The sequence below is a fragment of the Argiope bruennichi genome, chromosome 11 (genome assembly GCF_947563725.1).
Source record: "Argiope bruennichi chromosome 11, qqArgBrue1.1, whole genome shotgun sequence".
Lineage (NCBI taxonomy): Eukaryota > Metazoa > Arthropoda > Arachnida > Araneae > Araneidae > Argiope > Argiope bruennichi.
Genome location: NC_079161.1, coordinates 100,067,623 through 100,139,711, shown reverse-complemented (window position 1 = coordinate 100,139,711; position 72,089 = coordinate 100,067,623).

The window sequence follows — 72,089 nt, the reverse complement described above, 5'->3', positions numbered from 1 at the left end:
ATGATCAATTTCATTTGTTAAAATAAAAGGCTGACAAACCAGTGATAACATTTAGAAAATCATATAATTTTTGTATAAAATTATAAAATAAACTAAACAAAAACTAAATATTAATTTCATACCTGTACAATACTTTCTTTATTTTTAGTCATTTTCTTAATGTAACACACAATTTGTCATTGTGAATTTCCAGTGATAAGAAATTCACACTCCTCCATTAAAACAGACAATCGCGTGCTTTTGGCAATATCAAAATTGAAATTTAAAAAAAAATGCTTTCTTCGGATATTAATCTCGATAATTTAGATATTATTACTGGTGGAAATTTCTCTTCTACTTTCATTTCGCATTATATACACATATTTTTTTTTAATTTGCGTGCCATAAATTATTTTGATTTATTCAAAAGAATTCATTTTTTTCGGTCTTATAACAAGGTGAATAACAAATAATAAAAATAAAAAGGCGGAAATTAATATGCGTCCCCTATTATGTTTAAAAAAGTTAATAATTTGGACAAACGTTGAGAAAAGCGGCTAGTATTTATATAACTCTGTCTATTTATAATTGTTAAATATTTGTGGAAGATAATGAATCTACTTCGCAGATTCGTTGGTAGGAAATTCCGTCTTAATTACGAACGTCATTATAACACGGATATGTCTGTAAGGGTGGCCAAGATTTCAATTAATACGTTACTCCCGATCATAAAAGGGTCGTCGATACTTTAAACAGATAAGACGGCTGTTGATTGCTGAATAAAGGGATTTCATTTTACCTCTTTCAGTCACGTTATCGTCTTGGCGAATGAATAAAGAATGTTGGATTTTCCACATTTTAATTTCAGTTTTTTTTTTTTGGTCAGTAGGAAGTGTGCAATAAATAATTATAAGAATTTTGAATTGCATTTCAAATTATATATTTTGTTTATTTAGATATGTATCTTTTTCTTCCCTAGCTATATAAACGAATCATCATCAGCAAGACACGAGATGATTTTGTATGTGATTGTATAATCATCCTATAGATAATATTATTTTTTCTCCTAATATATTATTCTTAATAAATAAATTTATTGTTAAAGAAAAAAGAAAGTAAAACGATCTAGACGAAATACTTTTTCTTATATTTCAACGATTTAAATTTAGGGGAATTTATTTAGACATTTTAACTTAATGGAAAATATACCTACAAAAACAATGCTTGAATTATAGATTAGTGTCCGATTATCAAACAAAATGTTCATATGTTTTTTTTTATTTCCTTATAATTTTCTATCTTTGCTATTTTATGCGAATCGCCGAAAAATCATCGATGATGCCTCATCGTTTTGGTCTATAATAATAATAATAACCAAACGTAATCTTAAAGAGATGCCAAACATTGAATTTAAGGAAATGACTGTTTCCCTTTGAGGCGACTTTTGCATTTGTGATCATAATAGGCATCTTTGCCTATCATTCTGAGCATATCACAAAAATTATTCGACAAATATTTCATTATTTATCTTTTGTAGTTAAAATTTATATACGCACAATATCGCTGACACTTTTTGGTTCAAGACTGCTCTGTTTTTGTTGTTTTTTCTGCTTTTTACTTCCTCTTATGCGTAATGTAGCAAAAGTATAGAAATTGTCAAAAAAAAAAAAAAAAAACTCTCAATCGAGATTTTGATGAATCTTTTCGTTTTAGAACTCCATGAGTTCGAAAAACACATCTTTTGGAAAATGTCTGCCTATCTGTGACAAAAATAACTCAAAAGTGCTTTAAGATAGATGGGTGAAATTTGGTATACGGTCTTTACACCAAATTTGAAGGTTTCTGTCAAATTTTGAGTAAAATCCTTTCAGAGAAAGTTCGCCTGTCCAGCTGTTTAAATATAAGTTAACTCGATACTACAAAACGAACAAAGCAAGATAGATAGGATTCGGTACACATTTAATATCTATAGTGTAGTAGACACTTATCAAATGTTCCGCCAAATCCAACAACGTGTTGATTGTCTATCGGTCTACAATTTCAGAAACATGTAAAAGCGATTATTTAAAAACGCCATAACTAAAATATATCAAATTTGGTACGGGCTTTTGTGATTACAAGTGCAATTTGTGTCAGTCTTTCTTTCAGTTAAAAAAAGGGAGTATGTTAAATCAAGAAAAACGAACAGGTTAAGAAAAATGTACCTAAAGCAGAAATTTGATTTTCGGATACTATTAATGCCATGCCAGGGATTCATTTCCAAAAGACTCGTTAAGGATGGAACGATAGATTCAGTAAAAAAGCCAAATTTATGCTAAAAATCAATATTTTATAGCTACTGTGCGCATATTCTATGCAAGGCGTTCTTTGGCATGATAAATTTATTACAGAGCATGCCAGAAAGGGTTGGGGAGACCGCTCCCGCCAATTGTTTCTCGCTAATTCGAGAAAATGTATTCTTCCTTTCTTCTACCAGGGCCGCAGTGGCCTGTTGGTAAGGTCTCGGCTTCAGAGACCCGATTTCAGTGAAGAACCGTCATATAAGCGGGCCTGGCGCACGTTAAATCCGCCCGGGTCAAACGCCCTCCCGCTGGTGTTGTGTGGAGAGGAGGTACCAGCTGAGGTGTCGTCCTCATCATCTGACCACGGTTCAAATTTTCGTGGTTCGTTCCAAAATAGCCCTACTGTTGCTTTAAAACAGGACGTTAATATAACTTAACTAAAATCTTTTTCTATTCTATGTTCTAATTGCTTTACTTAATAATTTAAGCTTCTCGATTTAGTATGAGGAAGATTTTTATTTTCATATTATGTTTCTTTAGAGCACTTTGTCATAACATCATTGAGAGAATCATAGCTTTTAATAATTATCAGTGATGGAATAAGAGTTTTTTGTTCTTCATTGCATGTGGATATATGTTGTGAAATGACGCTAAATTATTTTATAGCTATAAATAGTTTGTATGCACTTTTGTTTTTATTGAAAGTAAGAATTATTTGTTTTGTTCTCAAATTCAGTGCGAATGAAGAAGTTGCTTTATTAAATGTCATTGAAATAATAATTAAAATAACATTCATTTAGAAATGAGTGCCGATTTTTGAGGTTTTATTTATCTTGGTTTGCTTCATGTCTAGAAAGAGGGAATTTAGTGGTGGGATTTTCGCTTATTTTTTGATATGCTATGGTTTTCAGATATTTTTACTTTCTTTCAATATTTGAATAATATGATGCTATTAAAATAATTTTAATTTATCAAAGAATTTTCAGCTTACTGATAAATCAATTCAAACTTATATCAGCAAATAATGCACCATCTAGAAGTTAATAAGAGAAATTGGTAGAAAATCTTATAATATATGTAATAATCTAATGTATAAAACTGAATTTTTATTTGTTCGTATCTTTTGCCCTGCCGTACCGTTCAACTGATTGCGAAGAAGCTTTGCCAACTTATTGCTCTCACTTGAGCGAATTTTATATTTTACAAACAAAAAACGGTACGTACCATTTGGAGTTAATCGCACACTTATCAAACAAAATAAAATTATTATAATTGATGCCAATCAATGTGAGTGAAATGAAACCGAAAATATTTAATGCAAGCTCTAATTTTTTTTCTTCGCACTAATGAATACATCAGGTTTTCTACACAGGATATAGTCATTCAGCGTGCGCAATATTTTGTCTGCGACAAACCACACTTATTGTTCATAGTTTGTCTCATGCATACAAGATAGAATTATTATTATTGATGCCGATCAAGTTAAGTTATACATAATGGAAATTTTCCAGTGCAAACAATAATTTTTTTATTTATTTAGTGAATCGACAAACGATATTTTGGTTATACAAGTGTATATCGTGTTGATTGCTTCGACAAAAAAATATGTCCCCAAATGTTCGTTACTTAATATCTGCCAGCGCAGCAGGTAGAAATAAGACAATTCGAGCTTCTCAAATAAACAAGGAGCGTGAAGCATGCAATAAAGCAGATCGTTTAAGAATTGAAAATTCACTTACTTCAGAATCTCAAGATAAACAAGCGGCAATAATCGAACAATAACATTTATATGCCACCTGATCAGGCGCATCAGATTCAAAAGGCAAAATATGTGGCAAAATACGAAGAAACTATTCTTAAAGAAAAGTCGATTGGAGAAGATGTGCTCATTCCACGCATTCCCATTATTCCCACCGACATGTCTTTTCATTTTCAACGACTGCAGTTATGCATTCGACTTGCCTTATCGATGGCCATCAACAAGGTGCAAGGTAACTAGAAGTGTGTTGGTTGAACCTAGAAAATCCATGTTTTTCACATATCCATTTGTATGCTGAATGCGTTCGAGTCGGACAGCCAAGAAATGTGTTTTTGCTGAAGACGGAAAAAGAGAAAAGAAATATTGTCTACCCTAAAGCACTTGAAAAATAAAGTAAAAAAGATAGAATAAATATTTTTTGTTCTTCTGCTTTATATATCATTAAATTTCAACAAATGTATTCATTGCCGATAAGAAAATAGATATCATTATTTCTATCATTTCTATTTTAACTAGACAGCTAATTCAAATTTCAAACCAGCTGGTAAATTATAAATTAAAGACAAAAAGCACAAAATAACTAAAATATAAAAAATCTGCTTTCTAGCACGTTACATTTAAAAATTCTTTTCATTTAGTCATTTTTAGTTTGTTATTGATATATAAAAACTTTTTTTTTATTTTATTAATATTCAATGAAATCTATTCAGAAAATTCTATTCTTCTATTCCAAAAATCAAAAGGAATTTTCTGTACAATATAAAAAATAAACTTGGACAGAAAAGTTATCCCTTACTTTTTTGATTCTATATTCTAAGCCAGTGATGAAAAAAAGAAATGATTTCCTTTATAAGAAATGAGTGCTCATATCTGCCGGCGTCCTGTCATAAGGGTAGCGCATCCTTCCTGTAATCTGGGCGTCCCGGGTTCGAGTCCCGGTTTGGGCATGGTTGTTCTTCCTGTTCTATCTGTGAGATATGTGAATGTACCCTGCTGTAAAAAGGGGTTGTGCAAGCGAATGAGTGATGCGTGAGTAGTCAAGTCGTACTCCTGGCCCAAGTTGGCTCTACGATAAAAAAAAAAAAAAAAGGCACTCCCTTTTAGGAATAAATTGGCTGTCTTTGAACAGCGGGCTTGTCCGTAGCAAGTGCCATAAGAAACAACAACAACTCATTTCTTCAAAAAACCATAATGTAAAATGATGATTTTGGTCCGGATATTTCAATATTCAGAAACCTCGAATTTCCAAATTATAGAAAATATATTATTGATTTATTTCAAAGTAGTACAGTTACAAAAGTGATATCAAGCGAAAATAAGTTAGAAGTGTTAGCTCATATCGGCATTCTATCTAATTCTGCTTTAAGCAGTTTTTTCTTCTTCGAATTGTATCAAATATATACTTGTTTCAAAATGCATGTTAAAACAGTCTAACTTTCAATTACATTTTCCATTACTTCATTTCATTACATCAATTACATGCAAATTAATACTGTTTTACACTTATCTTGATGAAAATTCAGTTACTTTACAGTGATGATTAATTAAAAAATAAATATTCAGTATGAAACAAACTACTCACTTGATGAACACTCAGAGAAAGAAATGAACGAAATGACTCGAGCATCGAATGATTAGTAGCAAACTAAACGCGATCTCCCCTCTGCAAGATGAAGTCATTTATAACGCAGCAGATGAGTGGAAATTAGATGAAGCGGAAGCATAATAAAATTCGCTTTAGTGATTACTGCAAGCTGTGTTACTCGACATCACTGAATGGATGATTTACAGTGAAAGTGAAAGTGTCTTCCAACCCAGCGAGATGAAAATATATTCTCTTTCCTCAAAACTGGCAAAGATACAAAATTAAGTAATTTGACTGATCGCTTCTAACGCAGGAGTCAAAACAAATTTCTTTTAAAATGTAAATCCTTAAATAAACAAAAAAGAAAACATTAAAAAATTAGTCACGGTTTCTTTTTTAAGTGGCATTTTTTTAAATTCATTTAATAAATGAAAGATAACGCAAACTGTGTTATGATACATTAATTAAACGATTATTTTTAAAAAGAGTAATTTTTTAAATTATGATAATTGCATGAGAAACTATATAGATGCAAATTGAGGAAATATATTAAAATCCATTGAGAATTGAGCAAAAATGTTATTTTTCTTTCTTTTTATTATAATTATTCGATTCACATTTCAATAATTTTTTTACTTAGACGGCACTGAGTAAAAATAATTACATTTTCTTTAAGAAGTAAATTATTTAGATTAATACAAAGTTTTAATTTAGATTGGCACGGGAATTTATTAGATTCGATAAAGGTTTCAACCTGATAAATAGTTTTTTTTTTATCTATCAGGGTGTTATTTACAAAAAAAGTACTGTTGGCAAAATATTATATTCATATATATATAAAAAGAAATAATATATTAAATACAACTCTAATATACTAAATGCAATATTAATATACTAAATACAAAGAAGTGATATAATTATTTTCTTTTAATATTTAAGACATCACATTATATAAATTTTGATATAACTTTCTTTTCAACAACTAAATAATTTTATACTAACTTTAATAGTGAATGATTGAAGTCAGTTCCAACTTCTAGATACATATTATAGTATCATTACGGATATTTTAATGATACATATTTTTCATCATTCTTGACATTGTCATTCATTACTGCATTTCCCAAGAAATATATAGAGTTATCTTTCATTCTTGACATTGTCATTCATTACTGCATTTCCCAAGAAATATATAGAGTTATCTTTCATTCTTGACATTGTCATTCATTACTGCATTTCCCAAGAAATATATAGAGTTATCTTTCATTCTTGACATTGTCATTCATTACTGCATTTCCCAAGAAATATATAGAGTTATCTTTCATTCTTGACATTGTCATTCATTACTGCATTTCCCAAGAAATATATAGAGTTATCTTTCATTCTTGACATTGTCATTCATTACTGCATTTCCCAAGAAATATATAGAGTTATCTTTCATTCTTGACATTGTCATTCATTACTGCATTTCCCAAGAAATATATAGAGTTATCTTTCATTCTTGACATTGTCATTCATTACTGCATTTCCCAAGAAATATATAGAGTTATCTTTCATTCTTGACATTGTCATTCATTACTGCATTTCCCAAGAAATATATAGAGTTATCTTTCATTCTTGACATTGTCATTCATTACTGCATTTCCCAAGAAATATATAGAGTTATCTTTCATTCTTGACATTGTCATTCATTACTGCATTTCCCAAGAAATATATAGAGTTATCTTTCATTCTTGACATTGTCATTCATTACTGCATTTCCCAAGAAATATACAGAGTTCTCTTTCATTACATGAAACCTATGAATGCACCTAATGGATTTGTTCAAAAGCTTTATTTTCCTACGAATTAAAAAAACCCATCTTGAATCAGTGATTGAATTTTTATGAACGATGAACATTCCTTTTCGATCCATTGAAACTTTTTTGTCTTTTTGAAAATTATTTACTATATTATTTCCATTAACCTGTTGGTTCCTATCATCAAAAAAATGAACCAAGAGCTCTTTCATTGCATCATTAGTACGAGATCGTTTACCACTGTAAATGGTTACTTTTATAATTCTTAAAATTTATACATTTCAATTAAGAATGATCTGATGGAGCTAAGTTCATGCTTTACGTTGGATATAACGTCACTTCTCAATTATATTCAAATATGTTTTCATGGGCCTTTAATAATAGGATTGATATTTCTTTAATTGATTCATAAAGAAATATAATTCTTCAATAATTTGCCAATTCAGGACATTTTTCACATAATTTTCTACAGTACTTTCCAGTCCACCGCTAAAACTTTTACACTAAATTACAGCTGTAGTCCTGAGATTATACACCCACCTTCATCGAATTACGACATTCCGTTTTGTAATTATTGTGCTTATATGCATTCGAAAGTACGGACGAACAGACAATCATCCGTTACACGAATTTGATAAGTATCAATATGTAAGATGCTGTTGCGTTGTGACTTAGGGCACTTTACAAGCCCGTTGACACTTATCTGTCAGCGATTTAAGCCGAGTGAGCACCTCTTACTTTTTCAGTAGCGCCAACTAGGGGTAAGACTGCGACTTCGCTACTTCATGCGTCAGATTCGCTGGCATAGCTCTTTTTACAGGGGGGGCACATTCACACACCTCACAGGTAGAAAGCAGAAGAGGAACAACCATGCCTGAACCCGGGACGCCCAGATAACGGGGAATATACTCTACCCATATGCCAGGAGCGCCGGCATATGTAAGATGTTAAACCTATATTCCAAATTTTATTTATTTAGCTTTCTGCGTTTTGTAGTTACCGAATTCCCTTGCAATCGAACAAACACACCTCCTCTGATAGAGTTTCGTTCAAAATTTGACAGAAATCTAGAAATTTAATCATTATTCCATATTTCACGCATCAGCCGTTTCTTGTTCACAGCTCATTTCTTGCTCATAGGATTTTGAAGTTACCACTTTCCTGACGACACAGACAGAATGTCAGAAATGTCTTTCTCCGACTCAGAGAAACATAGACATTCGTTAAAATCCCGAGTTCAAATACAGGGTGTCCCAAAAAAATGTATACACATTTTAGCAGCAAGCATTAGAGAGGTCTTTGAACAGGATGAGTTTTATTTCCAGCAAGATGGGGCACCTCCACACTGCCATCGTGATGTTAGATCTTTTCTTGATGGGATCTTGCCTAACAGGTGGATTGGACGGAGAGGGTTTGTCGAATACCCTCCACGTTCACCAGACCTCACACCACTAGACTTCTTTATATGAGGATGCCTAAAGGACAAAGTCTACGCACAGAAACCTGCAACAGTTGTTCAATTGAGGGCAACCATTGAACATGAATGTACGAATATCCCAAGGGAATTGTTCCATCATGTGTGCTATTCCATCGCTTCGCGTTGTCAGCAGTTTCTGGAGTAGAACGGACATCAGTTTGAGAACATGCGATAACAAGACAATAGAATGATATTTGTAGAATCTTTTACATGTTGAAAATTATTCGAATTATAATAAACCCCAAATTTACAATTATTTAAAGTGTGTATACATTTTTTTTGGGACACCCTGTATTTGACGATTAAAATACCTCCTTTATACTTCATTTACAAGAAAGTAAAGAAAGGCCACGTTGTATCAGAACTAAATAAAGTCGAAGGAATAGCATTCTCGTTAGTTTTCTTCGTAGCTTTCTTAGTCTATACTTTTTAGGTTAAATATAAATTCCTTCTGAGAAAAAAATGTTCCACTTATTTTTGATTTTTACTTGATATTTTATATCCAGCTTTATGAATATTTCCTTATTTATTGATGTTACTCTTATTTCATAAGAAACCGTGAAAAGAATGTGTTCCTAAAAGAGATTTTGGAGAAATAAGAGAAAGAAAAAAAAGTAGAGAGAGTATCATTTTTGCACGCGTCGTTGGCAACAAATGGAAGAAATAGACCGTAAACATTCGAAATTCTTGAAAAAGCTGCTTTATGATAATTTTTTTCTTTGTTATCGGATTTCTGTGATATCAGCTGTATAAAATGCATAAATAGATTTGCAGATAGATGACGAAGTGGGAATGACTCATTTTCTATTCTGATGGGCAGAATTTAAGTTTTACGCTCAATTGGTATTGTTTTAATATGTGATATATTAGAACAATGCCATTAAAAGATAAAATATGTTCCAAGTTCAAAGATGTTAAAATATTGATTCTAATCGTTTACTATATTTACAGTACATCCATGTTGAAAAAACAGTTTTTTCGATTTTTTTCGCAAAACGTTACCATTCATATTTTTACTTTGAATATTTCGCAACTTAAAATAGATATTAGTTTGTTTCTTTTTTCAAATATTTCTTATATTTTTGTCCGCTAGGTCGATTTTCATGTTACTTTATCTTCTACGAAGCGAAAGAATAGTTATCATCGAATATCAACCACGGGATTTTGATTCATTACTGCATCTTTTGGTACTTTTATTTTAGAGTATATAACGTAACAATTGATGTGATATACAATAAAGTATAGATGGGGATTAACTGTATTGTTTAAGATAAAAGAATTATTTTCTGTTTGAAAAGCTGCTGATAGTTTTGTTCCTGATGCTAATAAAAGACGTTCGAAAGAAATTTTCAATAGAATCAATGAGGCGAGTATTTTATATTTTCGTAATATTTTTAATCGCTACAAAAGCGGAGAAATAGTGTACAACTTTATAATGATTTGAGTTTGAATGTACGGCAATGTATGGCAAGTCCATCATTCTCTATTGTTTTTTCTATTTTAACGATTTGCAATATAAATGCCGATCATTGGTAGACAATAAGAAGACATTTATAATAAAAAGGAAAATTAAAAAAAAAAATAAAAAAAAACACGAGAAACATTTTTTCAAGTTACATTTTCAATTAGTGTAGTCATTTTAAACATTTCATTTTGAAATTTTGTTACTATGTAGGAACGAGCCAAGTAATTTTGAAATTCCATCAGATGGTATCTGAGCTACTATCTTAGCTCTAAATGAGTATATTGCATTAAAAAGTGGGATATTTTCCTGGAGAACCAGACATTCTGGTACGTAGAGGATGCTTAATGTTTCGATTCAAAAGCAGCGAATATACCACAGGGAACTACGACCCATACCATCTTTCGAATAAGCGTTAACAGTATAAAGAAAAATATTAAAGAATCAACAAACATCAAGTTGAAATTTCTAATTTGCTGTATCCGTTTTTATTTTATAGGGACACTATTTTTTCACTGACATAATACCTGCTAATGACGAGGGGGAGAGAAACTGTAGACAAATCGGAGAAATTGACACTTTTTCCACGAATTTTGTAACAGGAAAAATACAGAATACAGCAGCTTCAAACATGGCGTAGACAAGACAAATAAATTAAACATGAAAGTTTATATCTCTAATTATAGATAAATCAGCATTTTTAATGCAGGGTTCCTCAGAAACGAATTTAGTATTATCTTTTTATGTATTTCTATTTTCCCCCACCAGGGAATACCACCAAAAATGGAAATGAGAAGTTTCCGTCTTGGTGATTGGTTCTCGACGTCCTGTTGGATATAGAAACTGTACAGAATCGGCTATCTCTCGCTATGACAAGACATGCCTCCTACTGGAGGGTTTATACCCTGACCGGTGATGGTCTTTAGGACTCATCCATAGCTTTCACCAATGTTGACGTGTGTGAGGGGGGGCAGTCATTTAAATTTATTCAAAAGTCTTTGGGTAGGGCAGAGTACCCTCTTGTGGTTATGCAGTTCTATTACACTAAATACAATATGCGACTCATATGTGTTTACTGGTCATGAAATTTTTTATAGCAAATATTTAATTATTTTTTGTTACACACAGAGGTTGCGCTCTGATGAGTAATCATTTCTTTATTATCTTATGTAGTCAATTAATCTTTCAAATTTTCTGCTTTTGCTATTTCTTTCTATTTTTAATTATTCAAATTTTGTAAATGTTTGAAGCATACTCTTACAAGCAGATAATTTCAATATAACTTTGAGTATTTGCACAACTCTAAAAAAAAAATTGACGATACGATTCTAGTTATCATAAATAAGGTTCTTTTGCGGACTATGAGAAGCGAAACAATTATTTAGTCAATCAATAAAAGAGGTATTGAAGCAATCTGTTTTAAACTTTGGACAGGATCCCTTTTCATTTCTTAACAGAACGCCATGAAGAATTTAAATCCGTGTTCCCAGAAAAGTATTCCTCGTTACATCATTCCATATTCACGCTAGAACGCTGCCACTTCGATTATTAGAAACTAGAAATCCTCCGCCATCGGTTATTGCGATAATAGCTTTACCCAGAATGCACAGTGAAGATAGCGGAGGATATATTCTGAGGAAATCGGTTCTTGATTAGAGCCTCCGTAATTATGAAAGCCATCGCAGACATCTCCAAGGCGGGTTCCGGGTTTCAATTAATGCATTCTTCGGAGCTATCAAGTGCTCATTGAAGTCATTAGGCCGGGTTGTCCAATCACGGATGATTTCGAAACTTCGAACAGATAAAACGTCAGTAGATGGATAAGCTATCTTATCAGTTGAGTGAGTGCGTGATTCGAATGCCGATTACTCTCTGACTAATGAAGGGATTTCGATTATTCCTCAAATGATATCGTTGACAAAAAATTCGACAAGAATGAGTAGCTCAAAATATCTTCAGTAATGGTGAGAAATATTATTAGATCGCCACTGATAATAAAGATGAATATGTTTGTGTGTGGGTGTTGGTGCTCTACAGATAGGAATGTTTAATATACAGGGACCAAATTTGACACATATATTCTTTGGAGGGTGAGAATAAACCTCGGAGTTATTTTTGAAATTTTAACGAGAATTTCAATTAATTGAAATGAAGTTGACTTTAGGAGATTATTGAGGTCATTTCAGATGGTATTTCAGCTCAAAATTAATTTTTATACCTTCTTAAAATCCAACAAACGTTCATTCTAATAAAATTTCATAAAAAATTTCAGATTTGTGCAAATTTTTGTTAAATTTTGGTAATTATTTAAACATATTTTTCGTCTAGTTTCCAATAAACTTTTTCTATGTCATTGTATAGTTGAACTGGACCGTTCAACCAAAGTTCAAACTGTTTTCATCCTTTCATTAACTATCAAGCATGCGGTTTTCTTCCATTGTTGGAAACTAAAGAAGAAAGATTCTGCTTAATGTTAGTGCACTTTAAAAAGACGAATAGAAAAGTGAAGGTACATTGCTGCAAAGTTTATAAAGTAGGAAATGAATTACATTATTAAAAACACCATATTTTCAAGGAGCTGGTCTCCATTAGGATATTTCATGCGCTACATTGAGCGGAGCATATGTAAGACAATTACACTTCTTTAATGTCTGGCAATTTCAATCGTACTTAAACAATTTTGCTGCAATTAGAGATAACCAATATCCTCAGTATGTATATGTATATATATATATATATATATATAAGAATGAAATATTTTAATACTTATCAATGGTATTAAATTTTGTTGTCATTCAATTTTTTGTTGTTTTTTAGGTCTTTGATAAAAAGAAATAGTGTATCAACTTCCCTATCACATCCCTTATCTGTTCCATTTCCCAACATCAAGATTTTCATTCATGCATTATTTATATTCAAAGCAAAATTCAGAGAAAACATTTCTTTCGATAATACACAAGACAGCAACGAAATTGATATCTGCATAGTAAAAAGTCAACATAATGTTGCCAGGGTTTTATGTTTATGTCTGGGATTTTATGTTATTCTTTTTTAATTTTACTCTCTTTCTAACCAAATATTCAAAATATGTCATTCATATGCTTCGAATGATGTTTTTTCATTGATTAATAAAAAAATTTCTTTTAACCATTGATGCTACAAATTAAAAAGTTATAACATTTGTTTAATTTTTCCACAGTTTTTCTCTGTGTACGGTATTTTAAGATGAAATAAATGGTTTCTCTTTTTTAAATAAAGGAATACTTTCCATTCGCCGTTTCGAAATTTTCACCTTTATTTTTTTCTACCATCATTTCCATGAATATTTCTCTATTTATTGAATAGTTTCTTCTTTCAACGAATAAATATCTTCTTAAAGGACGTTTCGAGGAAATAAGGGGAACAAAATATGTGAAATATATATATATATATATATATATATATATATATATATATATATATATATATATATATATATATATATATATATATATATATATATATATATATATATATATATATATATATATATATATATATATATATATATATATATATATATATATATATATATATATATATATATATATATATATATATATATATATATTTGGCGCATCGTTGACAGCAAATAAAAAAAATATACTGATAATATTCATAATCTCTGAAGCAGACTGTGCTATTATAATATTTTGCTTTTTCATCGAACTCCTGAAATATCAGGTGCTCAAAATGGATAAACAGTTTTGCAATAAGATAAAAGATATACGATTCTTTCTGCTTTTACTGTTTCACTTAGTTCCTTGTGGGGCCCCTCAAAAATGAGGATGAGAATCTTTCAGCATGGTGGTTGGTTCTCGTCATGCTGATGGATACAGAAATGGTTAGGGTTGATCATCTCCTTTTGATGGTGGGACGTACTTCCCAAGGCAAGGGTTGTACCGTGGACGGTGATGGCCCTTAGAACTCCATCACAGTTCCAGCTGTTGTTGCTCTCATGGTGGTCCTGTCATTCAGTTTTTTCCGTGTGTTTCTGGGCGGGTCGAAATATTCAATTTATGGTTTAATATTTGACTTAGTAAAATTAAGGAGGTTTTCTTATAATTATTATCAACCAATAGATGGATTCAGATATAGAGCAAATTGAGTATATTATATTAAGATACTTTATGTACTTTCTTTTAGGACTCATATCCCATATATAAACGGATTACAGAATAAAACATAGTTTTCATTCAAAGGCTGTCCTTGTCGAATCTATAATTCCAACCTTAACAACACTGGTGTCCAAAAATTAAGTAATGAATATGAAATATTTTATAAATGGAATACTAATCGACTCATTACAATGCAATTTAATAAACGGAATTTTTAATAATAACCGAATTATTAATTAATAAACCGAAAACAATTTAATACACCGAATACTGTTAGACACCTAAAAATGAGCTATGGAAATTATAAAAAACACTTATAGTTTTTCATGCCTATCTCATTACTCAACATTTGCTATTAAGAGTCATACATTCCAAAAAGAAAATTCAACCGTTTCGTTTATTTTTAACACTATGAGCCCTAACTCGTCCGAGATCGCCCCGTCCAACAGGGCCTAATTCAGGCGCTTTGAGGCCGTTAGGTGAATTTAAGAAGCTAAAAGTATTTCGCTAGGAGAGCACCACATGCTCGCTATGGGAGATCCGCTAACATTGATAGTGACTGATGAGAGCCTTTTCAAGTCATGGTGTGCGTGCGAAGGAAAAGGACACTTCAGATAGTAATTAAAGGGATGAGGCATTATTTATCAGTTAAGTTCTAAATTCTATGATTGGATTTTTTAAAAACATTTTATTTCAATTGCTATGAGTTTTTCAGTATTTTTTTTATGCTTAAGATATTAAGATTTTTAATATGTTTTTCAATTTAAAAAAATCTATTTACTTCGTCTTTACTAATTTTTATGGACACTAATTATTCAAATTTTTTTTAAAATCTGCTTTCTCATTTTTTTTTTCTGATACCTTATTTAATTACAAATCGATTTATCTAAATTCATTTCATTACAAAAAAAATCCCAATTAGATGCAAAATAAAAATTTCTACCATTACTGTTCCTCTCCACGGCTTTTTACAATTAGTAAATTTTCGAAAAATATGAAGACTGCTAATTAAAGTCAATTTCTGTATAAAATTCAGACATAAAGTAAATTTGATGCATTCAGTTTCAATTTTGAAGGATCTTTTGTGAGAATAATCGAAAAAGGATAAATCGATTGATAAATGTCTACATGCGTGCGAAAAGTACAAATAATCTTAACATATTTATTGCCTGCGTCCTAGCATAGGGATAGCGCGTCTTCCCTGTGTTGTGGGCGTTCCCGGTACCGGTTCGAGTCCCGGTACGGGCATGGTTGTTCTTCCTCCGTTCTATCTGTGAGATGTGTGAATGTGCCCCCCTGTAAAAAGGGGTTGTGTAAGCGAATGAGATGTGTGAGTAGCTAAGACGTACTCTTGGCCCTAGTTGGCGCTACTAAAAAAACAAGAGACACTCCTTTGGCTTAAAATCGCTGACTTCGTCATCGAACTTGTGCATAGCAAGTGCCATGATAAACAACAACAACATATTTATTACCTTATTTGTCAAAAACTCAGTTTGATACAAATACGAAAGTCTTGCGATTTGGTATAAAATTTATCATATTTTAATCATGAAATTAAATAAAGAATATTTACTGTAATTCAGAGACTAATTTGAATTGCTATAAAATATTCTACAATTTTCTGTAATATAATTTTTATGAGGGAAAAAAAATGATCATTTGGGAATCGATAGCGATATATTTTTTTTTCTGTGAAATATCGCCAGAGTACTCCACTTCTCTAATTATGTACTTAAACTACTAATATGAAAATGCATTTTCTTTTTTTTTTTTCGAAGAACCAAAAGAAGACAGATCTGTGTAAAGATACTCACCACGATCATCTTTACTGAATTAGTTTTTCAGGAAATTAAGTATACAATGCAGAAAAGAAGATATTTTAATAAACTGCATTCTATATTACTGCTGATATTTGGTAATTAGAGATATTTTAAATTTTATATTGGCAAAATAATTTTGAATTATTTTGGCGAAATAATAAATTTTAAAAATTTGTTTTTTAAACATTTTATTTGGTTTATTTCAGTTTTTCGAGCCACCAATCCCTTATTTAATATTGTACAAAGTTTGTAAAAATATTATTGGTAAGTTATAAAGCAAATAAAAGCTTTCCCAATTTACTTTAATGAATAAATTTACATTATTTTATTAATAATTATAAAATAAAAACAAGCTTGAATTTTCAAGATGTTTGTTGCTAAAATAGTTTCCTATTCTTTGAAGACTTCAGGCTAATTTTCATATGCTTCATATAAAGGTTTAAAAAATAATAAAATAAGCACTAATTCTAAACTACGAACTTAAAATATAAATTTTATTTTTTATCATAGAAAGTTTTCACACTTCATAAATAAGAAAATGCACTTTTGGAAAAGCAAAAAAAAAAAATCCGAAAGAGATTCGAAGTTAATTATGTTTTATGTTTAATTAATTTATTCTTATTTTATTTTTTTAATTTACTCTTAATTCCATAATAACTATAAAATGCAAACAAAACAATTCACCTAAAATCATCTATAAACGTGTGGGTGTAAATTCATAAATTAAGCAAAACCTTTCTTCACATACCACCAAACGACAAGGGAGAAAAAACTGACCAGACATTTCAATTAAAGCTCAGTAGGTGTCCCTCTCCTGTTACCTCTTAAAAAGGAAAAGACGATTCCATTTTGTTTTTGCCCTCGAAAAACGGCTCAGGACTTTGAGGCACTGGAATTCTTACCCTTGCTGGGCTCATAGAGTTAAAGAACACCACTTTTTGTAACATTTAAAAAAAATAGCCATCTAATTTATATTATATGATTGGATTATATTATTCATTCTCCAAATTATATTGCATTAATTTTTTTTAAGATTTGTGCTTATAATTTCTTAAAATACATAACCGGAAAATATGATGAGGCAAGTGTTAATCAGGTGTGCTTAATGACTATTGGGCACACCTGATTAACACTTGCCTATTGAAGGCTCAAATGATATGACCGACAATACTTTCCGTGTAAGCATAGATTAGTACAGTTGCTATACCAGAAACGTATTAATATTTTAACATCAACAAATAATTAATCTGCTTATTTTCGAATCATCATACTGACGGATTCTGTCCCTTACCTTTTTCAGTCACCAAAGTGAATTAATAGATTTAATGTTAATGATCAAAAATAAGAAAATGATATCCCCACTGCAATAAAAAAATCGGAAATCTTGTCTTTATAATATCTATCAGAAGACAAACGCATTTCTGTTTTTACTATCAGATGTATCGTTTTCTAAGAAATTATTTCAACTATCATAATATATGCACTTATGATACACATTGAAGGCTGCTAAAAGCAGGAAAGATAATATTTTGGAACAGATGTTAAAGCGCATTTCGGATCTAGTTACAACTACAAAGGAACTACCACCCATCTTACTTTAACGATCGAGTAATCTGAATGTTCGAATACCAAGGAAATAAAAATATTGTTACAATTTCCTCTAATTTTGCTTCCCAGCACGAAGAGTTACATCGCAAGAAAGACTGTTTTATGGTGAGCCCTGTTGGCTGCTAATCGCGTACCGCGTCAGTGATCTCAGAGCTTGGCGACCATTTGGCGACTTTTGGCAGAATTTTAGCAAATGAACCAATAGAAATCGAGATACTCCTGATTGGTCCAGAAACTTCTAGGCCTACCTCTCTGGAACTATAAAAGGCCGGCAGTTGAAGCCGAAATCAATGGGAATCGTGAATCGTATACAGTCGGAGAAGTGAAACGAGTCTCGAGAGGAAACGGAGCAACTGCGGTATAGTCCAACGAAGTGCCAGCGTTTTGTGGAGTTCAAGTGATTGCTGAGCTGAATGGTGTGACGAGTCTTGCTGTTTATTATGGAAGCAGCATCGAGTCCTGTGAGGATTAGCCAATCGTGTAGTAGTGAGTCGGCATTTGGATACAGCTAAAGCGAGGAGACAGTGGAGAATTTTAGCCGTTTGGAGAGACTATAGAGCGAAGCTCCTAGGATCCCTTTTCCTGCTGATTTCTGTCTGACCGCTTCGTGTCCTGTGGACGATTACTACTTGTGGGCTACTGTTTGTTGTAGTATGCTGTTGTCTGTTGACTGTATTCATCTCGGCTGTATATATTTGTCGTTTGTGTATTCGTGTCCTTTGTGTTAATAAACGTCGTCGTTTTCTACTGAGGACCCTTTATTTCTGCATCGACCATCAAATCGCAAAAGAACCCCAAACGGTAGTAGTATGTCCGTAACAATATGAACTGTTATGAACGCTGTGACTGCACAGTGATTTAGTTAAATAGACAACTTTCTTACAAATTATATACAGTCTGGTAATTACTATAAGTTCTAGAATGCAATAGCCGTTAATGTTAATAATATAATTAATAACGGTAACATCAATAATATGACACAGTGTCGATGGGAAACCTTTAGAATGGTTAATGTCTTCAAATAAATTTAGTTTGGAATGATGTGCTTTTAACAAGCTACTATTTAAAAAAAAATGTTGTTTTGTTTATTTAAATTTGTGTTCGCTTACAACTACATGTGCTCTTTTATTTCTTGAGCCTTCCCTTTAATTACTTGGCCAGAAGCAACTGTAACTGTCGCCTTTAGCGTGTGCGATTGTGGATTCTAGTGTTAAAATGATTTCTTTTAGCATATATAATCTCTCTAAAAGGGTACTAACTACGCTTCGGGTCACATTACAACCGATAATGAGACAACCGACGCAACAAATTTGTGAAGCTTACAGAGATTTAAGTCATTTTTTTGTGTGTGTGTGTCAAAAAAAAAATAGCACAGCCTATTATCACTGTAAACAAATCATTTATAACCTTATTTCCTGTAGAAAAATAAAATCCTAATAGATAATTGAGAATGTCAATTGTAATTCTAAAATTATATTACTTTTTATAAAATTTTAAAATAAAGATTGATTCAGATTAGTTTGAAAATTTAAATTTAAATGTTTCGTAACGGATAAATTGAAAAACTCTTTTTCATTCATCAACTGTTTGTTTGAATGTATAATTTTTATTTTATTATTTATTATTATTTCTGTTCGGTATTAAAAATGCACTAAAAAGCATCTTAATAATCCCTTTTCTACTGCTCCTTTGATATCTGAAAGGGATGGAACCGAATATTAAACTATTCAGCTCAGAATTTGAGGAAGAATATTTTCTAATACAAATTCAAAGAGATTTTCAACCCATGCTTTCTTAAAGGAATTCCTTGTTACGTATATCAATACTCATTCCAGTAGGCTTCATGGTGCTTTATAAGGAATAGAAAATGTCTCTCCTTTGTCTATTGGGATAATACTATTACCCAGAATACACAGCGTGGGTGTAGATGAATATAATTCAAGGAAATAGCTTCTTAATTAGATCCGTCGTAATTATGAATGGAATGGCAACATCTCGAAGGCGGTCTCCAGGTTTCAATTAGACAATTCTTCGAGATCAGAAAATGCTTTTCGAAATCATTAAGATAATCTGACAAAGCGTGGGCGATTTCGCTACTTCGAATCGGTAAAACGGCAACAGATGCTAAGGTGACTTATCGGCCGAATAAATGATTGGAATGTAGTATTATGGCTTGATTTCGTCCATTATCTGACTGATTTGAATCGATATCTAGCTGATGAGAGAATTTGACCAAATTTGGAGATCAAAATATATATTGTTAATAAAACTTTCCTATTTTATGGAATCGCCCATGTCTGGTTTTTCAGCAAAGATGTTTATTTTGATCATTAACGTTGAATATTTCGAAAAGAAAATTATTATTGCAATATCTCAAAAAATTATATAATTGATGGTGATATATTGAATGGAGAAATTTTCCAGAACTCCATTTTAGTTAAATCAAAATAGGTTTCATTTGGTTCATGTTCCATTTTCTATTTCACAAGGTCAGATAAAAATAATATTCGCCGATCTCACTGTTAAAATAGAGTCTTAAAGGCAGTTAACATATTTTTTAATGTAAATACAAAACATAATGTGTTAGTTGTGAGGGCACTGCTGATGATTAGAATCAAAAAACGAACTGAAGGGAAGAGTGTGGAGGAGTAGAACCGCGGAGAGACGGCGCTGAGAGAAAAAAAAAGATGGATGGTCGGAGCTCTATGATGTTCTCGTACTAAATTTTGTTATAGTGTTCTTGTATGTTATGTTTCGTCCTACGTCAATTAAATGTTGTCAAAAAAAATTTAAATATGGCGTCATACCAATTATTTTCGTTTACATTTACTTACTAAAAGGGCAGACTTTGCCTTATTAATTTTTCTGATGAGAAATAAAAATTGAAAAAGCTTGGCATCGCCGACATTAGTTAAAAGTTTTAACATTCTACTTGAATTCGATGATCTGCTTTCTATGCTGAACTGCTCATTTCTATTTATTTCAATGTGTTTCTCCAAGATTAAAATAATTCTTTTTCTTCTACCATATTATACAGATATTATTTTACGTATGTATTTATTAACCGATAAAATTTGAAATAAATTATATCAAATCTAAAGTATTAAATAAGTATGATGTTTTAAATGATGTATTTCTTGCAATTTAAACCATTTTTATAGAAAATTAATAGAGTATTTTGCATGGAAATGCTAAACAAAACACCGCAATATCGATGGATTTGCTTGTAGTGGGTGTATGATAATATAGTCAACAAGCCTCAGTAGCAAATAACAATGTTTATTAATATGAAGACAACAAATCACAGATGCCAAAACTCAGCTCAGACGGACGCAAGTAAAACCCAGCAGTACTTCCAACAAACAGCAGAACACGAGCAACAATGATAAACATCAAGCGTTGAGAGAGAGAACTGGTTCAATTAATAACTTGAGCTGAACTCAGATGATTGACCTGTACTCACGGTTTTTTATAATTTCCGGGACAGGACAGAAAAGGTTCTCGAAAGGTCATCTTAAATCGCTCCTAATGGACCTATCGCCGAAATTCCTAAGATTCTAAAATTTTCCGTTAGCGACCAAAGTTGTCGCTAAGTTTGTAGCAAGGTCGGTCATTGATCCGGCATCCGTACAGCAATCAGCAGAAGCATCTGTCAAACGGTTTCCCTTGCGATAGAGCTATTTGCGCTGGAAAACTACATTACAAATTCGTAACAACATGCTGTATACTTGAGGTTATAGGAAAAAGGCAATAAAATGTATTTTGAAATAATAAGCAGTAGTTTATTGTCATTCACGCAATGAATTTATACCGTTATCAAAAACTTACGTTTTCAATTCCTCAACCTTTGCGATAATTGTGAACAGACTAAGGAAATTAGGATTTCTTCCTTAAATTTGTTCTGTTAATCATTGAATTAATTTCGTAAAAATCTATTATTGAAATCCTTTTCCGAAAGCAGACCGTGAATATACATACAATCGCAAAAACATATAGAAAATATATCATCCGCCCGTATCATCATATAAGATAACTGTATATTACAAAATAGCATTATTCGTAAAATTCGGTTTAATTATCGTAGCTGATCCCAGTTATCTTTCATAAAAACCTTTTTTATGCTTATAATAATTTCGAGCAAAATTAACCAAGAAAATCTTTTTAGTAAATCAGATTTTTACTGGAACAAAAACATTTCAAGCTTATTTATATAGTTTAAAAGTGAAGTAAGTAACAAATGAGTAGGAAAAAAATATAATAATATTCAGAAGAAAATTATATAATATTGAGAATAAATGAAACTTTTATAAATAATTGAATAATCTATCAGTAATAATGTTTATATTACATTGCATTATTACTTCAATAAATTTTAAATATACTGCTATGAATCTGTAACACGTTTACAATCTACTAGTCATATGGCTTGGAAAGAGCAATTTACAATGATTTTTTTTTATTGATGCTAAGAATGCAATTTCCCAACTTGAAGGCCATTTGGCAATTTTGGATCAAAAGATCAGAGTTCTAGAAAATGCAAGGATCATGTGCCCATATTATTAGAAATCGAGGTCCAAGACTGTTCTAAAGAATTCCATATAACTTAAAACCTTGTTGGGATACCATGAAAAGCCGAAGCGCTCTTACGAAGTTATCTCAATCTGGAATCAAGTTCATAAAGCCAGTTGGCCAACTGGCTTTACTAATCTATAGCACACCAATTTATTTAGTGATTTGGTATCTGCTTGTGTTGTGAATTTCTGGAAATGCTGCTCTTTGTAAATATCTTGCCCGCCTATTGATTACATATATTTCGTGGGTATTGGAATGGTAATAGAATAAGGCATCTTTTTCTATTATCCAATTTACTGAATATCCCTTACCTTCTTTCTTTGGGGCGACTTTCGTCCCATTACATAATAATATTTTCCTGAAATGTTGGTTTTAAGGTCTAAAAAGGATTTACAGAGATCCTTTATAGGTCCTTACAAAATGACCTCCAACCTTGCGAATAAACTTTTGGCCAACGGCCTTTTCGTGATACGTTTTACAGCATAATTGGAGTTTCTGAAGATTGTTCCGGATTTATTTCTGGGCAGAGTTTCATAACACATGTCAAAAAATTTGTATATCGTTTACTGGGCATATTGGCCATACTGTAGGAAAGAGATTTACCAAGACTATTTATAAAGAATTAGAAAGTGACCCTCCAACCTTGGCAAAAAACTTCACAGTCATTTGATCTTTTGGCAATAAGTATTGAAAAATAAAATGTTAAAAAATTAGAAGAATTTTGGCTCTATATCTATTAGAAGTGAAGATCTGAAGATTCTTCTGGATTTATCCTCGGACAAATTTTTCAAAACACTTGGTAATAAATCAGTATACCGTTTACTAGGTATATTGATCATAGGGTCGGAAAGAGATTTACAGAGATTTCTTATAAATGCTTAGAAAATGACCTCCGACCTTGGCAATAACCTTCATAGCCATTTGGTCTTTTGGTGATAAGTTTAGCAACATAAATGGAATTTCTGAAGATTGTTCTGGATTTATCCTTCGACATATTTTCATAAAAAATATTAATAAATCTTAATATTGCTAATTTGGCCTCTTGATCATATAGTCACAAAGACATGTACAGAGATTCTTCATAAATTCTTGGAAAATGACCTTGGAGACAAATTTGGAAGCCATTTGTCTACCTGAAAATAAAATTTACAACTTTAGCGACATGAACGGAAAAAAATAAGAGAATACGATTGGATATTGAAAAGTAGAAATACTAAACTGGGTTTTTGTTTTTAGTGCGCTAATTTTCAAAACCTAACTTGAAATGATAGACAATTCTTATTTATGAACTTGGTTTAGGTCTACGTTCTATTCTCAATTATTACACTTTTTTTAATCTAAAAAAGCCCAAAATTTCAAGAAATATTTGTCATTGACTTTTAAACACTCTCTTATTTGCCTCTTTTTTCATGTGACAGAAAACTGCATTGCGTACCAAGGGATAATTGACTAAAGGACATCAAATAAGGTGTTCTTTTTTTATTTATTTAGTTGACAAATATAGATAGTTCCAAACTAAAATTAGTTGCACGCCTCCTCAAAGCAAACAATACTTAATGGAAGCCCACTCTTCATTCTGATTTATACTCTGCTCTAATGCGTTCGCAATAACACTCCACCGGCACAAAAAGAAACTCTTAACGGTTATTTGACGCTTGAAAAACTGCTTCTTCAGCATTCCTCGTTTCAGAAAAGGACGAATGAATGGACCTTTTCTTTGTGAATCCCACGTCTGAATGTCTCGGCTTTTAATGCGCTGGTGATGATTTACACGACATGTAGATAAAACATTGAAAAATAAAGCAAAAATATGTTCAGGAAAAATGGACTCATAAACCTGCGTTATTTTGTCAGCTTTGATAAATCTTCTGCGCTGATTGTTTACATAAGGTATGGAAGAAAATGAAAAATCCAATTTTTACTTCATTGCTTATGAGCATGAAATGTTCAAATTATATTAATTTAATTTGAATCATGATGTAGTGTAAGCAAGCTGAAAGATTGCGGTGATTTATAAGCTCCCTCAGGTTAATATCCATCTTAATTATTCGGTTTAGTTTAGTTAAACTAAACTAAACTTATTATTCGAAGACGCCTACATAAATTATTGGTATACTGGAATTAAATATTGTTATGAAGAAGCATTTTCGAAAGATATGCAATACTTTATTTCAAATATTTATGCGTTTTCTCTAAGACAGAGGTGAAATTTTCTTTTGCATCTACAAGTTCTATTTTTATGTCTATGTTTGTGAAAGAAATTAAATTTGTTTATTGGTTAAATTTGATTATGGCATGACACATTTGTTTGTTGGATATTTTTGAATTTGTATCCAAGATGCTAATTTCTGTTGAACAACTTTCTATTAGCTTTGTTTTCAAATTGTGTCTATTTACGAGAAATAGAAACTTTGAATTGTTCATTATTTCTGTTGTTATAATTTAAAAACAAAATTATTTCTTAGAAATAAATTTGTTTATTTTCAGTGTTTGTATATGAAATTTAAACAAGAAATATGTACATTGGATAGAGTTGATAGAGTTTCAGAAATTTAAAGATTTATATCTAAGACAGCTAACTTCTCGACAGAGAATTTAGAAAGCTCTACTTCAGTGAACTTTTTTAAAATAAATTTTGATTTGATGTTTTTTTTCAAGCATTTGTAGCGTCTTTAAATTTGAATAATTTTTACCGCCAAAAGAAGTACTTTCTTGCTTTTCTTTCAATATTTTGTTCTTGAAGTTTCCTCATATCGGAATTAAAAAATTGTGTTTTGAACCTCGGGATAATAGATTTTCCAAGAGTTCCAAGAAATGAGCATCCAGTTCAAGAAAATTTCTAACTATTTGGAGTTGTGTATATTCATGAATCCCTTTCATAAAACGACTATATATCCAATGTACTCACAGTCTTTCAATTAATGTATTCATGACGACAGTAAAATGTGTATCGAATTATTTAAAATATGAATCGAGAACAGAGATTATTTCGAAATTTCTAATGACTAGATTTCAGCAAAAGATTTAATTGAAGCTGCTAATATTACATATACACATATTAGAATGCTGCCTGGATAGAACTGAGTTCGGACAAAAATAAATTAATCTTTAGCATTCCCTGTTCTTGAACTGAAACTAAACAAAATCTAGAAATGTATGAAGTGATTATATAATGTGAAATCGTGGGTTCAAGTTGTCAGATATCTCTATCACTCTTTCAAATGCATAGAAAATATAATATATTTTACTCACATTTGCTGGGTGGATTATCTTTTAGTTTTATTTTAATTTTAGTTATTTTAATCCTATTTTCAAGCATCACGAAGGATTTATGTACAGATTTGAACGCAGTATTTAATTGCATGTTAACAGCATATACTTAGAAGTATCTAAAATGTATGTAATAATTCTGTAAAGCTCCTTTGAAACGAACACAAAACTGAGATCTTGGATTTTAATCAGACAGAGCAACAAATAACAGTGTTATCTTAACAGCTACTTTAGTAAAGACTAATTCTAAAAGTTGGAAACTGGACGTTAAATTGAACAGCTGCGTTACAGAAAAACTAAACATACTATAGCATACTAGAGTAATCTAGTATCTAGTATCTTCCTTAGTTCTTTTATAAAAGGAAAATTTTAAAATGAAATATTTTACGATTATTAAATGCTTTTTTTTGTATTTCCTTTAAAACGCTCATTTTGTAAATTGCTTGAATTGAAGCTCCATTTTTAAATATCTAGTCTTGATATTTATTTACAAATAGATTGCTTTTTTATGATTTTATTTGACACTACTTATAGACAATCTATTTCAATGACTCATAGAATACTACTTCAGGTACATTCCTACAAAGTATTTAGATCGTAGTGGCTGGATTCCAAAAAAGTATTTTAGTAAGCAAAAATCGTGGTCTAGTTGATAGATGAACAAATAATGTAGAAGAGGCTGAAATTTTTAATTTCCTCATAGCTCCTTTATCTATTTATTCTTGCTCTTAAAGACAGAATAACTTTACATGTTTCTTTTTTTTTTATTTGGATAGGAGTTTATTGTCACGAAAACCAGTTTTGATTATGCTGCGCCAAACATATTGTTCATAAGAAACATATCTTAATCATATCTTAAAAAAAGTTGATGAAATAAATTGTCTGTGATATTTTATAACTAGCCGCCTTTGGCGACCAGCCGGTTCGCCAATCTTAATGTTCGTTTAAATTTTAATAATTAAATAGGTTGAACCAGAGTTTAACCCCCTTCTTCGCCAAGTTGTGATAACGCACCAAAGCTGGCAATCTTTATTATGCACTATAATCGAACATCTGCTCCTTTGCTTTTGAACATTTCGCAAGACCGTTGTTGGCAATTTTTAAAAATTGCTCCAAGCAGAGGGTTAAACTCCTGTCATACCATTAAATATTTTACGCAAATCCAACTTAAATAGATTCTTCATCAAAATATTTTAAAACTTCAAATTTTGATAGTCCTATAATTCACTCATAATATAATAAAGGCCTTTAGTCATAGCGTAATATGTATCTCTCTAATTTTCTGTTACCACTCGTAGAAATTATGCTTTAAATTAAAGTGTAAATGATTAATCTGAAATTAATATAATAATATTTTTTACTGAAACAAAGCATTTTTTTAATAATATGATTACTGATAATAGAGTCACTGAGCGTTTAATCTTTATGGGCACTAAAGAATATTTTTCTTAATTTATGTAATATCTCAAGAATTTGTCAACAAAATTTTCTCAGATTCATCATGAACAGATCGATTCATTAACAATGTTTGATTTTAAATGCATGAAACACTAAGAAAATAAAATGAATCGTTTAAAATAATCGGTCGAAAACAGGTTAAAAAAAAACTACTTAAAAACGATGTACTTAAAACTATAAGCATATACAAAAAATATATAACTAACATAAATACAATTTACTTACAAAAGCATGCAACTGACCTAAAAATAATTTAAATCATCCATTGATAATGGTTGTCATGTCAACAATCAGAACACAATGCGCATGCGTGAATTTTCTTCGCCAGTTACTGTAACGCAAATGCGTGAATTTTTCTACACCAGTTGGGGTAACGCTATGCAGATTAGACATTTTTAATTTCCTTTATTCTGTGTTATTTTAATTCAAAAGTACTTCAAAATGAATCTGAAACATGGATTAATTAACAATGTTTAATTTTAAATAATTTAAATCATCCATTGATAATGGTTGTCATGTCAACAATCAGAACACAATGCGCATGCGTGAATTTTCTTCGCCAGTTACTGTAACGCAAATGCATGAATTTTTCTACGCCAGTTGGGGTAACGCTATGCAGATTAGACATTTTTAATTTCCTTTATTCTGTGTTATTTTAATTCAAAAGTACTTCAAAATGAATCTGAAACATGGATTAATTAACAATGTTTAATTTTAAATGCATCAAAAATTAAGAAAATAAACAGAATCGTTTGAAATAATCAGCAGAAAAATGTTAACCCTAGCCTCATTACTGTTGGGAGAAAAAAAAACTGAAGCCTTACTCATTTGGCGGTGGGGAAAATAAAAGACTTTTTTGGCATAAAAGTTGGCGGTGGGGAAAATTAATAATTAAAATTCTAATTAAAAATTCAAAAAAACGGGACCCCAGGTGCACATTCCCGACCTCTAAGGTATACATGTACCAAATTTGGTAGCTGTTTTAAGAAATATTTAATATCTCTCATTCAATCCCTTATTTTAAAGCCCTCAGAAATTTGGCGTTTTCTTTTAATAGTGTGTATACATTTTATTAAATTTAACCAAAATGGAAAAGAATCTGTCTTTACCACTAAATATTCAGAAAGATTTTTTTTGAGCACTCATATTTTATTTGCCTAGTTTCATATTTGTAAAAATAGAATTTTGTAATATTATTTATACCACTTTTGCTGATATTTTACAGTTCCAAAATCTGCAATTCCACGTGTATTATTATTTTAATTGCGTTATTATTTATTAATTATTAATAAATTATATTTTTATTCCGAACAAGCAATGCCACCTGGTTGCATCAAGAGCAACAACAAATGATACCAAACTTCAACTGTAGGAAACTGTTTAAATAAATACAATCTTTTGTTTAGAGCAGTAATAGTAATCTGTTGTTAAAAATCTTTAAATCAAATTTTGTTTAAACTTGTTTTTTTAAATTAAATTTTATTATGTTCTTTAATTCACAGATTTTATTTTTTTCTATAAAATATTTTTATTTAGTTTCTAGATATTGGCATGAAAATACATTTTACATCTACAGGCATGAAAATATCAATTCTTCCACTCGAAAGACTTTACCTAAGATTAATTCAATTTTAAGGACTTGCCATGAAAATAGCTGACACTTACAAAAGCTTCAGAAAATGCTAAATATAGTAACTTGCTTTCTTTCAGAGATGGAGACATCTATACGCACGCTGATGAGTTTAAATTAACTAAAACGAAGACATAATTGAATTCTCCTTAGATATAATTCCAAGCTGTGCAATACGACACTGCTAGAGCGATGATTTATAGTGAAAGTAGAAGTATTTAATTTAAAGGGATGAAAATGCATTTTGCTGTTTAGCTAGGGCCGGAACAAAATTAAAGAAATTGATTAAGTGCATCTTCCTCAGGATTCAAAATTAAATTTTGCTGTTAAAGGAGATTGATTTAATGTCTGAGTGTTAATGAATGAAGACAGTTTCTTTTTGTATTCTAAAATTTTCTTCTAAAGTCACGGTTCTAACAATTTGACAAGTAATTTTTCTTTACGAACATAATTGGATACTTTGTTTCCAGAAATAAATAATCACTTCATTTTTGCATTTTGCAGATTTTTTTAATAAATGGATTTAGAACTTAGTGATTACTTAATAAGAAATAAATATTTTATTGTTAGCTGAATCAATTTTTAATATTTTGAAACATGTTTATTGAATGAATATTATTATGTTCTAATATTGTTTTTCTTTAAGTCTATATTTATACACACATATAAGCAGCTACTATGGTATACATTCATGCCTCACAAACAAAATTAGATTCATTACTTTCCATTTTTTATTTAACATAAGTAATTGATTTTTGACAAGTATCAAACTTATCTAAAATGTTTTTAATTAGTTATATTCAAGGTGTCCAGCTAATCGTGACAAAAGTAGTAAATTTCTAAACCTTTACAGACATATACATAGTTTCAGTTAGAAAAAATTCTAAAAAAATCCTTTAATTTATGTGAATAATTATATTTTTGATCGATTTAATTATTTTTTGTATTCATTTAATTATTCATTGTATTTCTGGAAAATTGCGAAATCGTTATTGTACATTAGATTCTTCTATCCTATTATATTTATTAAAACATTTCGAGCTCGCTAACATTTTAAAATAAAAATTTCTCTTTTTTTTAAGAATAAAATTAACCGCATTAAGAACTATGAATCTAAATATTTCAGACGATAACAATACATGCGTTAAAGGAGATCATCCAATCAAATAAATCTGTTTTCCTGACGCGGTTGTTGGGTGGCCTAAAAAGTTTTGTTTAAAATGTTAAGTGGTTAAATATTTAGTATTAAATATTTAATTATTTGATGAATTGGGTTAGGGGATTGTATAACAAGTTAAATTTTGTAGTTTTTTCAGCAAAATATTTGTTAACTGAAACAAAACAAAATATAATTCTTCGCTTCAATAAAGAATTTTTCTCTAACTAAAACTTAATGCTTATCATTTAAACGTTTTAGAAACTTTTGTTAAATTGTTTGATCCCAAATAAAATAAAAATCACCATATATTTTATATTTGGGTTGTTTCCATATCATTTTTAAAATGTCTGTCTCAATGAATATGAGAATCTAAAAGGGAGCAACATTTTGAAAAGATTGCTGATAGGAATGATTGAGAGAAACTTATATTTTTGGAATAGTCCATTTATTAAATATTCTGATTTACGCAGAAATGACAAAAATATATTGGTGTGTGACATGTGCAATTAGTCACATGCTGTTACAGATTTCTGTTCCACCAGATGGCGCTGTTGGCATCGTCTTATAATAGATGCAAGTTTTGGCAAGCAATGGCCCTACAGATGGAAGGCACCGGAGTAAACTAATAATATACTCCCAAGGTAATATTGCTGTATATAATGCATATAATTTCAAGTAACTTTTAAAAATAAGTGATTGAAAAGGCAATTGGAAATTCATGAACCATTAGATCACAAATGCGCCATTCCGTTATTAAGATTATATGGACTGATAAATATTTTGAAGAAGCACGGCTGCATTTCACTGTTTTTATAAAGTATTTTCATAACTGCTAATAATGAAATTAATTTATAAATAAATCAGATATCATGTGCATTTCATGAAAATATTATAAGGACGATTTATATCATTTGAAGCAAACAATCACAGAAGATAAAGGCATGTGGTTATTAATTCATAAAAGGAAAATTAATTACTTTCTTTTTCAAATTTGGAGACATGTTCAGAAAATAGATGATTCATAATATACTATATGGTTTTCAAAAATTATCTACTTTATTCAGAAAAATCAGGACATTAGTTTTAAACAAATGAAAAAAAATTTAAATGGGACATCACATATTACTTTTACCGTAGTTTATATAAAATTTTAAATGTATTCAGAATCAAAGTTAAAATTATTTTTTTCTTATTTGTTACGGAAATTTCTAAGAATAAGAATTAAAATATTTTTATATCTAAATAAAGAAGTGGTACATTTTTTTTTCAATCATCATTATTGCTTCAAAACAATAGCATGAACTCGTGAGGATTAAATAGTATTACGGAAAGAAGAATAAATTTCGTTAAAACTTCAACGGTGAATTTGCCACGGTATAACACCATCAACAGACTTAAATAACAAACAACGAAGTTTACTAATACAAAGACATGAAATGCACAGACAATTAATAAACAACCGGGAAGTGCACAAGGCACTACCAGTAGCACTTAAAACAAACAGCAACCTACAAGTTATATACGGTAATAAACACAAAGCGATAGCACACAAAGCGGCCAAACAGAACTCAGCAGGAGAAAGGAATCTAAGTAGCTGCACTCTACGGTTTCTCCAAACGACTGCAATTTTTCCCTGTCTCCTTGCTTTAGCTGTATCTAACTGCCGACTCACTACTGTAAAAATGATTACTCCACACACGGCCTGATGTTGCTTCAATTATAAACTCCAAGATTTACCTCACAGCTCAATCATCAATCCACTAATTGTTTGAGCTTCATTCAAAGCTTGCGCTTTGCAGGATCGATCCAATTAATTTACCGTTGATTCACTATACAACTGACTTTGGCTTGGGCAGCCAGCCTTTTATAGCTTTCGAAGCAGAGCAGAGAAGATTCTCGAAGAATCAAGCATAATTCGGTTTCTTTTGGTCCTATCGCCAAAATTCCTGAAAAATTCTAGTAGCATCCAATTTTTTACTAATAATCACCAATTCGTCGCCAAGTTTGTTGGCAAATCCGGAGATCATCTATCCGGCATCCTATCAACATCTAATAGAGTTGATCATAACATTATCTGTCCTATGATGGAACTAACTGTGCTGGGAAGCAACATTACAAATTCGTAACAATTGATATTCATGGCATAAAAAGTAGAAAATTGATCCATCATAATTCAGTTTGTTGCTAAATAATTTGAATCTTTTGAAAACAAACATTTTTCCCCTCTAAACTTATTGAAGTATTCCTAAGTAAGAATATCATTTATAGCATGTATTCAAAGTTTATTGTGTCTATATATTATGATACCATCAGTCATATATTCGCATCTCTTAATTAGATTTTATAATGGTAGTTTGTCATTGCCGTTCTTTTATTTCGTAATTTAACCCTATTAACCCTAATTATCTAAAGTAAAATGATGTAGAAACAATTTACAATCGTATATGGAAAATTAGTGACAGATTTTGTAAATTAGTAGAAATGTACTAAGTAGTGTAAAACCTTACAAAAACATTCAAATTCATTAAACTGAGTGTGATTACAGTGGAAAATTACGACAGCATTGGTATTTCCTACAAAGTAATGAGATGTTAAGTCTAAATGCCTCTATTGACAACAAATGCGGTGCAAGATATTTAATTCTGAGAATAGATACAGTTGAAAAGGCTGATTAAGATTATAAAACCTACAAATTCTTCTAAAAAATGTTTCACAAAAGTTTGAGTACACTCTTTCCTACCATTGTAAGAAATTAAAAACCCAATTACACTTCTCACATTCTTGGGAGGACTAAGCTGTTACTGTGTCATTCTTTTTTCTTTTTCTTTTTTACTCCTTTCTTCTCCGATAAGTACACTTGAAGAAATATGAAGGATATTTCGGGCTACCGCCGATGTAACTTAATTAACATCACTTTACTTTTTTTCTATGTTCCGAAACTTTCTTAATCGAAAAAGAAATTCTTTTCTTCTCCCAGAGATATGAACTTGAAAGAAAAAAAGGCTTCTTTTTCTTTGAGTATTTCTTCTACAGAAAGTTCTTTTTGAAGCGAACTATGACATATTATTTGTGAATCTTATTTCTGGATAACGGTTTCACAACACCAACGTGAAGTTTTGTATTTATTTAATTATGCAAATATATAGATTCTGTTGCTTATCTATTCTTGCTTTTTACTATTTTTTTTTTTTTTTCAGATTTTGAGAATAAAAAGTCTTATTGTTCACTTGAAAATAAACAAGTCGAACAACAAGACTTAGAAGCTCAAATAAACATGTTATAAATTACATGAAATAATATGACAAAAATATACTTTATTCCCTTGTCGTCTTGAAATGCGGTTCAAATGCCGTAAATGCTTTTTTGCTTAAAAATTAGTAAAATGACACTACTGGTCAAAAGTAATACAAGTTTGAGAAATTTCTCGGTTTTTAAAGATTAACACACCAAAAAGTAATATTTTTTTTTCATCTAAAGTGATAATTTTCTATAATAAATATGGTGAAGTTTCAAGCTATTTTATCATCCCTTGTGAAGCAATCTGCAACGATTGCGTTATCCGGTACTTTCTGTCCTGATTTGATTTCGTTTGTTTCGCTGTCGAAGTGCCTTCGCTATGCATTGCTTTTCTATTTAAACTGTTCATTCCTACTTAAAATGCGTAAATTAACTCGTGAGAAACGCCAGGCTGTTATTTTAATGCACCAAGAAAACATTTCAAATGTTGGGATTGCTCATCGGTGCGACTGCAGTGAGTCGACTGTTTCACGCCTCATAAAGAGATTCAAAACCGCGGGAACTGTAGATAAAAAGCCTAAAAGTGATCGTCCAGGGTTATCTTCTAAACGTACATTGTGATTCTACATTGACACGATTATGTCGTAAAAATAGATTTGCAAGTTCTACTACACTTGCAAGAGAATGGAATGAGTCCACGTCTGTCATCACCAGTCCCAGAACAGTTCGCAGAAGTCTCTGTGAAGCTGGTTGCAAGTCACAAGTATCTAGAAAGAAATCCAGTACTGATGAGAGCAATGCGGAAAAAATGATTGTAGTGGGACAACTTACACAAAAAATTGGAGTATTTCGGAAGGGAGACAAGTCATATTCAACAACGAAAGTAGCTTTTCTTTAATGTCTGACAAGCCTGGCAAAGTTTGGCGTAATGCAAAGGACAGCATGATGGCTGAATGGCTGATTCGCACATCAAAACACCCAGAGAGCGTAATGCTTTAAGGGTGCGTGTCATATCAGTCAGCTGGGCGACTTCATTTTGTACAGGGAACCATGAATGGTGACAAGTATGTTGGTGTCCTGAAGGATCAATTGCTGCGTAGTGTTCGTGACATGTTCCCAAGGCAGAAATGAAAATTTCAGTAAGATCTAGCACCCATTGAAAAAGATAAGACAAACTTTAAAATTAATTTTAAAATTTATTTCTGTTTAGTTCTGACCTCTATATCGAAACATTCGTTATTTTAGGTTAAGGCTGCATTTGCAAAACAGGGTATTAATGTTCTCTCATTGCCAGGAAATTCGTCAGATTTAAACCCCATTAAGAATTTATAGAATTTAATGAGAAATAAAATAACTGAGAATTATCCAAGAACAAAACGAGAACTTCAGGAAGCAATAATTAAAGTCTGGCACTATGGAATACCGAAAGAAGTGTTGCAAAACTTTGTGGATTCTATGTCTAACAGAGTCGCTGCTATGATCGAAACCAGACTGGGCCCAACCAAATATTAAATGCTTTTGAGTTAACTGGAACTTTTTGTTATCTTTTCTGATCAAAAGAACTTGAGATTTTTTTTCTTTACTTCATTTTATTCCGGGAAACCAAAATGGATTCTGATACTGATGACCTATACATTTTGTTTGTATTTTATTCTTTTTGAAATATTTTTTTTGTTCAGTAACTTAATTATATCTTGACTTAATTATATCTTAATTATATCTTGACTTATATCTTGACTATATCTTGACATATTGACATAAAAAGAAATATCACTTTAAATGAAAAAAAAATACTTTGGGGGTGGTTTCTTCTTGTAAAAACGTGAAATTTCTCAAACTTGTAATACTTTTGATAAGCAGTGTATTATATCAGAAATTCATTAGAATTTTTTAATTCGTGGAGCTATTATTTTGAAAATTATAACTGACATGTATAACTTTACTCAACGTATATGCTATAATTACATTGATTTATAACGACTGAAAACTAAAAACCTCTCCGCTAGATGTTGAGTTATTGGATAGATCTTAGATTCTAATTATTACAATGGGGATAGGGAGGAACTTTTAGAGTTTTCTCATCGTATTCAACTTTAAAAAATTATTAAATGGATTTGTCCTACGTAAAATGTTAAAGTTTATATTATATGTACATGAATAAAATATATTGTTACGAATCTGTAATGTTGACTCCCAGCGTAGTTAGTTTCATTGCTAGAAAGCCTGATTTCCGATCAGCTCTATTGGATACTGATTGGTTGTCGGATCAGTGGCCAACGGGCCTGGCGATAAATTTGGGGACTTGGCGACGAAATAGATGATACTGGAATCTTCAGGAATTTTTCTGATCGAGCCATAAGAATCGAGACATGCTTGTAAGTTCCAGAACCTTCCCCCCAACTCGATGTATAGAATCATCGAGAGGATAAGAGTCGACACAACGAGTTCTACGTCGAAATCAGTCTATTTCGAAGTTCCATTATCGGATGTCATTAGTCATTTTAAAAGCGCTGAGAGATTTCTTGAAATTGTGAACATGAATCAATTGATATTGTTACGAATCTACAATGCTGCTTCCCAGCATAGTTGGTTCCACCATCGGAAAGAATGTTTTACAGTCATCTGTATTGGGCGGAGTCCGTGTGTCGCGTCGTAGGTCCCGGAGCTTCGCGACAAACTTAGCGACCATTTGGCGACTTGGCAACGAATTTGGCGCCAAAATAGATTATACCTGAAACATCGAGAATTTTCCCTGATCCGTCCAGTAGGAACGGAGATACGCCTCGAAAGTTCCTGCTTGGTTGAGAGGCTTCTAGCCCCGACTCCTAAGATCTATAAAATGAGTTGCAGCTGCCGGGGAGTGGTGAACCAGAGAGTAGTCGGAAGAGACGGAGAAGAGTAGTTGGAATCGACGCTAAAGAACTGGCCTTCCAGAGAGAAGCGGAACAGCGATGGAGTGAAGCTAGTGCTGAACTAAGCTGTGCGCTACTGTCTGCTGTAGAGTTTTGTTGTATGCTGCTGTGTATGCTGTTGTTGCTGCACGTCTCGGCTGAAGATAATCGTCTTCTGTGCTGTATATAGTTGTCGTCTTTGTTCTGTCCTGTGTGTCTTCGTGTAAATAAACGTCGTTGTTTTATTTTCTGCTGGTGATTGCGCTTTCTCCACACCATATAACTCCCACTATTCGTTCGTAATTTCGTAACAATATTATCCAAATAATTTATTTTTTTGACTCAGCGGCTTGTGATATCTATTACGCTGGATTGTAAAGTTGAACCTCGACCTATATATAATATGAAACCCATTCTCAAGCCCTATTTTATATGAACTTTGTATGTGGTTTGCTACCATGTTGTCATCAAGATGCATTAATGAATTGAATTCATAATAGGGTTTGCCTTATATATTAAAATTGGTTTATTAATACATCAGATAATTCATAGAATATAACGCTGTCGCAGGTAGAATAAAAGTAGAATAAAAACAATTCATCTTTTAACTTAGGACGTCTAAAAGCTATATTTATATATATAGCTCTTCTGCTGTATAAATGAACGAAAGCGATTCACCCGCATAATTTCATAATGATGCTAATCTGTTTGAAAGCAACAGCTGATTGAATAATATTGTTGACTAAATACATTCTGCAATTCAAACATTGTTATCAGGAATTCAAGGCTTCCATTATGCGAACAAAGGAAATATGAAATCCCAAATTTCAATGCATAAATCACATCCCATATACACTATTGCACAATAACATTCATTCTATTCAGCATAAGCATGCGGAATTATTGATGACAATGAGCTGTAGTATAAAATACTATGGATAATTATAGGAGATATAATAATTCATAATATCATTACAATAAAAAACACGTATGCATTTAGACAATGGCGGTTCGTGAGTTCAGAAATCAGCTGTGATGGAAAAGGATTTCGAAGAAAATCTAGTATTATGTATTAAAATATTGCAGTTTCTAAAAAAAGAGACCTAGTTTTGTCATGAATAACAAAAAGGTTTTTTTAATTTCAGAAATATATTTAAATTTATAGCATTTTAAATTGTAAGTATATACTATAAATTCCACATAATGATGTTAACAGAAAATTATGTGAATGTTGAAATGATAAGTAATCCCATATATATATATATACTTTCATCTTCAAGCAGTTAATTCAATAGCACTCTTGCAAAAAGGATGTAAAATACATTGTCTGCAATAAATATCGTTTTATATATGCAATAATTATTAATAATTCATTCCTCTTCGAAAAAAGTTCATTTGGATACTCTTAGAAAAGTATCGACCACTTGCTGTTTATTCGAAAAATTATTTCTAATAACAAATAATAAATATTCAATGAACTAAATATGTTTCTGTCGAAACAATAAGAATTGAAACCGAAACTCATGAATAGCCAGAGAAAATAAAAAATAAAAATCTGGGCAGAAAAGAAAGAACTACAATAGGCACAGTCACCTATTGTACATATTGTTACAAATATGTAATGCTGCTTCCCAGCATGGTTAGTACAATCACTGGAAAGACTGTTTTACGATCAGCTCTGTTGGATGTTAATCGGTGCCGATCAGTGATCACTGGGCTTTTAACAAATTTGTTGACCATTTGATGACTTGGCGACGAATTTGGCGACTTCGGCGGCAAAATAGATAATATTGGAATCTTCCAGAATTTTAGCGATAGAACCAATAGGAAGCGAGATACGCCTGATTGTTCCAGAACCTTCTCTGCCCGGCTGTGGGAACTATAAGAGGCTGGCAGTCTAAGCCGTAGACAGTCGTGTATAGAGATGTCGAGAGGTTTAGAGTCGCATAGCGAGTCAACGGCGAAATAATTAGATCAATCCAGCAAAGCGCAAGTGTTGAGTGGTCAAACGATTGATGGATTGATCTGTGTACCGATTCCTGGAGTTTATTATAGAAGCAGCACTGAGTTGTGTATGAATAGCCAGTCGTGTAGTGATGAGTCGGTAATTGGATACAGCTAAATCGAGGAGACAGTGGAGAATTGCAGGCGTTTGTAGAGACCGTAGATTGTAGCTACGTAGATTTCCTCCTCCTGCTGAAATTCGCCTAATTTATGAGCTGTGGTTGTTGTTATTATTACCGATTACTACTTGTGGGCTACTTTTTGTTTTAGTGTGCTGCTGTGTATAACATGTGTCAGTCTATACATTCGTTTCTTCGTGTTAATAAAGTCGTAGTTCTTTGCTACAGGTTCATTTCTTCCTCGACTAACAAATCGAAAGAACCCCGAATTCATAACACTATGTACAGTGCTTTAAGCCGAGGCAATAATATTGCAGTTTTAGTACCTCTAAATTCTAAGGAAGAAATGGTTGTTTTAGTCTGCAAATTAATCACTCATTTGCTAACGAACAGTTCTTGAAGGCACTTAAACAGCCCGCAAATGACCAATCTTTATTTCAGTATGTCTCTATTTCTCCAGTTTGTTGATTAATTTCTTGCTTTATTATTTCTTCTTTTTTTATGTCATTTTTCATTCTCGATGATCATCTAATTCTTAGAATGGAAAAGTATCCAAATTAGATTAAAATAAATCAAAAATGAAACTTTAAAAAATAATTCCAGGTAGTGTCCAAGTCGTCAATGCATATGAAAAAGATTACATATGAAATATAACAATGGAAATACACTGAAATAATGAAAGATATCATATGAATTATACAATTCAAATATTTATTATAGAACATTTTATTTGAATAGCTCTTATTCTCTATATACTATAAGTTTCACTCAAATGTAAAAGTCTAAATTATTTAAAAATTCATACATTTATTCCATAATGTCAAACAGACACATTTTTCATAAATGAGCGTTACTGAAAGACAAAACAGTTTTGTACTAAAGTAGTATTACGACGATCCTACCATGTTTGCTATAATTGTTTCCGATAAATGGGTTGACCAAGATTAAATATCACTGAGCTTTCAACATCTCAAACAAATTCGAATCACGATATGCGAAAACCAGTCTTTTATTTGAGACTGCAGATAGCAATGTGAATACTTGGGAGAAATGACAAATTGTTATCTCTGCATTGTTATCAACAAACTTCACGCTCACTGAATAGAATGATTCATATGAATTTCTAAATAATGTTTGCTCAGGAAAAGCTATACAATGACATTTTTCGTCCTTCCCTGCTACTATTGTTTAGAAAATTCCTGCATTATTTATTCACTACATTTGTTTAATAACATAATATAAGAAATTAGTGTCAGTCCAAAGAATTTCAATTTTTACAGATATCATTCTGAAATCAGACATTATTAAACATTGTTTATTCGAAACACTGAAATATATATATATATATTTTATATATATTTCAGCTATATATTTTAACTATGCTTCGCATTTAAAAGAAAATGAATTATAACTTTCAACTTATTTTTTCCTGATTTTTTTCAATGGTTTCCATAAATCTATAGCTTTAGTCTGAAGACTGTATACAAATATTTATTTAGCTAGATTGTCTCATTTTTGTATTTAAGGTTCACATGCATACATTCAGAATTTGTGAGAGTTTACAGCTAATTGGAGCATGTAAATATATATTCAATTTTGTTTCAAAGCCCTCATGGCTAATTTTATGCATTCAATTCGTTCTGTGTCTAATTATCTGTTTCACAAAAAGACAGAAATCCAAAATTTTATTTTTCCTTATGGAAGATCTGAAATATGTACAAACGAACCTCTCATAATCGAAAGATTTTCAAAAATGACATTACACAGACGATAAGATTTTATCAATTTTATTTCAATTTTATAAAAATTAATAGGAAAAATTTGGAATTATATATTTTTTTAAAAACGAGGCTCTTTGTTGATGGAATTTATTTAGTTAGATTAAAATCCCTTTTTGTAGACCATGTTGGTTTTTTCCTCTTTTTGATTAGTTGTTATATGATAAGAGTGACTCATTAAAAAGACTCTGAATTCAATGCCGTATCAATTATATCGTTTTCCTCGTGGGCCATGCAATGTGGTATCAATAATATTTGCACTTTGCTTCCGAGAACACACAGCTGTTACTTTAGATAGGTGTTAAAATGTTTCACAGCCCTCTAAACTAAACATTTAATTGACTTTCTTACGGTTTAATTCAGCCGTCCCATTTGATATTTGCATTTGATATAGTAAAGAAAGAAAGTTGTTTCAAATAAAATGTTCTCTTTTAGGTATTCGAATCGTTCATTCATAAATTGTTTTTATTATTTCGATATATTTCCATTGTTATATTTTGTATGTGATCTTTTCCATGTACAGTGACCAGTTATATATTCAGACTGCAGAGTTGTAGCACCTCCTGCCTGCTTCTTTTTTTATTAAATTAATTTTTAAAGTTACATTATTGAAAACTAGAAATATGAAAAAAGAGCTACATGGGATAGCTGATATCTATAAATGTGTGTTGGAATTCCTTTTGGAGAAGTTTGTGAGTGTGTGCTTGTGTGTTGAAATTCATTTTGGAGAAGTGTGTGTGTTGGAAATAACTTGAATTTATTTTTCCATGAGAGGGCATGATTTATGCACGAGGATGGCAGATGAAACGCATCTGTTTACATTGAAATACAGAAGAAAAGTATTAGAAGTTTGTTTTTCCCTCAACACTTTCACTGTGAGATTTTTATAGGGATTTCTTTGACACATATCGATTCATGAGAGGAAATCTTAAACTCTTTCTAAGTAATGAAGCCCACGTTTATCCCATCGCTTGTAAAGTGAATTACATGATCATCAATAGTTTAGAGCGCGTATCAGAAATGATTAAAGAAAAAGTTTGGTTTGGATTAGGAAAGGAGAGAAAATTTTAGAATAAAGAAATTAAGGTTAATTTAAAATATAAATATCACACAAACGTGATATATATATATATATATATATATATATATATATATGATATTAAGCAAAAAGATATGCAATATGTTATTAAAAATTAAAAGAAAAATTAAAAGAATATTTAAAAAGTCGTCAGGGATTTATTTTATCTTATTTCTCTTCATTTTAAATTGTATCATATCAGAGCCTTTCTTTTGATTCAAACACATAAAACCAGTTGAAAAGGATTTGAAAAAAGAAATAAAAAAAACACTCCGCTTTCACAAAATACAAACAAACGAGAGCGGGCGGAAAAACGAATTGATTACTCTCTTCCGTGGCTCATGCAAACAGACAGCGCAGACGATTCATCAAGGCAGAGAGCCACTTGACAATGCGAGCCAGGTTAACGAATTCTCTTTTCTCCGGGATTTTTATTTATTTAGCCTTTATTATTTCCAGAGTCCTCGGCATAAGTCATTACCGACCAAGTTTTAAAAAATCTGAGAAAAATCAAGGTTCTTTGTTCGGTGGTTTCCGGGACTCACGACGAACGATCCAGAACGAGCCATTTTGTAAAAGATTCTCTTTGGGCGGCTGACTATTATGAAGTGCTTGTTAATGTTTATAGAGGGTTTATACTTATTATAAAAGAAGAGAAAATAAACCAACCTGATGAATGAAGCCTGAAAAAAAGTTTTTATTTATAAAATTTCAACATTTTGTTTCCATTTACAGCGCGCCGCTTGATATGTGGAATTTTACTAGTGCTAATTGGGTCGTGTCATGGTTGCATTATGTGGTTTTTATTTCATACAAACCATTCGTTTATTAAATAAGCAAATTATCCTCTTATAAAAGTTAAATTATTTACAAATGTTTGCTGAAAATGTAAAGCAACTCAGCACTCATTGTCAGAAGTATTAGTAACAATATTAAGTAGCCCTTAGCAATAACTATACTTGGTTTCGAGAAAGTAACTGTATAATTAATAAACTGGAGATTTTAATGTGTTCGAGGACATTTTGCTGAATGACAAAAATAAAAATTCGAACATAATTATCAAAACATCAGGGAATTAAGTCAGAAATGAACATATTAAAGTACATTGAGCATTATGCATGATATGCAAAGATAGGAAATAATTCGTGGAGAAGTACATCAACCCGAAAATATCAATTTGAAACAATTAAGTCTCAAATGAGGAAAGATATTCTTCACCATTCAAACCATGTTTTGAACTGATTGCGTGGGGCTTGTGTTGCCCTTTCTTTTACGCAAAATAATTAGGAGTGCATACATTTATTGGGCCGATCATAAATAAATAAGAAAAGGACACACGCAGATTTCAACTGTCCTTTTCATCATAGATTTAAATGAAATCCGAGGCAAAAATTTATTTTAAAATATCAACTAGTCAATGAGTTTTCCTAATGTTTTTTCGGTTTGTAATCAAAATGAACCGAAAGTCATGCAGTTTCTAATGTTCTAAACATTCATGTCTGTATGGCTTACTCGTAATGTACAAAACATTGAATTTTTTTTTCTTATTTTACAATTTTAAATTTATGTATTTTAAACCTATTATATTCATAAAATCAAAACTACTTACTAAACTTTTGTTAGTTATGTCCTATAAATAGGGCAGTGGTACAATAAACTTTTCCTTCGTAGTTGTGTGCATTGGAGAAAGATTGAAAATTTTACAAATAGTTTTGATATATAAATTTTACAATTTTTTTTCCTGCTCCACCTTTTAGGTGGTATTTTTTACCTTTTTTTTCTTTCTTTTTCTGTTACAATACCGTGTTTAATTTTAATCTTTAGAAAATCTTTATGAACCTGTTGAATATTCAAATATCTGCAAGATAATATCCTAGAAATAGGAAGTCCTAAATAGGTAATAGTTATGTATCTTTGAAAATCAAACGACCTCAAACTATCATCATCAGTAAATAACTTATTGACTTTCCATTAATAATAAAAATTAATAATAAACCAGTATCATTTTTTAAAATTGAAATGACATAAAATAATTTGCAACATGTCTTTCAAGCAGGGCAACTACATTTTTACATCTGCACATTAGTAACTTTACATGTTTCCTGCCATTCTTTTCTCTTCTTTCTACGGTCGTTGAACATTTTTTTTAATGTTGATTATAACTGAAACACTTTATTTTAATGTTTTGAACCGTCTCGTGAGTAACGCATTCAACTCTGTGTTCATCTGACATAAATCCCTTTGGGTACTCTTCTAGACTATATGAAATTAAAATATCATTTGTGCCTAAAGCTTCTTGAGGGTGCTGCTCTTGCGGCTGTGGTTCGGCCATTTCGATTTTTCCGTGTGCCTTCCAGAGGGTCGGAGTAGCCGGATAAAGGATTAACGCTTATTTTCCACTAAACTTTCATATGATTTCCCACTTATTCTATGATAAGGCAGTTTCCTTTTCCGAGCAAATGGTTCGTCTATGTTAAGAAGTTGGCCTTGAGATCTTTCAAGGGTTCATTCGAACGCTACTTTAGCTGGAAACTGAAGCAGAACAAGGGAAAAAAATAACTCGGGGAAGAAGATTTCCTACTTGATAAATAAGATGAAAATTTTAAAGTGGGAAACCATGACCATAGATGTCGTTCGTTAGGATATAAAAATCGAAAAAGAGGTCGATATTCCGCATCCCTAGTAATGGCACTTCAAAACCCATAACTGATTTCTCTTGCAATGCCATCTTCAATTACCCAGTAAACCTCTGTATCTGCTACAACGAAAAAAACGATATGTGATCCTGCATTTCGTAGAAACTCTTCTGCATTTCATTTTGCTTGCACAACCCTTGCAAAGGTTTTTCATAAAATATTTTCGGTTAATGTATTTGCATGGCGTTTTCCAATTCCAAAAGAAGCAACTGCAAATAATGCTGCTAGGACTGCACAGGGTGGTACTTTACAAAAGATTTCGCAAATTCCAAATTACTTTCTGAGAAAAATGAGCCTTCTCATTTGCATTTTCCAAGAATACTATTTTTTTTCCTTGTATGCGAATTCAGAATTTATCTTTCCTTTTAAATTTTGAGATCTGCTTTGTAAAAATGTATCATTCTGATTTTAATTTCGATTTTCTTTTCGACGCTTCACTTCGTTATTTTATTTATATTCAAGAATGTTTTTAAATATTCTTAAATATGATTTATCTAATTGAAATAAAGTAAAACAAATATGGAAAAGCTCTGTTAAGAGATATCAAATGATGAAAATCATTCTAATTTAACCTTGCTATCTGAGAAACTTTATTTGCTTATATATAAATTATGCTTAAATATATATGAATAAAGCTTAAAGAGTCAGAAATAATTAATTTTAAAAAAATTATTGTTAAATAGAGATTTAATTACTTCAAGAATTTTCATACTTAGTTAATTACTTCATGAATTTTCTTAACAATAGAAAGGATCACTGCTAGTTAATTATTAAATTGATATCCTTTTCGTAAAATTGGTAATTAAATTTTTTTTTAATTCGTATATGCCAATGAATTACACCAAAATTTCAACTGAACAATTGAAAAATCTCTAATTAATTTCTTTAAACTCGTTTTGCCCAATTTTCTGAAGTACAATACATGTAAACAACTTATGGCTACAAAACTCGAAAAATTCCTGTTCATGTCCTCAATTCCAAGTATAGTTAAACCTTATATTTTTTCCTGATGAAAGATATGCTTAAAAGGCGGCAATTCACAAATGCTGAAGGAATGTATTGACGATGGAGATATGAGTAAGAGAATTACAATCTGCTTTAATATCTTTTCTCTATCCATATCAAAAGACCCCTGAAAACCCTCTTGCCTATGGAGAGGACTTAGACGCTTAGTTATCATTACGAAATCCCCATTTATCTTTCAATGTGACTGTCTGAATACCCCAGGCTGGTGCTTTGTTCATTAGAGACGTTCGCTCAGATGGTTCGGTAGAAAGAAATATCATGAGAACTCTCAAAGGATATCCGAGCCTACATTATCCCAATACGCTAAGTGATATTCTTATTTCTATGTCGTTCAGGGAACTGACTCCATACATGATCTTTCATAAATGAAATTCATGAAATTTATTTGCGTTTATTCAAAAAATGAATAAATAAAATATCAAACTGCAATTTCCATACGAAGCAATAAAAATTCAATCACTCAATTTAATAATCAGTTAATGCGTTTTATATGTATATCTACTTGTTGTGAGCACTTATACGAAGAAATATTTTGGAATCAATCTTACTTTTATTTACGTATAGAGAATTTTGGCTCATTAATTTAGAGCTACTCTGAAGAAAGTCGTCTATGCTTAAAAACAAAGTGAAGTGAAATGACTGTCACGAACCTGTGAGCTCTTGTTCCATCAATAATAAACCAATTTCTTAAATGATTGCATATATTAAGCATTGTACATAGCCGTGTTTTGAGTGCGAATTGATAAAAATATGTTGCGTCTAAATTAAATAAATATTTTAAAATACAAGTGATTGTATTTGCTGCTGTATTTTATCATCTTTTTGAGTAATTAACCGAATTAAACCAGAAATCGAGTAGATTTAAAGGGCCTGATATAGCGAAACATTTCTGAAATGAACTGAGATGTAACAGCTACCTTACTTTTCTTATCAGCGATATTTGAAGAAATATTCTTTTCATATATGCACGGTTGGAGGATATCTTAAAGTAAATTTTTAGAAGAATTTTACGTTTCTTTCCTTCTTTATTTTTCAGTTTAATCCTTTTTTTTCTTGTTGTTTCTTTGTTCATAGTTTCTCGATACGGAAAGGGCGGAATTCGATGAGCTCACCCAGTAACCCAGATATCACTGCGGAATTCTTTACCCTTCGTTAAATGTAATTGATTGAAGGCCCGAGGAGCATGCTTTGTTCTCCAGAGACATTCTCCCCAATAGATTTGGGCGAAAGGGAGGTTTTCTAAGAATTTCAAAGGATGTCAGAGCATAAATTTGTGTAATATTTATCAGCTAAGCGACGACTTCTGTATAGCAACCTCTCAATAACATAGGCTGTTCATTCCGATTTTTGAAAGAAGAGGGTATTGTTTCTTATTTACCTGAGAGAAAGTATCGCATTCCAGTATTTTGAGGTCCCAGAACTTAAATTATTTTAGGAATGAGTGGATGAAGCGGGTGCGAATTATTTTCATCTTCAAAATTAACAGCTTCCTTCACTTAACTATAATTTTAAGTATCAAAAATTCAGTTGTTTTATCGGCAAGTGCTAGACGATATACAAAAGGCGTGCCAACCTAATTTATTAACGCCCGTATTTATGTTTATTTTTCTTTAGTTCAAGCGAATTGTAATGGTTTAATATGATTAGATACTTCATAACATTTAGCGTAATATTTTTCCTTTAGAATTAGTTCTTATCGTAAATACTTAAAGTTATGACATAAATACGTGAAACCTGAATAAAAGATTTTGCCTAGAAAAAGTTTAAAAATATTCTAGCTTCGAACCATTTCGTTAATGGAAAAGCATGAAATGAATACAAGTCATTATCTAAAGTTGTATACATCGACAAAATGTTAAAGATTTTAACCTTCCGTTAATTACTTCGCTTATTAAAACGCTAAAACTCAGCTATTGAATCCATTGCACTCTGTATCTATTCTGCTAATACTTCTTAAAAACTTTTGACGAGTTCAAAGTTAATTAATTCTGTTCAAAATTCGATTAAGCACCTAAAAATTCATTTAGAGCATCTCTGCACCGCATAGATCAGGCTATATAAAAATCAAGAACTGACTTTTCGAACACAATAATCCCTTCACACGAGCCAACCATTTACTTTTACGGGGACAGGAATACCCCCCCCCTTCCCACCGAGTACATTCTTCTCCAAAATGAGGCACAATCTCAAGCAAGGAGGCATAAAATAAATGATCCACCCTCTTCCAACGCTGGATTCTACAGTTTCTGCAGCCATACATCACTTTGCCCCTGAAAACGACTCCAAGTTGCAACTTTGTGAACATCCTCCTGAAAAACGGCGGGCAAGGAACGATGGGAACTTCCGCGCTGTCAGGCAGGTGGTTGTTTTGGCACTGATTCATTTATCAGTTGTTAAAGGCACACACGCCACGGGGACGTGGAAACAATTTACTTCTCCCCTTCAGTTTGGGGGGAGGGAGAGAAAGTGTTCAAGTTTAATGCTGCTACCTTCCGAATCTGATTTAGAGAGTGTTAAAAGTTCGTAGAATATACATCCAGAGACGAAGGAAAGTAGCGAGTTGAATATTCAGATTAGATCTGAGGGTAGATGCTGTACGAATTGGATACCCAGCGAGAGGCTAAAAATATACACTTTTTAAAAAGTTCAGGGAATATTTCGAAAATCTGCGGAAAGAGTTTCAGCGGTTTGAAATCGTAAGCTCCACTTTTCGTCTTATTAATGATGAAGTTTCTATGTTACACTGTTTCGGAAATATTATCAAGTATGCTTCTGAAAATAAAGGAATATGCTGTTGGTTTTCTCTTAAGAAAACAGACACAAAAGATTATCACTCTCCAGATTCGCCCTATTGTAATGATCTTGATGGGCAATCTTTACTTTGGAATCGAAGAATTCAAATTTATACGATCTTGCAGAATGTCCATGGTTGGCATTTTGCACTAAACACTGCCTTGGTTAGATACGGACAAATATTTTTATATGAGAATAGAAAAAGCAGAAGAAAATATTTTGAAGTATTAATATAATGTTTTATCAAGCTTAGATGAAATTCAAAAAAAATATTATTTAATTTTTTTTAATACTGCTATGATAAATGGAGTTGTGAATACATTTCAAAAAACTATAAATATAGCAATACTAGTAACAGTAAATTTTATAAGCTACCAATATAATCTTTAAAGTGAATCGTAGAGAGCTTGTTAAACAAGCTTCGCATGCAGATGACAGGTTTTAAGAGTGTTACAAGTCTGCCCTTCGCTCATCATGGAAGCTTAGATGTTAAGTCCTGGTAAAGTGTCGTTCTTCACTTGTGCATTTCGTTTGTGTTTAATATTTAAGTTTTGCTTCAAAGCAGTTCTGGGGTTATTTTAAAACAGATTTTAATATAATAATCCTTTAATATTGATTTAATAGGTTTTAATTGATTAATGTAATTATAGTTAATATAATTAACTTGATTGAAAAGTTTATGTACTTATTTGCTATGCCAAATACTTTTGAAAATAAACAGTTCTGTGATGCAACAAACTATCTGATCAGATTTACATTCATTGAAATGTTTAATGAATTACTTTAGATATGGTTTTGATCTGCTCCACGACGACCTGCCTACTCGAAAGGATATAAGACCTTGAAAGTCACCGGGAAGAGAACAATTAATTATTTATAGAAAGGCTTACAACCATCGCCCGAATATGGGTGATAATTAAGGGTAAACATTATAGTTCATTTGACTAAAATAAAATATTTAATTTAAATAATAAACAAACCAATTCTGGATTACAGAGACTGAATTGAAAAGAACAAAGAGAAAGAAATAACACACATAAACGTAAAAGTGATATCACAATGTCCAAAGGATGGAAATTATAGTATATTTTACAGAAATATCAAACATCGTACAATATCTAAAACGCCAAATGAATACATTATACAATTTGAGTAATAAGTGAATAACACGAATACAATTTGAAAATACAAAACAAACATAAAAAAGGCCCCACTAGAAGGTAAATCAAGAATATGTGCGGAAACGTACAAACATTTTTAATGACTATAATCTTGCATATAAAATAACAACTAGAAGCCGTGCCTGAATAATTATATAAATAAAGAATCAATTGAAACAAGACTGGAAGCAACCCAAGCCACAGACCCATCATCCTAGTCTCTTCTGAATTTCTCCACATGTATCTCTTGAGGCTTTACATATCTTCTCCATCATCCTCAGTGAAGCCTCGTTCCTGAGTGCACTAAGGAAACTAGTGAATCTCTGTCATTTAAATCTGTATTTAGATCAAAGTGAAATGTAAAGATCCTTAAATAATTATGTCGAATTTTTAAATGCACAGAAACATCAGATTATTCCTTTTTCTACCATTTTATATGTTTTAAAATTGTTAATTTTGTCCCTATTTTTTCGAAATATATTGCATTTTCTCTCTATATATTTTTTTGCATTTTTATACTTTATTAAATTTATTTGATTTTATTTTCATTTAAATTCAGATGGATTTTATTTTTTCTTAATCATTTCATTTAACAAATATATTGACAATGAATCAAAGGAATTCTCAATGAGGAATTCTCAATTATTCTACAAATTGAGAGCTTTCTTATATTTCAATTTTCACTAATGGCCACAATAACGGAAAAGTGACAGCAATCAAGCATTCCCATTGAAGACTTTCCATATTTCAACCATGTTCAGAAAAAATATAATGTGAGCACTTTCCTATGATTGACATCGTAGCGTAGAACTTCTTTTTATTTGATTTATAAATAATGTAATGTCTGAATTTAAGAGATGCTTTGATTATCTTTAATATGAGGTATTGCTTGTTAATAATACTTTAAAACTTGATTTCTCTAAGTATCTTCCATCCATACACATGCTGATCTTTTAACGCATTTCCATTCAAACATTTATTTCTTAAACTCATTTATTACATCATTTATGCTTATCATCATTTTACTCCATTGGAAGTTCATTAACATGACTAGGATCAGTTAAATATGTGAGATTACGTATTACATCTTACTTTAATGAGTAGAAAATATGGGAGCTCATTATTGTTTCGGCTAGTAAGTAGATAGTTATCAAGAATAACAAAAGTATTAGAACATTCTCAATTTGTAAGAAAAAACACTTTATTAGGAATTGTTTGACTACCAACTGTCGTATTTATCGAAATGAAATTCAAGAGATGATTGATACATAATTTTTTTCCATGCATGCTTATTGATTCAATGATTGATTGGATAAGCATCCCTATTCGAAATTGTGCGAAATTTGTAGAGAAGTGCATTTAAGCTAAAATCAATCTAATCAATTTTCTCAATTTTTGAAAAATAAATATGAAAAGAAAATGCGGTGCAAGACATAATATTAACTATTGTGTTTGATAGCGAAGAATAAAAAAATGAACAACTATAGTGTTTGATTTACATTCATTAGAATTGTATTTTAATCTATGGGGCCTCCATCTCAGTACCTGTCACTGAGGTACTTGGTTTTTATGGATTGATTCTAAAGCATCTGTAGTAATGCCTTCACTAACAAATGAGATAGACTTCCATCTCTCCAGTGAATTTTATTTGAGCAAAAATAAATAATTAAATAATGAATGTCTGCAAGTTTTTCTAATGCTAATTAATTATTGCATAGATACATTTAAATGCTTTTATTTATTAAAGAACTCCTGCCTACATTATTGAAGTCGTCTCGCTTTGGCTTACTTTCGAATTATCCTAAAATGTTTTGCAGGTAGGGAGCTTAACTTTGCTTAATTGGACTAAATTAATAACAACAGGACCTATGTTAACTATTTCTAAGCTTAACATAGTTCCTGTTGGTCTTTTTTTTTTACTTTCTCGTATATGGTCTCGTATCTAAAAGTCAAATGAAAAAATCTAGAAAATTCTGCCTTGAGATTTTGTTATGAATTTCTATATTTTAAACCGCCATGACTCCGAAAAACTTATTTCTGGAATTATGTCTATATGAAAGTGAACGTGACACCTAAAAAAAACTTAGAGCTAGATAGATAGAATTTAGCACGTGATCCTAATGATTAATTTTTAGATATATATTAAATTTCCGATTCAAATAAAAAGTATTTTTGTATGAAAGTGAAATCAATAAATCTAAACTAGAGAGAGCATTGTGAATGAAATTCGATATATATTTACATCATCAGAAATGCGCAAGTACGTTTGGTCCAAATCCATCAATGTGGGAGCAATATACTGTTTATGTATCCAAACATATGTGAAATCAGTTATTGAAAAAAGCAAAGACTTAGATGAAAGAGATTCGGCATTGTTATCAAAATAGATCTGAATTAAAATTAGCACGCAATCAATCTAAAGAAAATCATCCAAAATTCAGAATCGATAACAAACACAAAATATTTTTGTTTATATCATTATGTGCGAAGTCCAGCTGAGGAGGAGGCCTACAATAACTTGCCACTTTTTCACCCATCATTTACAATACCTTCAGAAGAAGCACACTTTTACTTGTAAAGGGTACCCGAATATCAGCGCAAGATTTGAACTTGCCACCATTAGTGCAGTAAAGTATAGGCAACCTTATTGTATATATATTAAAAAAAAAACACCGTTTGACAGCTGATAGTTTAGGGTTAGGAAAAATTTAGCGTTAGACGATAGATTAATGTGTTAATGCAAAATTCGAATTTTTAAAAAAACGTAATTTTTTTTCTTTAAATTGTTATAATTTTATTGAATTATAAAGTACACAGAATAGGGTTATGTATGGAATAACACATAGGGCAATAGTCTCAACCACTTTGCTGACACATACGCATTCTTTTTTCGAAATTTTTCTTGACCATTTGCATAAATATGGATAATTTTCGTTGATGCAGCGTGGAATTTCTTCCTTCAATGCAAGCGTGTTTGTTGGCTGATTGGAATAGACCTTTGATTTCAAATAACGCCATAAAAAGAAATCCAATGGTGTTAAGTCACACGATCTAGGGGTTCAATTCTCAAATTTTCAAACTGTAGTCGCCAGGCTTTTATTATTTTTGAAATATTGTTCAACAATGAAACACGTTTTTCTATCGTTTAATGCTCCATTTTTTTTCTAACCCTAAATTATCAGCCGTCAATTTTTTTTAAATATATATAATAGGTATGCCTACACTTTACAGCACGAATGGTGGAAATATAAATCTTCCGTTCATTTTAGGGTACCCTTTAGAAACAGAAAATAAAATTTTGTATTGTCTAAATATCGATAAAGTAAAGAGCAGAACATTCTTGCTGGTTTCTTGTGGCATTACAAGGTCCTGGTAGTAACGTTCAGGTAATTACTGGAAGAATGGTGGTTCGAAAGCCGATTCCTGTAGAGATTTAAAGCACATGTGATGGTGCACTTGTCTCTGATATTAAGAATACCACGTCCTCCTTTGCTGTGACACAATAAGTTGTAGAATGGTTACATATCAGGAGTCTTCCTTGTCATCTGTCAATGGTCCTAAAAGATGTATGATCCACTCCACTATATATTTCACATTATCTCAAATTGAGGCATTTGTATAACTAAATCTAATCCAGTATATCATGGTCACTAATTTAATAAATATGAAATGAGGAATATTCCAATGTTTTCTGGGAACATCCATTGAAAGCTGTGAATTCTTGGATGCTAGGGACGAAGAGCAGCATTACGATGCGGTATTCGATGATTGACTCCAAATCACAACACTTGGCTTCCAGTTCCACTGAGTTTGGAAGAGGCGGCACGGCAAGCTCTCCTAATGACCCTGGGTCTGTCCTGTGATTTATGGCCGGGAGGAGCGGAGGTTATTATTTATTCGCACGCGCGATCGGAAAGCGCCTTCCATTCATCACTCATCGCATGCGAATTCCTGTTGTGCAGCCGCTGGTCCATCATTCGTCAGCCGGTGTTTGGGAGGAAGCGGTAAGTACCTCGGGTCACGGCAGGTAGGAAAACAGGTAAAACGGGGCATCGCGCAGTTAAAGCAAATAACTGAAAACTATTTGCAGGCGTTATTTGATAATTTTAGTTTATTATTTGATTTGCCCACCATTTCTCAGTCTGAAATCTTTTTCATGTTTTTTTTGAACTAATGAAAACATTAGTTAGTTAATGAATTGTCCTAAAGCATCTACTAAAACTTTTCTTATCATTTAGAATTTGTAAGCAAAATTTGATGTGCTTGTGATATAAAAATAATTATGGCAAAGGACAAAGCTAGTGCACAACAATCCATCTATTTAAATATGATTCGTTTAAATATAATAAAACGCGTTCAGTATTAATATTAGAGTAAAAATCAACAAAAAGATTATGTAACACTAACAGAATAGAACAAAATAAGAAACCCGACCGTAAATATTATATATATGTATAATGATATTTTTAATTTAATTTCAATTAATTTCCTAATTGTTATCTTAATTTACTCCATATTAACTTCCATCTGAAATTTTCTCTTATTTCCTGATCCGATTCCACCTTTTTTTTATTTAATGAATGCTACACGAGCTGTGTAAAACTGCTTAAATCGGCAAGTACCCACACTCCGAATGAAGGAATAAAAATCTGTCAAGCTAAACAAATTCTTTTAAAAGATACCTATATTCCACTTACCTAAATCGACGCGAGTAAAGAAATCCCTATCAGAATCTCATGATATAATCATCGGGGAAAAATATTTCGCTCTCTTTCGCTCTTCTCCTCTTGTATCACTCGTCCTCAATAATAGTACATATTATATGTATATAATCAAATTTAAATCTTAAATAATTTCCTAATTTTTATCCTCATTTAGCTCCAAGCAACTCTATTTAAAATGCTCTCTTATTTCCTGTTCCAGTTCTCATTTTGTATTTAAATAATTCTACATGCTTTCTAGAGAACTGATGATTTTAGCATTTTCACCCGCTCGAGTGAAGGGATAAAAATTCCTATTTCTTACAATATTCTTTTAAAGATATTCCCTCTCTCAAATCGACAGGTGCATTTAATTTGTTGTACTATATAATTTCAGTATCTCATATTTTTTTCGAACCATTAGGAAATAAAACAAAATTTTGAAAACACTAAAAATTTATTTCAATAATTAATAATTTTATGTAATAAATCATCAATTATATAAAAAAATAGTACAAAAACTAGAGACAATTTCTCAAACATGTGTTGTTTCAATATACGTTTATAACATGAAACATGAAGGCTGGCATCCACAGCGGAGTGTTTCAATCTTCATCGACTGTTCAAAAAAGTCATTAGAGTTTGTAGAAATGAAAATATCAAAACAATTCAGTAGTTAAAGAAGCATTTTTAACAGAAATGTGGTTATTTTAATAACTTTACTTCTTAAGTTTGGTAATTCCATTTCAATTTAGTATACAAATCTTATTTTCCGACATCCTGTTTTCTTGATTCATACAGCGCATGCCTTAAGTAAACATATCTTATAAAAAATAAGAAATTATTTATTCAAACTTCCGAAGAAAGAGGGCTTTTACTGGAAACTCTCTTGTGTTTTATGGCATATGTGAGAAAAATGAAGAGAAAATCTTTGCAGTAAATTTGATTTCAGTAGAAAAAAATCCTAGTTATTATTTATTAGGATTTAAAATTTTGCAGCACAGAACAGCTCATTTTCACTGATATCATACAAATATGAAATGCACAAAATAAAGAATATTAAGTAATAAAATATGTTTATATATAGGCAAAATTCATACATTATACTAAAGTTAAATTTTAAAAAATAAAATTCCAAATATTGTGTAGTATCTGGAATATTCCAAATATTCCAAAAAAATATATTCCAAATACTAATAAATTTAAATGGTGAAACCATTTAAATATAAATACAAAAGACTTGCTGAGAAAACATGATCTTAAAAAATATTTATTAAAATATGAGTGACGAAAAGTGAAAGAAATATGCATAAAAAAGGTTTTAAAATCTGTATAAAGAAAACTTTTCAATGTACAGGTTGTTATAAAAATATTTGAAACACCTGCGATTGAAAACGATGTTTAAGAATGTGCTTCATATGCATTAAAATATAATCCTAGTTATCAGTTTTTATGAATACAAAAAGTGCATATCATAGTAACATGAGATAGCTTTAGTGAAGATGTATACTAAAATAGAACGAAAATAGCCTTTTTTTTTTTTTTTTTTTTTTAAGATTTTAGTAGCAATAATGCAGAGAAGCCGCCTTTTCTATTCAAAAACAATTTTTCAAAATTTTGTTGCTATATTACATTATCTTGAGGTGCCACAAAAAGCTTGAAATTTTTAAGGAAAAAAAAAATTGAAATTCTTAAAAGGGCCTTTAAAATTCTTTCTAAGATTTTAGTTTGGTAATAGTGGAGAGAAATTAGCTTTTAGGTTGAAAAAGAATTTTAAGGGGCAATACATCCATGTCTCGAGATGCCGCAAAAAGCTTAAATTTTGTAAAAAAGTTGAAACATTATAAACTTTGATAAAATATCTTTATGATTTTTTTATTCATATAATGTTACAAAAGATGATTTTAAATGCATATATAAGCATTGCTACTGGAAATAATTATTAATTAGAAAGTATTATTATAATAATAAAATATTTTTTATGTCAAATTTTGTGCTTCTTACTTCTATATCCTTAATGATTGCAAATGTTACAGCTGTAAAATGTTTCTTTTTACTTCATTACCACATTAAACTGTTTTTTAAAATTAAATTTTGGCATATTCACACGTGAGTAAATTTTTGCTCTCATGTATCCTTCTCTTGCGACTGAACCACATGCATTTTGAGCCGATTCGGCCACCCATTTCACAGCTCTTTCCACAGATTGCTTAGGGCAAAGAAGCCAGGGAAATTCGATAGCCGAGTCCCCTACACTATTTAATTCAGCTTCAGATGCCTTCTGTATAAAATCTTTGATAGAGTCACTGGAAACATGTTTTAGCAAGGAGTGTGAGAGGGGGGGGGGGTGAGGACTCAGTTAAGTGATTTTCAAGCCATGGGATCATGTCGATGTAATTCTTTGCATCGAAGTTTATCTTTGGAACTTAAAATTTCCTGACTGTCTTTACTTTCTGTTCTTGCATTTAAAGCACATTCTCCTTGAATTTTACGTTCATCACTTAGCATGCTCAAATGTATATTTTCTGAAACAGCAAAAAACCATTTCTTTGGATAATCTTGTTTCTAAGCGATTGAGATAGTCAGACAGGTAACTTGAATATGGGATAAAGTTAAAAAGATGTTTGGAACCATAAGTACATGAAAGTTTTAACTTAATATTAAACCACACAGGCAACTGGTAGCTTTATCTCTTCTTGTGAATTTGATTGATCTGGTGGTTTGCCTCTTTTGGTAAAGAAACGCATTGTCATTGTCGCCTGTAATCGTTTCTGATGCACTAATGTTTTTTCTCCGTTTTTGATTAAACAATTATTTTCTGTAATTCTTTACTCTTTCTTGCTTCTTTCTTCCTCAAAGCGCTTGTGGCATCAATATCAATATTACCTATAATCCTTTTCAAGTTAGAGCGTTTATCGTTTAAAACCTTTTATTCCATAACCGTCACTTTTTTTCTTATATATAAGTCAGAAATATCAAATAAACGTCTAGCTTCTTCTCTAAATTCTATGGGGTTGAAATTAAACTTATCTGAGCATTTTCTGCTTTTAGACTTTAATAAATTCCTGCATTTAGCATAATAAGCTTTTATCATTTGTGACATTCTTTTGCTAGAAGCAACGGGAATAGAAGCTCTTGACCCTATTTGTTCTATAATGGGGGCTAAAGTGTCACATATTTCGCTTACAGTAGGATCCTTCTCTGACAAATTTCTGAGGTTATGTCTAATATAATTGTTGTATTAGATTCGTAAGTAGTGAGTTCAACTTCAGGCAAATCATTAAATTACCCAAGAATAGAATATTCCGATATTTGTCTTGCATTCATTACTTTAGATTGAGCCATTTTTATTGACAGCAAAACACAAAAATACAAAGTAGTCAATTACATAATAGACGTAGCGGAGACGCCAACTCAACTGAACTCGGCAAAGCTATTGATTTGAAACCAGCTATGTCCTTGTCACCGGACGCAGACAAATCTCCACCTTACCTAAACCGCTCCGGCCTCGACTCAGTGCAATGCAATATTAAAATATTTTTTTGTACTTTTATTCATACAACAACACCTATTTAAAGCTTTATATTTCAGAATCGGGGCCCGCAAAAATCCTTAAAAAGTTACAAAAAGTGTTTTTTATGAAACTTTAACGTTCTTGCGACACCTCAAGATTTATTATGATATTTTTATAATTTTTATTTATCTTATCTACATCAAAAGGAACTTTTCCTATTGATATAGATAAATAAAAAATAATGTTACCAAATTTCCGGGTTCGTTTGGATAGGGGGGGGGGTTATATGGTGCGAAGAACGCTTAATCACTAGGCGGCAGTAGAAAATAAAACAACGGCGTTTATTTACACGAAGACACACAGGACAGCATAAAGACGACAACTATATGCAGCACAGAAGAAGTTTATCTTCAGCCGAGACGTGCAGCATACAACAGCATACACAGCAGTATATAAAACTCTACTGCAGACAGTAGCACACAGCTTAGTTCAGCACTAGCTTCACTCCGTCGCTGCTCCGCTTATCTCTGGAAGGCCAGTCCTTTACCGTCGGTTCCAACTACTCTGCCTTAGCAGCTGCGGCCACTTCCTTTTATAGGTCTCAGGAGGCGGAGCTAGACGCCTCTCAACCAATCAGGAACGTTCGAGGCGTATCTCAGTTCCTACTGGACGGATCGGGAAAATTCTCGATGTTTCGGGTATAACCTATTTTGGCGCCAAAGTCGACAAATTCGTCGCGAAGTCGCCAAATGGTCGCCAAGCTCTGGAACCTACGACGCGACACCGGACTCCGTCCAATACCGATGACTGTAAAACATTCTTTCCTATGGTGGAACCAACTATGCTGGGAAGCAGCATTACATATTCGTAGCAATAACTATTATAAAGTAAAAATCAAAAGTTGCTTATTTCGTAAAAAAGCTTTAGAATGTAGCAAAAGTTTCAATTTTATGAGACTTTAACGTCCTTGCGGCACCTCAAGACCTACTCCAATAATTTTCGTTCTTATAATTTATTTTATCTACAACAAAAGGCAACTTTTTCGCGCTATTACAAATTAAAAATCAAAAACTGATTTTTTCATTCCATCCTATTGTAAGCGTCTTGAAATTTTGTCAAAACCATAAAATGTCAGACCTTACATACTTTCGATGAGGTCAAATTGTAAGAGCCAACTGCGTCAGCAACATCTATTACAGGCATTTCTAGAGGTGTGGTGTCTAAAGTCATGACAGCGTACACATGTTGTTGTTGCGTACAGCCGACCACCCCGCCACCACTGAACGTAGCAGTATCGACAGGATTGACAGCGTACACAGAGCGCAGCCAGATAAACTCGGCGTAGCAGAATAGTGGACAGAAGGAAAAGCTGAGTGAAAGACCGATGGGCATTGAACCATATTGCAATATCTATAAGATGACAACCAAAGTGACCGCATATCTCAATCAGCATCTGGATTCCCCAGTGTCAGTGATTACAGTTAGGAGACACTTTCATAAACAGAACATTTAGAGCAGAGCGGCTATTCCCAAGCCACTTGTCAGAGATGTTCATTCCAAATGTCGTCTACAGTGGTACCATAACCCCAAAACCTGGTCTATTGGTAAGTGGAAGACAGTTTTATGGTGAGACGAATCATCTTTTATAATTTTCGCCGCTACAGGACAGATACACGTTTGGAGAACGCCTGCACATGTGAATGATCATGATTGTTTCCTTCCATCTATAAGGCATGGAGGTGGATATGTCATGGTATGGGCAGCCGTGTCGTGGTTTTCACCTGGTCTAATTGTAATACTGAAAGAAATTTTTAAGCACCTTCTAAATTTTGTATTGCATTATTGTAATCTTATATCTTGATCACTAATTAATGTAGTATTTATTTAGCTATATTGAAACACTGCTTATATTTATGTATTTGTCTACGTTATGACTTTATATTAGTATAAAAATTTGCTATGAATATTTAACTGAAAATCAAATGGATTTAATGCATGTGTAAATAATTGCAAAATAATGGGTGCGGTGTATGGTAGATTATATTTATATTTGCTGTATTAATGTGCTCTGTGTAATTACTTTGCATTGATTATTATTTGTATTTGTATTTTTTGTCCTTGTGTTGTTCGGAACAGAGTTATGATATACACGAAAACATGAAAAAGGAGTGGATGCCATAAATAAAAGGTCTAACATTTATGCATGAAATACATTAGAAGTAGATAACAGGAAGATCTAAATTAAATAAAGAATTGGAAAAAAATAGTCATTATTTTAACAGTGTTTAGCAAATTGTTGTGGTTACTCGAAGATGATTTCTCTTCATTCTTCGACAATAATGAAGACAACATAATCTATTGAAAATCCACAATTGAAAGTTTAAGTAAAAACCAATATGCATCTCAAACTAAATGCTGCTGTAAAAAATGGAAACTTTTTGTTTCAGAATATCAATAATGAATTCAAATAGAATGAGAACATTTTTATTCCTCTGGAATTAAATTGTATTTGTAGAATGCCCCCGAGATAAATAGTTCATATAAATGTTTTTCAGCATCACAACAACTGATGATGTAAAATTGCATACAGTTGTTTCAACTCTGATTCAAGCATAACAGTATCATTAGAATCTTTTTTTTAGATTAAAAGAGTTTTGTTTATGTTTTAGTACTTTCGAAAACTTATTGTTTTCAGATGCACAAATGTCATCTTGTACATGTTTCATTCTTTGAAACAAATTAACATTTTCTTATAATTTATCTATAAATAAGGATTCCAACATCCGTGAAGAAAATTCTTAAAGAGAAGAAAGAAACATCTTGAATGATAAACTCCTCTTTAAGAACAATAACGGAAATATCGCGATATTCCCAAAACATTCTAAATTCAAATTTCAGAGCACGTTTTAAAGGCTCGAATCGGCAGATGAAGCGCGACACGCCGAGATCAGCAAACAAGCCCTAAAAAAGAAACAGAATGGTTTTTGCATTCAAAGAACTCATACAATATTCAAAGCGCGCTTTGCCAGTGTTGCGGAGATGTTTCCGAATAAACGCTAAGCCAGAACAACAAAGGAAGAAGAATGAAATGCAATTTGAAGAAACACAAAGTCTGAAAGTTGTCTTTAAATAACTCTGCCCTGATGAAGGAATGTCTTATATTGTCTTATTTTTTTCTTCTTTTTTCCCAGCACGTGGATAATCGCCATGAGATAGAGCGCAATTGTGTTTTTATTTTAAAGAACTTGGAAAAGAAAGTCAGGTTTGCCAAATTTTCAAGAAACCAGGTAGGAAATAGAAATTTGTTTCACAGATTTGTCTGGATGTACTGATATTATTCTTGGTGGATATCATAGTTTGACTTGAGTGCATTTGTTTTTCAAAAAAGTGAAAAGGCAACAGATTCAACTAAAAATATTGAATTATATTTCTTAAAATGTTTCTGTTTCCTTTATGTTAAAATATTTTAATTTTTTTCATTGAAAAATGCAGTAGTATTTTCTTTTTGATAATGCTATATTTAGAATTTTTTTTCTCAGTTAATTATTGATATCCACCTTGCATTGACTTGTTTGTATCCAGCCACTAAATGTTATCGAAAGCTAAAAAGAGACTATGGAAAAAAAGATTTAAATCTGCAATTACTTTTAGTTAGCAGTATATACTGAGCGACCTGAAGTTTTGCAAAAAGTTATCAATATATTATTAAAATTATGATTTGGAAATTCTGTTAACACTAAAATGAAATATTTCATTCTAAATCCCCGAGTTGCATACTGAACACCAACTAAGAGGTAACTTTAAATTCATCACTCGATGGTAATCAACATTACCATCGAGTTTAAGTTACTAAGTCCACATAATGCACAAATAAGCTCGATGTTGGATAACAATGTACATTATTTGTGAGTGTAATTATAAAATATAATAATTAAACACAAATATAATAAATGCAATTATTTTTATAATTGGGTCCAATTGCAAAAGATTTCACAATATAACCTCTTATAGTAGAAAAAAGCTCTTAATATTTTTAGTTACTTTGGTAACCATAAATACATTGGAGAAATACAAAAAAATAGGAATACAGCTGCAACTACTCTTTAATTTCCGAAAGTTCTCAAGGAAATAAAGCATTATATTTATTGTAGATATATGCAATGGTAAAAATATATTTAATAATCTTTCATTTAAAATTTGTTAAAGATTTCATGTATTTTATTTTGGGTGATAAATATGTGCATATCCAGATGGATTATATTCTTAAACTTGAATGAGCAATTTCAAATGCAATCACTTATGGTATTGTAATAAATATCATCATATTCTAAAAGAAATAATATTTTTCATCAAGCTCTCAAGTAAATAAAATTGAGAATGAAATAAATAAGAAATACTTTAAAATATGACAGTATGAAAATTAAAATATATTATATTGTATATATATGTATAAATATGAAAAACTTTATTGTTAACGAACTATGGAAATTTTTGTTAGTACTGGGAGTACCAATGTACACGAGACTTTCTTGAGCATAGTGTGAGTTTTCATGAAGAGCAAACTCCTGTACTTAGCAGATGTTTGAAGGTTAATACTGTGATTGAAATAAAATTCTGGGATCGAATGCCTTCAATTTGGACAGAAAACGAAGGGTCATAAATTATTTATAATAAGATTAAATTAATAAGAAATAATAATTAATAAATACTTTAAAACATTTCAATATGAAAATTAAAATATATTAAATTATATATATATATATATATATATATATATATATATATATATATATATATATATATATATATATATATATATATATATATATATATATATATATATGTATAAATATGAAAAACTTTATTGTTAACGAACTATGGAAATTTTTGTTAGTGCTGGGAATACCAATGTACACGAGACTTTGTTGAGCATAGTGTGAGTTTTGATGAAGTGCGAGCTCCTGTACTTAGCAGATGTTTGAAGGTTAATACTGTGATTGAAATAAAATTCTGGGATCGAATGCCTTCAATTTGGACAGAAAACGAAGGGTCATAAATTATTTATAATAAGATTAAATTAATAAGAAATAATAATTAATAAATACTTTAAAACATGTCAATATGAAAATTAAAATATATTAAATTATATATATATATATATATATATATATATATATATATATATATATATATATATATATATGAAAAACTTTATTGTTAACGAACTATGGAAATTTTTGTTAGTGCTGGGAATACCAATGTACACGAGACTTTCTTGAGCATAGTGTGAGTTTTCATGAAGAGCAAACTCCTGTACTTAGCAGATGTTTGAAGGTTAATACTGTGATTGAAATAAAATTCTGGGATCGAATGCCTTCAATTTGGACAGAAAACAAAGGGTCATATATTCCTTATAATAATATTCCAAGATACCTTCAATACCAAGAATTCCAAGGTGTTAAGCAAAGCCGTTGTTGTCGTTTCAGTTACACAGTCGAGTAAAGATGGAATGTTCTTATTCGGTTTAAATCGACAGTAAATGTGCCTTTTGGATTGGACAATGAAGAGTATGAGATGATTGGTGCTGGTGAAAAAGACCGAATCCTAGATATTCTTGACGGCAACACCATTGAATCCGGAACTTCAGTTAGATGAAGATGTGAGAAAACGTGATGTCTCAAACGGTGACGAGCCATAGAATGTTCGTGTTGGGGAAGGACACCGTATATCAGATATTCTGAAAGATATCGCCATTGATTCTGATACATCAGGTAAGTAAAGATGTGAGAGAAAATAAGCTCTGCAGTGATGCTAATTTCGACTGTTGGGAGATGATACTACTTGGGTCGACAGTGCCACTTCTCGATTGGTGAGTCGGAAAGGGAAGGTCCGTAGATGGCTCGCGTTGGTGAAGGAAACCAAAACCGAATATTCTGGATGATGCTATTACTCATTTCAGGACATCAAGTAAGTGGAGGTATGAGAGAAACTAAGCTCCTCTGCAGTGATATAAAGCCCGACTTTTAGGAGAGTGGTTTTACTTGGCTTGATGGTGACAGTTCTTGATTAATGTGTGCTTTGGGTTGGGGAGTGAAGAACCACAGATGGTTTCGTGACCATGTCCATCTGGAGAAGTGGGGATTGCCTTCATTGACTGTGGGAAATCAGATTGTTAAAGATCTAGGAGATAAAGAAATCAGATTGTTAAAGATCAGAATTTTAAAGATATGATCAGCTGTAAGTGTAAGTTCAACCGTTGGGAAACTAGCACTACTTGGGTTGACGGGTGCTGGTTCTCGATTGATATGTGCCTTGGGTCTGCCAATGAAGACAGTTGGTGGTAAGGGGAGAAATTAAGTCCTGTGAGTTCCCTGATGACAGGTAGCCTATAATATGGTGAAAGATCTGAGATTCACAGCTGTATTGCTTGGGGTGCTAAAGCATTCTGAAAATAAAACAAATCTTCACATAATATGACCACTACGGGCGTGGAATTCTTCGATGTACTACGTCACTGGAGAAGAGTGAGGATCAGACCTCTCCAGAGAATAAAAAAGCTTCTCCAGACATCTCCAGAGAATAATAGGCTCGAATAATTAGTTTTGTGCAATTAGATTGTTAGATTATTATGACCACCACCGAAACACATTACGGTGTTCGATTTCATATAGCCGAGAAGGACGCAAGCGAGCATTAATGCAATATTATTTTTTTTAAAAAAAATGTGCCTTTATTTATTTTTTAATTGCCATTTACAGGCACCGAAATCTTGTTTTTTTTTGACATAATCATAGCTTTCGTGTTTTAGCGTTTGGATTCCAAAATTTAATAGGGTTACACAGCGCAGATAAAATATTAAGATTCGGTGTTTTCAAGTGGGTAAACAATTCTCGTAACTGATTTTTAGCAAAGTTCATATGGAATCAACAGTGAGCGTAGAAAGTTAATGCAGAATCTGAGATCTTAAAGTGCACTTAGTGGTTTTGTCACGCCCGGATTATGAGAAATTAAAATATGTTTAGATGGATAATGGAAGAAAGAATAAAAAGATGTAAAGTGATATGGGCAAACAGTTTTGAAGAAAATGAAAATGCATATCACTTTTGGCAACAAGGAGGCTTGATCTTTCTCAATCTGTGCAATGCGATTTTGAATCATTATAATTCTACTGAAGTAAAAGTATATTTCATTTCCATAGATATAAGTATATATCACAAATATTATAAATAAAATTTATATTTTTATAAATTTTACTGACCTTTCATTGCAGAACGGGGCGATACGTGACCTGTTTTGAATATCAAAATTTCTGCTGCCTATACACATGAGGCATTCCATAACTTGCTTATTCATCCCTTCACTTCTCCTTCATCGCCCATCCAAAATAACAAATCTCTGCATTGTAAACACAAATCCGAAATAACTGTAGCAAAACGGAAATATGCAGTTACGCGGATTTTGTTTTAGTATTCCCACGGCCAAAATAAGCGAGTTTGGCATTTGCATAAAATATTCATACCGATTCCTACCCAGAAATATGTGTGCTTTTTCAATCATTCTCTTCCAATTTCCCCCAAGGCCTGGAAGAGCTGAAAGGGGTGAAATTTATAGACTCCGAAGAAAAGCGGAAATCTGTGCAAAGTGCTTCCGGGAATTGGGGAGCCTCAAATTTATGCATCAAAGATAAGTGCGCCAGGACTTTTTATACGTCGCATTTTTATTTCTCTGAATAAAACGAAAAGCAAGGGGGAAACATATCTTATTATTGTCATTCCATGCATTCATGATATAATTGGTCAACATCGGTCAATATTTAAATGCTATTAACTAAGTAGTGATTATTTCACTTCACACATGTTAAGAGTTTATTAAAAATGAATATAAAAAAACCCCTAAATTTTCTCTCATACTTTCTAATAAAGGTATTAGCCAAGAAAATGTCATTCATGGCATTGGCATTTTTACTTAATATATCGTATCATTCTTGGCGATTGTTGTAATCCTTGGCGATTGTTGTAATTCCTGGCGATTGTTGTAATCCTTGCAGATTGTTGTAATTCCCGACGATTGTTGTAATCCTTGGCGATTGTTGTAATCCTTCGAGATTGTTGTAATCCTTGGCGATTGTTGCAATCCCTGGCTATTGTTGTAATCCTTGGAGATTGTTGTAATTTCTGGCGATTGTTGTAATCCTTGACGATTGTTGTAATTCCTGGAATAACAATTAAAAGTATCCGAAAACCGAATTTTGATTTTAGACCCGTTTTCCCCAACTGATTGAAACAAAATTTTGACACAAAACCACATATATAGTCACAGAAATCACATACGAAATTTGATGTATTTAACTCATATTTTTAACTTGTCGCGTTTAAATGATTCTAAGAGCACATACAGAACGACAGATGCTCAGCCGCTTGTTGGATTTTATCTCAAAATATGATAAATGTCTACACTATCGATGCTAATGACACTATAAATGCAATTAATTTTATCCTTCTATCGCGTTTTCAGCAGGACGTACGGGCCACTTCTTTTACTCAACTTTTGATAGTATTATTATAAATTTGGTGTAAAGACCGTATGCCAAATGACATCCATCTATCTCAAAGCATTTTTTTATTACTATTATCACAGACAGGCAGACATTTTCCAAAAATGCGTTTTTCGAATTTAGGCAGGTTTAAAATGCTGAGTTAAAAGGCTAAAATTCGTCATCTCAAATTCGAATTTTTTTAATGGGAATAATTTTTTTATACTTTGTATACGAGAAAGTAAAACCACAAGCACTCAATTTTGTTAATAAATAACAAAATCAACAGTTTAAATTAAGTGTTTAATTATGCAGCGGGTCAAACAGATCGTTTATTATCCCCATCAGCACTTCTTGGGATGGACACTTCTCTGAGACGAGTGCGTGAGGGGCTCCCACCAGAACTGTTAAATGATCTGACCATCCTCTTACCCCATTTCTATCGGTGTGTTTTTAATGCATTGAGTAACAAAAACTTTACTGAGCAATCAATGTGAGGCAGTTAAAACAATCGTTGCATAATTCTTCCACTTATTATTTAATCACAGATTGAGTTGGCGCTTCATTTGCATAATCGAACAAGTATCTTTTCCATTGCGTTTCGTAATAATTTTTTAATCAAAAAATATTTATTCAAATATTTATATAATGTTTGAAATGTCCTTTCATTTTTATAAGCTGTATTATTTAATTTCTGATTTTAAAACGCTGAATGTCAAGATCAAAATGCAATAAATATTAACATGAATATGATTGGAGCAATGGAAGTTTCTTTAATGAAGGATTATTTTTTCGTAAAGGTGCCGAAATTTTATGCTATTAGGTTCTTTAAAAAACCACTTTTGATTTTAAAAATCACATAAAGGACTTTTAGAACAAACTTTTACTAATTAACTCTTAATTTTTAAAAAGAGATTTTCATTGAATTTGTTTTCCTTATCCTTTTCCTTTTTTATCCTTATAATTCATTTTTATAATTATTAAAAAAACATGAGAACAATTATTTCTCAAATTTACAATGAAATAGTTAGAAGTACAAGAATAAAATTCAATAAATAAATGGATCAATTAATATTAAATTTATAAAAAAAATTAAAATACTGTATAGTTATCGACAGCAAACACGTTTGCAGAAGTTCAAAACTTTTGAACGTGAGGTAATGAAGGAAATACTGATTACAGAATTACATCTTAATGAGCAGTGAAAGAAAAAATTCTACAAAGATGCATTTAAGCGATTTACTGCATAAAATTCTTATTAGTTTCAATAAATACATTAAAAGAAAAAGGAAATCCAGAATCAGTGTAAAATCCGCGTTTTTCCATCCATACGCGAGTAAATAAACCAATGGATAAAATGCAGCAGATGACGTCATCATTCAAGCGGAAAGACGTCTCCGGACGGAAGATTAAGCGCATCACGTGACCTGAATCGAATGAGCCGTGTCCTCCGGACCTTTTAATGAGATGGCCCCAGACTGTCATCGGATCGCATTTTCTCCGCTCCACGCTATTATTACCCGACAACGTCTTCGAAATGATTCCCCAAGAAAAAGATGTTGATGGAGGACGTATACAGATTTTGGAGACATTTTTAATTAGAATGTTGTAAGGAATGGGTCAGATATATTAACTCATTCAATAAATAATTGAAAAAAATATAGAAATATTGAATATAGAAATTTCAGATGGGAAATTTTGATTTACTAAAATTTTATCAGGGATTCTTCAAATCCATATTATTTTGGTTAATGGCTCCATATATCCATAAAAGAAAATAAAAAATGCTGCTGTAATCAGTACTTTATTATTGCTAAAAACTAATTTTAACATCAACCATTAAAAAAAAAAAACTTCCGTAAATGTTGTGGATTTGCGTAAATCCAGTAACCATCATAGCCTTAAGGTGACAGTTTAGATTATGAGAGATAATAACCTCATAGTATTGTTTATGAAATTTGGACTATCTGCGATACTTCTTCTTCGGAATTCAAGTCCACTGAAGGAAAAGCATTGGTCATTCCAAAAGTTAATTAACATTATTTTGTAGTCACAAAATCTTAACATGTAACCGCAATGAATATTTACGTAATAGATTTGAGGATTTTTTAAGTTCCATCTTAAAATTTCTGTGTTATTAAAATGACGTACAACAAAAGAACAAAGAGGATTTTTATCATAAAGTGTGCAATGAGTTCATTTATGTTTTAATGTGGATTCACTCATGAGATGCGGTTTGATAATGGATTCACTCATGAGATGCGGTTTATACTCGTCCTTTTGCGAGATGTCTACTCGTGAAAAAAAAATCCCATTGTCTCTCTCTCTCTGTATATGTATGTGCATTGGCACTATACAACCAAGATAATTTTACTCTAATGATATCGAATTTTGAAAGAATATAATTTGGAGGGCAAAAATGTGCAAGTCAGAGATAATTTTCAGAAATCTTTTCGAATTTTAATGAATGAAAAAATATGTTAAATGTTGTTGTTTAAACGCCATAAGATCTGAATATTTTAATTCGCAAAATCAATTTATACTTCATTATATAACTCAAAAAATTTCTTTTTCACGTTTCAATTTAATTTCTTAATTTTTTTCACGCATTACGACAGTTTTGAAAAATAAAATTGTTATTTTCAATCACACGTTTTATTTTTTTTAATTACTTTTATTATTTCATTAAATATTTAATCGCTTGATTTTGTTTTCCTCTAATGATTGCTAAAGGAAAAAAAATCTATTTAAAATTTGAACACTTTGCATTAGAATTTGGAGAGTTTCGAGGAAAAAAAATCTGCTGTTTTGAGATAGATTACTAATATAGTTACGTTTTTGTTAGAAGGAATGGTATCTTCAGGAAATTATTGCATACTATTTATGAACTGAACGGGTGTAATTTTTTTTTTTTTAAATTTGATTGAAGGAATTTTGCAATTGCATGCTTAGAAATATTTAAGGAAACTAGCTGGCCGCCAATGATGGCATCTCTGAAAAAGAGACTGAAATATAATTTTTCTTATTAGCAATTCCAGAAGTCAATTTGCAATTGCAGCAGGAATACTGTTCTGCCACTTATACGCTTTCAGTAAGTTTCATACAGACAATAGATGGCAAAGTTTTACGAATACATGCAACCATTCATTTTCAGTTTTTCCCTGTTTCGTTTGTTTCAAATCGCGATACAGAAAGTACTTGAAAATGTGCAACATCACTTTTAGAAGGATAATTCCTGTTGGCCCCGTGTAGTGAAACAGTTCGAAAAGTACTTGTAGATTATTTGAATTTTTCGAAAAATAGTGCAGATATTATTTTAAAATTTTAGCAATACATGTGCCTTATAAGTAACATGCATTTTAGCCTTCATAATTTATGTTGAATATTTTATATGCTTTAAAATGTATACCTTCTTTTTAATTTACGCTCCATCTAATTCAACTATCTGAATTTTAAGTGGCTGATTTTATACTAAATTTGTGATATAACTGACATTTAAACTTCTACTCCAATATTAAGGACCTTTTATTTAAACAAAATAATACAATGTTTTAAATTAACGTTCTTCTGAACTTTCGACATTTGCTTCATTTACATTTTTTCCACTCATTTTCATATTCACCGTTTCAATCCTCATGAAATTAGAGAAATGAAATGGATGAAGAGTACAAATTATTATTTATTCATATTTTCGAAGAATAGGAAAATAAATATCCACCCTCAAATTTTCCGTAAGCATTTGTTTCTATATAAGACGTCAGAAAAATAAAAGGATAAATGTCGGATCAGCTGGAAAAATCAATGCATTAATTCAGCAGAAAAGGAGCACTGTAATAAAGGGTGTTCCAAAATTAACGCAGGATTTGAATTTTCCACCATTCGTAAAATAATGTCTTGGAAACCTTATTAAAAACACATTTTACAGCTGATGGTTTAGGGTTTATAAAAAGGGAGCATTACACAATAAAAAAAAGTGTTACAGAAAAAGTTGAATTAATTAAAAAACACGTTTTTTTCCCCTTCAGAATGTTACATTTTTATTTAATAGTAAACATGATAGGGTTATATATAGAATAACACCTAAGGCAAATGGCCTCCACTGCTCTGCTGGCCCATGTGCACTGTTTTGTCGAAATTTTCCAAGACCATTTTGCATAAATATGACTAAATTTCGTTGATGCAGAGTTAAATTTTCCCCTTCCATGCACACGTGTTTGTGTTCTTGTTGATGGAGACATTCGACTTCAAATAGCACCATAAAAGGAAATCCAATGGTGTTAAGTCACACGATCTAGGGGGCCAATTCTCAAATTCCCGAAATGTGACCGCCTTTCAGACTTTCATTATTTTTGAAATATTGTTCAACAATGAAAACCCGTTGTTCTATCGTGTAACCCTCTATTTTTATTAATCCTTATTATCAGCTGCCAAATGGGTTTTTAAGAGGGTTGTCAAAACTTTATTGCACCCAATTAAGTCAAATTCAAATCTTACTTTAATTTTGGGATTTACTTTATTTCATGTTAATAACAAGACTGAATTTGGATTAAATTTTAAATTAATTTTAAATTTGAATTAAATTTTAAATTTCGTTAAATTTTAATTGAAGTTAATTTTTGTTGAATTAAAATTTGAATTTTGAATTAAATTTTGTTAAATTTGAATTAAATTTTAAAATTATATTTCCGGTAATAGTAAATTTCAAGTTCAGAAGTTTTCTCAATACTGTTAAAATTTCCCTCGAAGCGTATTGCTGTTTCTTCTCATTAACGTATTGCAAAGAACATATTCAACTACTGTCAACATCAAGAACTAAGCGATATATTATATTCGTAAGAGAATAAAGCTAAGTATAAAAATGAAATTAGTTTCTGGGAGAAACAAAATCGTTTGCCCGGAAAATTCGATGGGAGAAAGGATTTTGTTTTCCGAGGCACAACATGGAAATTTATTCAAAAGAACTAATATTTAACTATGGAAATATTTGGAGAAGATATTTGGCAACGTCGCTTAGAGTGTGTATCCTTTTTTTCTTTAACGAATTGGGAAAATTGTCATTCTGTAGATCAGGGCGAAAATAAATTACGTTTTCTTCTTTTTATTTCAGCTCAGAGTTTGATACATTTGTTGCAGATGTATTATTTACTAAGATAAAAAAAAAAATTAAGAGATAAAAATTATGAGACGAATTTTATCGGAAAATGCTTTGATGTGAAGTTAAGAAAAATGTTTCGAAGCCTCTTACTTAACTATGACACTTCATAGTATATTATTGCACTAAATCTATCTTTACACTACCAAAAATTTAGGAAATTAGATTTGCATTGATATCATTTTCATTTTCTTGTTCTTTTCCCCCGATTCTAATTCCTTTTCAAAATATTTTAAAAGAATTCTTTTTGTTATTTTAGTTACTTTTTTTATACATATGTCCGTCACAACAGAATAATAAATAAATAATAATAAACCGCTTTTATAAAGACATGCATTTTAAACTAACACAGAAATGATTTGTCTAAAACAGTTGTTGTTAACAGATATTCTTATTTTAAAGGGGTTTTTTTTTTGAAATTTAATATTGGTAGCATATTTGTAAGCAGAACATAAAATGCAATTATCATATTTATTCTTTACTTATCTCCTAACAAAAATAGGCTCATCCATAGAAATCTAAACACACGTGCTATGATACTTTTGAATTGTCGTGTATTAATTAACTAATTAAAGTTGCGTTATAAGAATAAAATGTATAAAATTGTGGTGCACATTCTCAAGGAACATTACAAAAAAAAACTAGAATAAAACATTCACTTTATTGGTATTTGCAAAAGATTGAATTTCAAAGGAGAAATAACCTTTTTCAGGCTCTCGTTACTGAACTTAATCAGAGCTTCTTACACCGATGGACCACACCCTCAAAACCATCAATATAATTACCATAACTGACAATCTCTGCTTAAATTACCAAAGGTTTCCATCAGTCAACAGGTTGCATGCATTACTACTGACTATGTCGAAGATCAAGAAATTTTAATTTTTTTATTCCATTTAATTCTATAATCACATTTTTTTTTTTGATTTCCAACCCTTTATATATATTACCAAATTTGTTTATTGACGCACTATACATAAAAGTACTTATTTCAAATATTTATTTCGTAATTCATCTTAGTTTTTTAATAATCTAAATAGTCTTAATAGTATTTATTATAATAATTCCATGCATATATTCCCTTTGTTATTTTTCCCCTTCACAAGTACTCAGCTAACTTTATGAAATTTGTGTGCGTAAGGACATCGTAATACCGTATGATAAAAATTAATACTACAGCAGGTACAGAATTAGTTTATATGAAAGCATCGAGATTTCTGTTTGCTACTCATGTGTTGAATAAACCAGTTCATATATATATATATATATATATATATATATATATATATATATATATATATATATATATATATATATATATATATATATATATATATATATATATATATATATATATATATATTTCAAATGAACATTTATCAGACTTATAA